This window comes from Hyalella azteca, unplaced genomic scaffold (assembly GCF_000764305.2).
Source record: "Hyalella azteca isolate HAZT.00-mixed unplaced genomic scaffold, Hazt_2.0.2 contig12323, whole genome shotgun sequence".
Lineage (NCBI taxonomy): Eukaryota > Metazoa > Arthropoda > Malacostraca > Amphipoda > Hyalellidae > Hyalella > Hyalella azteca.
In genome coordinates, this window is record NW_025942283.1 from 79,054 (window position 1) to 151,142 (window position 72,089).

The following is a 72,089-nucleotide window of genomic DNA, read 5'->3' on the forward strand; positions in this document are numbered from 1 at the left end:
ATCACTCTATACAATGTGAGCCGTGCGTATTTACGCACTATCACGCAAAAGCAAAGTATAAATTGTTGCTTTCATCCATGTTTGACTATTTATTCAGTTATTATTCAAGTTTAGATTCATATAATAAGAGATTTTCCTTAACATAACATAGTGATGTCGGCGCTGAAGTGTAGGCCTGATGTGGCCTGTCGCCGATTCTTTTCCTTTTCGTGCCTTGTTCTGTTGTTCATAGATCTAAACTCGTGTCATTTGACCGGATCTTTTCATGACTGACGATAGTTTGAAGTAGCTACTAGACTACTAGGAGCTAGGCATTTCAAATCCTGTCTCTTATACACATCTAGATGTGTATAAGAGACAGGTTCTAGTTGGTTCAACGAAAGTGGGCTGTCCTCTGTCCCACTCGATAATTTGAGATATACATCCTGATTTTACTCTTTCTCTGAAATGCTGCTTGTAACAGAAGCTCAAGACAATATATACGATGAATGATCTCCTGTCTCTTATACACATCTAGATGTGTATAAGAGACAGATCAAAACCTGGCAGCTGAAATTCAACAGGTACAATTTTCCCCCCGTGATTTTTAGGAAGTGTTTCTGTAATACAAATAATGTCTATACTCTCGTTTGCGATCACAGTTAACAGTTCACTTTTTTTGTTCAAAACGGAATCCGAGTTCGTGTAAAAACATTTTAAAACTTTTTGTCCACTTTCACTTTGATGTATGCGGTTACTTCCTACATTATTTACAGGCCTTGATCTACGGACATCGTTCCTACTAATTACTTGTCCTCCATCTCCTCCGACTGTCCGTGAGCAGCCGGTGTTGTCTTGGCAGCTTGGAAGTGATTGACCTGATTTTTCGTACCTTTCCGCCTGATTCTCTCCTGCCACTTTTTGCGAAAAACCGCCCTTTGCAAGGGGGTGGAATCTTTCTTTACAAAAACTGACTTGTAATCAGCGGATTCTCCCAATTATATATCAACGATTTCAGGTTTTCTGTGAATTGACATTGCATGATGAAAATACTGGAAAGCAATTTCATGCAATCAAATGTATGTGTTTTTGTGGCATTGTATCTCAGTTCATTTTGAAGTGTTGTAGACTACTCTTTCAGGTTCTGTTTTGTATTTAAAGACACAGAGTTTACACACTTGTATTTAACTGCTTTCTCGCTGTTTTCAGCACGCTCCAGACCTGAGAAGAATCCTTTACAGTCACCAGCAAAGGTCTGAAGGTGTTGCCAGCAGCATCCTTCGAGCGTAGCCTCTTGCAAGATATAACATCAATCGATGTGTTGAGTACCTTGCTGCAACAGTCTACAACAAAGGCCGAGTCATCCATCACTCGGTCCTTCGCATCAGATGCGTTCTTTCAGGAATCCCAAACCAGACCAGGTTGGCCTTCCTACGTTCTCTATCAAGCAATTCACGTGGGCTTTCATTAGCGACTTCAGATAAATCAGCTGTCTTGTTCTTTACTTCCATTTCTTCCGTATTTTTTAACTGAGCCTTCACTTCAGTCAGCTCATTGCATAGCGAGCTTAGTTTATCACTCAGCGAGCGCACCATCTCACTCAAGGAGTTTACTACATCATTCAACAATTTCGACTCATTGCAGTGCTCTTCCACCGACTCCTCTCTTTTTCGAGCACCAAGAGTTGGTTTTTCGCAATCACGGCAAAACCAATGAAGCAATTTAGATTTCTGAAGAAATGTGTGCTCCTTAGAGCTCAACTTCGAACAGCTGATGCAAATGAGATCTTCGCATAGTTCACAGGTGACCATCTGGACTTCGCTCAAAGAGATCTCTTTGCAGTACTTGCAAACTTTCATCTCTGGCTGGGCTGATTTGCTTCTATTTTGTGTTCTAGAGTCCGTAGACGGCTTTTCTCTGAAGGCCGTAGAGGGCTTTTCGACTATCTTTTTTATTTTCTGTCCAGCCATTATTAAATTATTAAATGCACGAACTAGTTCTCTTGAACGGAGAAAAATACAGAAAATGACGGAGAAACATACAAAACTGAGTTGAGTTGAGTATAGTAAAGTTCCCTCGAAAATTCCGGCTTGAGGAACAGCTGAGCTGCAGCAGTAAAACGTGGTAAAGGGAACAGTGAAATTATATATATATCCTTATTATATATAAGCTACATAACATAATATAACATAGTGATGTCGGCGCTGAAGTGTAGGCCTGATGTGGCCTGTCACCGATTCTTTTCCCTTTCGTGCCTTGTTCACAGAAGATCTAAAAATCGTGTCGTTTGATCGGATCTTTTCATGACTGACTGTGAGGGAAAGCTCGCGAAATTTCAGATTTCCCGCTAAACATGCACGCCGCATCATGCGTGCCGGCAAACTTGCCTCACTGCTATCTCAGTCGTGGAGAAACGCGCGCCTGCCGCTCCTCGTTTTGCTGTTTGCCCGGTAAGTTGTGTAGGACTATAGCTTATTATCTCCTATCCTGTCCATTTACCGCGTTCAGTCAGTCGCCTATATCTTGCTAATTTTTAATGTAAATATTAAGGGAGTGTTGATTAAATTATGGATGTAACTTCAATTGCCTGGCCTGTTTTCTCTAGCGGCTGGGCATGGCCTTTGTAGGCTTCTGAAATGCATTTGCGCGAGCAATATATTAGTTTCCATGTTTCATGTTTTTCATTTGTTGATATTGTCCGTGCCCCAACGGTCTGCTCGCTTAAACGCCCTGGCACTGCAGCACCTACAGCCTGACATTGAACGTATCCCCCTTTGTTAAAAGTACGCCGGCGGGCCTGCTTGGTGGCGCTGACCACGTTACCTTCGGAGCCCTTGTTGTTTCCCTTCTAAAGCTGCTAGAGCCAGCTAGTTTTATGCGGGCCAGTTTCGTCGCATCAGCGTCCGTCCGCACTCCGCTCTGTTGAGCTGGCAAACCTCAAGTTGAGTTGGGCGCTGCGTGTGTGCGATCTGTCCGTGGTTGACCTAAGGAGGAGCCGACACGAAGCTTAGACTTGTTCCGTTAATTCCGTATCCGTTTCAGTGTGCATTTAGTTTAAAGTAACGTGATAGGTAAGCGCGCACTGTGCCATTCTCTGTACCCGCAACTTTCAGCTCTTTAGGAATTTATTCATTTTCTTAGTAAAGTATTAAAACTTGTTCGCCTTGTCCTTCCTTCCTGCAACGGTCTTGAACTGCCCTGACTCTGACGATAGTTTGAAATAGCTACTAGACTTCCACCGGGTTCGATATGGTGCTAGGCATTTCAAGTCTGAACATATATTTTTCCATAGCCTTATCTAGTCTGTTCTTGAACGCATTTACACTAACGCGTTCATACTTGGAGCGCCAACGAAGTCATCGGGGAGGCTGTTCCACATGTCGTTGATTCGAAGGGAGAAGAAATGTTTGTCGCGTGGAGAAGTTGCAGCGCAGTTTTTTAGTTTATAGCCGTGGCCCCTGGCGTTGGTTCTTGTTTCATATTCTAGTAATCCTTCGGGGACCTTGTATAAACCATGAGTGTATTTGTATACTTCAATGAGGTCCCCACGCAGACTTCGATATCTGAGGCTTGGAAGCTTCATAATCTTCAATCTTTCTTCATAGGACTTGCCCTTCAAGCCTGGAATTATCCTTGTTGCACGTCTTTGAACATTTTCTATTAAATTTTTGTCCTTTTCAAATCTCGGTGACCACACAACGTTTCCAAACTCTAGGTTCGGGCGCACGACAGCAACAAACAACTGCTTCAGCGCTTCTGCATCTAGGAACTCGTATGAGCGGCTGATAAGTCCAATAAGTTTGTTAGATAGGTTAGCTTGCGTCTCAACATGCTTAGAAAATTTCAGCTCCTTGTCGACATAAACTCCTAGATCTTTTCCATACAAGACTTTTCAATCATTACTCTCTGGTTGCAACCATGTCTTCTCATACTGTAATCTTCCAGTTCATTGTTCTTCCCGATGTGAAGTACTTTACACTTAAAATTATAATAATAGCGGTTTCGGCGTTTAGTAGGCTGAGGGCCTGTCGCCGATTCTTAACATCGCCGAACATCCACAGCATTTTGCGGTCTCGGAACTCGCAACGCACTGCTTCAATTCTGTTTTGCTTAATTAACCGCCCGGCCTCCTCGCCGATTCTGACCAGAAACTGGCGCACAGAGCTGCATGGGATCGAACCCGCGCCTCTCTGCTCCAATCTTGGTACCCTGAACTTTAACCACTGGGCGCATTAAACCGCAGCTGCCACGTATCAGCCCAGTTAACTAAACTGTCAAGATCGTCTTGCAATTGCGCTTTATTTGACGCATCCTTCACTGTATTATAAACTTTTGTGTCGTCGGCATACATGGAGCACACGCTGGACACTGCTTCTGGCAGATCGTTTATAAATGCAACGAACAAAATAGGTCCAAGAACGATTCCATGTGGCACGCCACTGCGCACTGATGCCCAGTCTGACACGGTTCCGTTAATACTGACACGTTGTCGTCTACCTACTAGAAAATATCTGATCCATTGGAGTACGTTTCCCTCAATTTTCAAAGACTTCACTTTACGCAACAGCCGCTAATGCGGAACACTGTCAAATGCTTTGGCAAAATCGATGTACAATGCATCCACTGGCTCTCTTTCGTCCAACAGGCGAGTCCAATCATTCAACGTAGCTAAAAAGTTAGTAGTGCAGGACCTACCGGCAATAAAACCATGTTGACAATCTGATGGGAGATGGTGGATGATGGTGGAGGAGGAGCACTAGATGGATTCAAAATTAGATGGAGGTCAAAATAGTGAATTTGGGTTATGTTCACCTCATCACACGTTTCTCCATAGTCAACAAGCTATATGTATCAGCTAGTACAAAAAATTACAAAAAATCTGGAATTAACAAAAAGTACCTACTGATTGTCTCAAACATTGTTCATCTAAACTCGTAAGAGAATATCAACACAGCCATGCATGGCTGGATTCAAAGATATGATGTTTCAAGAAATTGCAGAGCTCATGTGCTCAATGAAGCTGATCCAGAAAGATTGCGAACGCGAAGAAAAGCAGGTTTAGCCATGATAAAATTTATATGGATGAACAAAGACTAGCTCAATCTAAAGAGTAAATGATTGAAGCGACTCTTGTGAAGCCATAAATCATCAGCGATTGTAATTATCGAGCTTCAATTTGAGGCGTTCCGAGTAATCTTACATAATAAAATAGAACTAAAATCTGAGAAAATTTAAGGTTCTCATATTTGAATGCAAATAATTGTGAAAATAGGACTATTTTTGTCCTTTACATTGAATTTTACATTGTTTTCCAGTTCATATATTCCACTTGATGAACCATGCAGGTCTTACTGATCAGCGTAGCGGAATATATAGCGGTTTCAGCGTTTATTAGGCCATAGGCCTGTCGCCGATTCTTAACATTGCAGAACATCCATCGCATGTTGCGGGCTTGAACTCGCTACTCACTGCTTCAAATTTTCCTTGCTTAACCGCCCGGCCTCTTTGCCGATCCTTACCAGAAACTGGCACACAGAGATGGGATCGAACCCGCACCTCTCTGCTCCAATCTTGGTATACTGAACTTTAACCACTGGGCCATAACATCAAGCTATACGAGGGTTCTTTAAAAATTTTTTATAATGAACATACTTAAAAATTTTATGAAAAGAATATGATGCCAATGCATCAGAACAATCCTGTATCAATGTTTTATAACGTGTTCTGAAATGAACCCTTAAATTAATGTCCCAAACGCGGTGCGCTGCATTAAAGGCAACAACCGTTCATGCAACACAGCAGCGGCCGAAATCGAGGCCTCAAACATCAAATGTATGGTAAAGCTTGATAGGAAGAACAGGCAAGTCATCGATTCTCTGGAACAAGCATATGGATTAATCGTTCCAGAAGTGAAAGAAATGAAACCAACGATCGACCCATGCAGAGTCAGGCCACGCAGATCATTTTTTTGGGGGAAACATTGACGCTGTTCGTGATTTCATTGAAAAATATAGGTGAATGACCACAAAATCAGTATCGGACACCCTCAACATCTCCATGGGTTTCGGACATACAATTCTGGTGGGCAGTTTGGGACTGAGCAAGCTCTCCGTTCGATGAGTTCCAATTAAGGCGTTGCGCCCAGATCAGCAGGAGTCAAGGGCAGATCTTTCTATGGAAATTTTGAACAAGTGGGTTGAGAACCCTGAACTTTTTCTTACGCGGATTGTGACCGGCGATGAAACATGGCCCTACCGGTACAATTCCGAGGACAAAACTCAATCGAAGCTTTGGGCTGTTCAGGAGAGAAATTGGGCTCTTCAAATAAAAATCCGAGCGTCTTCTGGAAAGACTGAAATACAGAGGGAATCTTGTTGTAGTTCTCGATTTCCTCGAGAACCACAAAAAATATTGCAACGGTTCATCATAAAGAGATTTTGATAAAATTTACGAAGAAAATCGCTAGAAAACACTCACACATGGCGCTCGGCAGACAGGAGCTTGCTACTCGAATTTCGATGGAAAGTCATTCGGCATCTACCTTATAAGACCGACTTAGCGTCCCCCTACTTCTTTTTATTTTTAAGTCTGAAAAAATAATTGAAAAATTCTCAGCTAACATCAATTGAGGCAGCGAAAAGAGCTGCCAAAACATGGTTTAAATCGTATGCCTCTCAATTTTACACAGATAGACCTGATGGCAGGTTTCGCCATTCACAAAAGTGTATCGACCTAGATAAAGGATATGTACGAAAATAAACCTTATTGCTTTGATCGTTTTTCAAACTGTTGATTTTCCTCGAACTTTTTGAAGTCCCCCTCGTATAATGAATCATAATTTTTCAATCATTTTCCTTCAATACTAGAAGTTTGTTTGATAGAAAAGTGATTCAGTAAGTGGAAATAATATTTTCAGGGGGGTGCTGTAAGTTTCAACGCGTGTACCACATGTGGCGCATGATGCAGGTTGAGACAAGTAGCCGTGTACCATATATGGCGCACGAAGCGGTCAAAGTATTAAGCTGAAGTCTACGGATATATTCGCCATTTGCGCAGTTATACAAAACTTAAGTCATGGTAGTGAAAGTTACCGTAGCGTACAAAGGTATAATATGATATAAACATGTCGGGTGCGTGATAACATTTCTGATTTCGTATTCCGTACCGTCATTGTAATCCGGCTAATAAAACAAGCGGCTACAATTTAAAGACTGGAGAATTTCAACAGAATTTCTTCACGCGAAAGTTTTGTTTATCTTAGTTACTATGATAAGAGATGCTATCAAGAAACTTGATTAAGAGATATGTGCGCGCAGCAAGTTATTATTCCTATTTCGAAAAATCTGCTGAAAATTGTCACACGAAAAACAGGCATTTGCACAATTTAAAAAGTGAATAATTCAACAATCATGTAAGATAAGATCCTCAATTAAAATATTATGGTATTAAAGAATATATATCTTAATTACAATAAAAATATGTTAGAATACGAAGAGAAAGAAAGCTGAAACAAAGCTGTGTAGTATAGAAAGTATGCAAAATTAGTGCGAAAAAAGCCACGCAAACTGAAACGAAAATCTTTATTTACTTCAAAAATTCGCTTCAGAGTTCAAACTTGCATCATATTTGGCTTTATAATCTGGTGTGTAGTTACGAACCGAGAGTACATTTTTTTCGAGTCTCTCATGGTCAAAGTAGCAGTTTGTCACTCATCTCCACAGTCCATACTATACACTAAAGACATTTAATTAAAAACAAATCACAACTCTGTACTCGAACAACTCTCAAAGTGAATTTATGCTTCAAACTGCAGGTTATCTTTACTTCTTTAGTAGGAGACAAATCTCCCTTTATTCAATTGATTTGCATCAGCTAATTCTAGAAAAAAAATGTTATTTGAACCATGAAAGAAATTTGAAGTGTATTATTTTCAATCTCCATCTCCTTCTCCACCCTCTTTCTTCAGGACATCTGACAAGTGCTTCTTGAAGTCGAAGATTTCCAGCCGGGAATAACGGAGATGAATATATAATTCCAAACATCATTATTTACGTTTCTCTTCCACGTTTTGGTCTGCAATCACATAACAAAAAATTTATTCCTCATTAATACCCATGACATAAGTTCCTAGAAATTCGTTGAAAGTGACATTAAGAGATTTGGAATGATGATGACTTCAAATCGATTTCAGATGAAGATTCAACTCATGAACTAGGAAATTTTCTTCTGAAATTACACGATAAACTTAACGCGTTAAGCGCTTAATATGAAACCTCAAATTTTAAACCTAATTCATTTAGTAAGTCATGCAATGCTAAAGGATCTTCGCCACCTTCATGGGATTTACATAAATACCCAAGGTTCTTAGGAATTATGTCTGAATACATGAGGTTATTAGGACTTTATTTTTTACCATATTTTTAAGGAAGAAAGAACTCGCAGAAACTGAACATATGTGACTCGTCCGTCGCTCACATTCATCAAGACTACGTTTATTTAATTATTGCATTGTTAATAATTTTTTTGGTAGATGATTAATCATTCAACAGCGGCTCAAAGTTATTTTTCCACAATAAGTATTTCTGTCTTGGTTATGATATGCTTTTTAGGTCTTGTGAGGATTTAATTGGTACAAAAGCCAGTTGGGAGTTTGAACGAGGGCCGTGATCTTGTCACGCAATAGAGTTAGACGAGAGGCTCTGATTTGATCTAAATAATGCATCAAGTCGGAATTCAAAGAGCTCATATTAAAGAGTCCATCAATTAAAGAGTTCGCCAACTAAAGAGTTCATAAAAAAAAGAGTTCATCAATCATAGATTTCATCAATCACAGAGTTGATCAATTGAAGAGTTCATCAATCACAGAGTTGATCAATTAAAGAGTTCGTCAACTAAAGAGTTCATAAAAAAAAGAGTTCATCAATCATAGATTTCATCAATCACAGAGTTGATCAATCACAGAGTTCATCAATCACAGAGTTCATCAATCACTGAGTTCATCAATCACAGAGTTCATCAATCACAGAGTTCATCAATCACAGAGTTCATCAATCACAGAGTTGATCAGTCAAAGAATTCATCAATCAAAGAATTCATCAATCAAAGAATTCATCAATCAAAGAGTTCCTCAGAATGACGCCTCGACCGCTTCACGGAGATATTGTTTGTTCTGATTCCTGTCTCGCGCAGTTCCCTTCAACCACTGCAGTCTACGGGGGTAGAAGGAAGGTTGAAAAATAAAACACGAATTACAGAAGCGGTCAATTCAAATTAGGATCATCACAAATAAAAACAAATTACCATAGACAGGCTTTCACCTTAGGTGATGGGTGAAGAATAATAAAAGCTTAAACGATAAACCACGTAGACCCAATGAGAATGGTATTCCACAAACAAATACTGGAATAAAGAAGCTGAGAACAACCGCACACGTACCGTAATAGAACTTTAAGGAACCCTACTTGCTAGAATTTAATTCTCATCTAAGATATTTTCATCCGCCATTCGATTTCATCACGAATGCCTGAAATACTGAAACAATTCCTCCTTGAAGCAAAAATATTTTTAACTTTCGCCAGTCCTGGCCTTCGTTTCTTCATGTTCATGACTCAATGGTAAGGTTTTTATTCATGAATTACAAAAGAAACATTACCAATTACGGAAATTAAAATTGGTGGGAAGGCTTTCCTAGTGCAATAATGAACCAGTAGACCTAACTATTCATCGGAGCAGCGGATGCTTCCCAAAGATGACTGGACAATATCCTGAGGCGAGCACTTGCATGAGGCTGCCAGGCTGGACTTCCAGGGCTCGAGTTTGGAAGTTATTGTAATGGACACCCAGGCTCTCCGGGTACAGCTGCAAGAAAAAACATTGAACAATTCATAATTCGAGTTGCAAATAAAAGATTTTCACATTAATGATCAATGCGGATATAAACTATCCAACCCTGACAATCGGTTCCTGAGCATGACATTATCTGTTCATGAGTTCATTATCTTTTAATAGCAAAAGATTTATTCGGGTGGTGGCGACCAGTCATAGATACGTTCACTTGTCACGCCTCCAACACGTGTGGTGACCACTTGTCCGGTCACCGGTCACCTGTGACGCATCCAACACGTGGGGCGACCACGTGTGTAACTACGATAAGCTCGGCGGAGTAATTAAAACCAGTAGATGAACAGTACAGTTATAGCAAAGTTAAGTACTAGTAAGGAATCCTAAAAGCGCTATTTACGGTTTCGTTGCAGTGATGATTATAAGGTGTGCGCATGAGCTCGAATTCAAGCTAAAAAAAATGAAATGACAGGAAAACTTTGTAAAATAAATTAAAAGAACTTAACTTAACCTAATTAAATAAGAGAAAAACTTTGAAAATGAAATTGCCAATAATGCAAAAAATAACCCGAAAGCCTTCTTCTTGTGCGCTAGCTCGAAGGGTAAGACAAACGACGGTATTCCTCATTCGACAGTAGATCAACGAAAGATATCCTCTGATGAGATCAAGGCTAACGTTCTCAATGAGTTATTCAGCAGTGTGTTCACAGATGAGGAATTGAACAACATTCCAGCTATTGAGGAGCGCCCAGAGACAAGAGCTCGAAGTTAACAGGTTTTGAAATACATGAAGCAGAGGATTTTAAGCGCCTTGCCGCTCCGAATTCCAATAAGTCATATGGACGTGGCGGCTTCCATGCAAGACTACTCAAAGAAGTAGCAACCGTCCTGGCCGGCCCTCTAACAGTATTCTTCAAAAAAAAAAAAACCTTGAACGAAAGACCTCTGCGGCAGATTAGAAAGAAGCCCAAGCGATAACTTTGTTCAAAAAAGGTGACATGAGTAGCCCCCTGTAACTATCGTCCTGTCTGTCTCACAAGTATTGTTTGTAATGGAATCTGTTGTGAGGGATAGGATTTTCGATCACTTGACTGTTAACCATCTCTTATCAGTTTTTTAGCATGGTTCCTACAGATCATGCACCACTAACCTCTTGCCTACTTTGAATGAGTGGACTCTCCAGCTTGATGAAAGTGAGCCAGTGTATGCAGTGTACCAATTGATTTTGCCGCCATGGCATTTGATTGTGTTCTGCATAAGATGCTGTTGCGTAAAGTGAAGTCTTCGGGAATAGTAGTAAATATGCTTCTATGGATCAGGGGATTTTCTAGCAGATAGACTACAAATTATCAGTATTAACGGAACAGTGTCAGACAAGATTTAAGTGCGCTGTGGCGTGCCTTAAAGAAGCGTTCTTGGGCCTGTTTTATCCATTGCTTCTATAAACGATCTGCCAGAAGTAGTGTCTAACGGGTGCTCTTATATGTATGCTGACGACATGAATGTTTATAATAAAGTTAAGGTTGCATCCAACAAAGTGCAGTTGTAAGGTGATCTTGATAGTTTAGTTAACTGGGCTGATACGTGGTAGCTGCGTTTTATTTTTAACAAGAGTATAGTACTTCACCTCGGGAAGAACAATAAACGGAGAGATTACAGTAAGAAGAGACATTATTGCAACGAGAGAGTAATGATTAAATAGTCTACCGTGAAAAATATCTGGAAGTTTATGTCAACAAGGAGCTGAATTTTTCTAGGCATATTGAAACGCAATTTCATAAATCCAAAAAGTGCTTATAGAAAGATAAGACGCTCATACGAGTTCCAAGATGCAAATGCGATGAAACTTTTATTGGTCGCTGTCGTGCGCCCAAACCGAGAGTTTGGAAACGCCGTGTGGTCACCTATACTTGATAAAAATTTAGTCGAGAGTGATCAATGTCGTGCTACACCGGTGGTTCCAAAACTTTTTCAGCCTGGCACCCCGTTTGGCTCCCCAGTGAATCTCTAGCGCCCCCCCCCCGACAGACACGTATAAAAACAAACGTCTCTTTCTTGATATCTAGTAGGCTACAATTTTGAAAGAGAAAGGTTAAATACATATGTGTATTTCACAAATAGAGCCCTATTTAGTAAACAATATATTTTTTAAAACTGTTTCAGCACTAAAATTCAAGACGGCTCGGACAAATTTACGGCCGAAGTCGTGGCTAGTCACACAGCCGGTCTCACGACCAATCTTCAAATTCAGTGACCAAGGAACATCTCCCAAACTAATTAACTCCGCTCGTTAAAACTTGGAACACGTATTCATTAGGACCTAAAGGTGATGTTTAGCTCGTGAAAAAATTATAAATTTCACTTTCATTCGGAAGTAATATATGGCGATACGGGCCGAACTTCGCAGTGATCAAAGAATTTCTTTCAAACTACTGAACAGATTCGAACGAAATTTTGAATATAAATTCCTAACTACCAAACGGTGATTTTTAGCTCGTGAAAATTGATTCGAGTCGGAGTCATGTTCTACACGTGTTGTGTACAAATCGTCAAACAAACGTACAAGCTTCTGACTTCGACTTCGCGGACTGCCGCCCCCCTACTGCCCCTTTCTTCATCACCGCCCCCTCCCCCCCAGATCTTTCCACCGCCCACAGGGGGCGATATCGCCAACTTTGGGAACCACTGTGCTACACAGATACTTCCAGCCTCGTAGGGAAATTCTTATGTAGAAAGATTAAAGATTATGAAGCTTCCAATCCTGTTATCGACGTCTGCGTGGCGACGTTACTGAAGTGCACAAGTATACTACTGGTTTATACAGGTCAAAGAAGGATTATTAGAATTTGAAACAAGAACCAACACCAGGGGCTACAGTTATAAAATAAAAAATCTGCGGTGCAATTCATTCACGCGACAATATATAAATATTTTTTAATATTTATATATTTTTTGACTTGAAGCAGGAGGGGCGTTAGTGATGCAGGATCCTGCGCCCCCTCCTGCCGCAGGATCCTGCATCACTAATATACGGAACACTTAAAATACCTAGCACCCTACCGAACTAGTAGAAGCACAGTAATGATGTAAAACCAACGTCAGTTGAAAAGATCAGGTCAAAAATAAGCCTATTTCTTCAACGCCGAATGAGTATAGCTCACAAGTATATGTATCGGTGTCGCTTCGAGACACCGACATGTGGAACAGCTTCTCTGATGACATCGTTGACTCTCCCAGCATGAACGCGCTCAATAATAAATTAGACAATGCTATGCAAAAGCATATGTTCAGTCTTAAAATACCTAGCACCCTACGGAACTAGTAGAAACTCAGTGATGATGTAAAACCAACGTCAGTTGAGAAGATCAGGCCAAAAGGCAACTTTTCTCAGATCTGTGGACAATTCGCGGAAAAGTACATGAATCGGCAACAGGCCTAAACAAGCCTATTTCTTCAACGCCGAATGAATATAGCTCAAAAGAACATAGTTCATAGGAATAAATGCCACACGAATAAAGCTTATAAGAATTGAGCTTACAAGATTATATAGCTCACAAACAATCACCTCCCAATACTCACCGTTTCCACGGGCGGGAAAGTTTCATTCTTTTTCGGGCTCTGAAAGAGATACTTTGTCCGACTCCAAAGCACAGGCAAGAAGACTGGAAGTTTAAGAGCAATCCAGTCACATTCTTCTGCGTGGTCTGCTCAAGACAGGACAAATACTGAAACATTTACAGTAAGCCAGTGGCATTCTTCATTTTAGTCTGCTCTAGTCAGAGGACAAATAATGTAGACCTCGGAGTCACACAGTCGCGTTCCTCAGTGTAGTCTGCTCATGTTTATTGGGACTATTCCATGAATATATCAACAAAACTTTCAGTTACCCCAGTCTTTAGCAAATGATCTAAAGAAAAGGACAAATTAAATGATGAATAAAAACGTATAATAATCAAACTTCAAATGCTAATAATTCAACCGCGTGGTCCTTTTAGCTTATTCTTATTTCTTAATTTTTCTTACTTATTCATACTTTCAACTCAAGATTCGGATTATTTCTAAGAAAATGCATAACTTGTATTAATCTGACTAACAAACCAAGATACGACTTGACCGGTAACGCATACAACAAATAAATAAAACACCAATTAAATTAATATTCACAATCATCTATAAAAACTGCCATAATTTCAACACAAAAGATTAACGCACAATAATAAATTTTAGTACTAACGTTTGTGGCAGATCAAGCGGCATTGACAAGGTACTTTGCGTGTCTATCCGAAGTGACGTATAATAGTTAACACTGGACCGTAATGAAAATACACGCAACCTAACTATTGATAAAACAGTTTTTGCATAGCGATCCATAACATCGGCCCCCACCAAGTGCACACTATCGCACTTAACAATCTTTTATATATATTTTAAAGGGTGATCATGACTGAAACTTGAAACGTGAATCTACGATTTAACGTGAAGAAACATCTTCTCTATAATAGATGTTATTTACAATTTTATTTTACTCTAATACATGCTAATTTTCTTAATATCCTAGATGATCCACATGTTAGTTACAACAAGAAAAGACCTAACATTATAATTATCGACTTCAATAGAGAAATATTCAAAATCTGGACTCTTGAAATAGAACGACCAATACGGGACATTTGAAATATAGATATTACAACACTTCTATTTTACACAAATGCATAACACTACTCTCAAACTAGGTTTACTCTGTTCTATTAATAATAAGCTCCTCTAACACTTTTGCCAACATATTACTGATGTCGAAGGTTCTGTCACTCCTTCATTATAACCTCTGATATCTTCCCGCACATACTTCAGCCTTTAACGAATTCATCCTCGTCATTTCATGCGCCATATATAAATCACCCGTGTAGCCTGTTTCAATTGAATCTGAAATGTTCGTTGACCAGCTATTGTCAAAACTCGCGGGCACAGCGTAATTAAAAGCCGTGTAACTTAACTATTGACAAAACAATTATTGCATGACGATAACCAATAAGGTTAGAGGCGGATTATCAGCGGCCAAGAAGCTGACCATTGCCGGCCACCCCTGACCCACCAAAGAATTTCCACCTCATTTATGGTATATCAGGTTATCAGTATATTTAGTCCATGTGTCGCCTAAAAACATTATATTTTGTATTAAATGATAATTTTATACAATTATACAACAACAGAAAAGAATGAAACAGCTAATTTTCAAGATTGTAGTTGATGGCCTTATCAGAATAAAATACTTTGATCACTGGTTGATACAGGAAAAAACGATTGCCCGTTATAGGAATGTCCGACTCATACAGTAATATCCCCCATACGATAGATTTGTCTATTAACTATATATTATTACTGATATTTTTTTTAATCATCAGCTTTCCAGTGCTATGATCGGTAATAAAAAATGAATGATCTATGAAATTTTGCTAGAATTAAATAAATATGAGTGAAACATGAAATGCATTAGGGTCTGCTTGAAGTCATAGGAAAAGTGCGAATTTGGCATTTTTTAAACAGATGTATATATAATACTAAATTTTACAAAAAATTACCGGAAAATCACTAGAAAATTCTTTAAAATTTCCAAAATTTGATAAAAATTCTTGGAGAATTACCTGAAACATATGAACGTCTATTAAAAATAAATGTGAACCGGACTAAATGTGGACCGGAAACAATGGAAGATTGTTGACAAATTTGAAAATTTCCGATCAACGCAAATAAGAAAAATATGCATTTAAGTGTAAGAAAATGTTCACAATATTATGTCATATGTACGAAAGTATACAAAATAAATATGGTTGATGTATGTGTAAGCCCTAGGCGTAGGCAAATTTTCGATACTCAAGTTTCAAAGAATTTTATTGAAAAATCTTGAAAGCATAGTTTCTGCATGTATGACGTAAGAAATATTAGTTATCTATAAGAAAAACAAATATAAGCGAAATTAAATACAAGTAATTCAAAAAAATATCATATCAAAATCAATAATGAAAGACTAATAAATTGCAGCACTAAACTCACCGAAGTACTTTGCCACTAAAGGAAGTTTGAACTATGAATGACAAATTAATCTCCTGGTAAACTTCGGTCGGACGACTGAAGGTCAGGAAAGACTACGTACGTGAATCTTCCACGTGAAAAATTGCGATTACAGTAAGGATATTTTTAAAGAAATGTAAGTTGAATTAATGAAAATGGATCACAAGATGAATGTATGAAATTTTAGTAAAATATATGATGAGTAAAATATATATGATGTATATGATATGAGTAAAATATCTGGAAGTTTATAAATGTCTCAAAAAACTCATGAATAATCACGATAACTGTTTTAAGAACTTTTAAAACAATTCATTCCACACAAATAAGTTAGGAACAGCAATAGTCACGAGTAGTGAAATAACCGGACACTGAAAATCCTCCGTTGGAGAGACAGATTGCTCAAAAAGACGAAGAAAACCGGAAGACAGGATATCCACGAAGCATTCATGTCACTAAAGAGATAAGTGCAGCAGAGGTTGAGTCCAGCAGTTCCATAGAAGCATTCACACCAGCCGTGCAAGGCACAAGCTTTGCTCACGGTGTGAAGGCTTTTATTGAAATGCATTAACCCTCTACCGCCGTATGTCACTCTCCGGGAACATAACTTTTAAATAAAATTCTATGTAAACTATTTACTGTAGCAAGCTGAGAAGATTTGTACGCAACAGAGAATATTTTAAAGTTTTCGTACGTGGCGGTAACCATTAGTGCCAGTCATTTTGGGCTCTCTAGCACCGTATCCTTCCTGGGAAGTATGCTTGTGACATATTGCTCCGGTTACTCATGTCAGGCGGCAGAGGGTTAAAGAACATAGGACTGGACAGTGACTGGCATTTTCCCGGCAACTTGCACGGCAGTATGGTGTGAACCCGGCCTAAATCTAAACATAATGAAAATCCTCGTGTCTCGCCTCTCAAAGAAGCATGAAAACTTGTCATGAACAAAAAATACTGAGCTGACAACCGTCAGTTTCAGTTCGCATTCACTAGTATTTCTCAGAAGAATAGTTCTAGACGAGATGCCTGATGTCACCGCAGGTTACAAATGCAATATTTGGAAGCAAAAACCAACGCGGATGCAAAAAAGGGAGAGACTGTCAATATTACCATCCGTGTTGTGCTGGAATACTATCAAAAATGTAGTTTGCAAACGAGATTCCTGTCGGTTTCACCACCTTAAACTCAACCTGCACTTGAGTGGTAATGCCGAAGAGAGACGTGACCCTGATAGTTCCTCCTCGGAACACAGGATAGATTATACTGCCAAACCCAAAACATGAGAAAGAAATTACATGGTTAAAAAAATCAGTTCTGGGATGGACGAATCTATCGAAATCAAAGGTACAGAGCAGTTCTAAAAATTTCCGCACCGGCCAACACAACCTACCGGAGTGAAAAAGAACAAACAGGACTCGATATCAAGCGCAGCCATTTTTTAGGCCTACAGAGGCAAGTAGATCAGATTCAACAACAAATGCAGCAGCTGTTGACATTGCACGAACAACAGCAGAAATCACAGCAACAGCTGCAGAGCCAGACCCCTGGCAGTGCAGTGTTACAGCAACTAAGGACGCAAGGAAGGGAAGAGTCTATTATCATGATAGCTAATATAGAGGGGCTCTTCCCAAGAAGAAAACGCCACAAGATCGGCGTACTTAAAGAAATTGCTGAGACAGAAGGAATAATCATGCTTGCCTTAACCGAGTCACACCTAAGAGAAGATATCCAAGATTGAGAAATCGAGATGAAAGGCTTTCAACATTACCGAGCAGATCGAAAAGAAGGGAGAAGAAAAGGAGGCGTTATAGTCTACCTCAAAAACTTCTTCGCGGCAAAAACAGTTCCCCTGCATTTAGGCTCCAATGGATATGTGGAACACGTTATACTATACATTCCCCATCTCCATCTGTGCATAGCTATCGTATACCGACCACCTGACTGCCCGCCTGAAAAATTCAGTGAAACTCTCGATAGAATAGAAACAGAGGTTGCCAACTTAGGTGAACCTTCCCCAAATATTGTGGTTGCGGGAGATTTTAACCTACCACACATACGATGGCCACACTTGGACTGTGCAGAACGGCGCAGAAATCAAAAAATCGAAGAGAAGCGACTCGTTCGCGATCTAGGAGTGTTGATGAACAATCAGGTCAATTTGGGTGATCACATACCGGCAATAACCGCAAAAGGTAGACGACAGATGGGGTGGATCTGGCGGACGTTCAGAACGAGAGAAGCGGAACCGATGATCACACTCCAGAGCCCTTGTAATACCTATCCTTGAATACTGCTGCCAGCTCTGGACTCCGTTCACACTAGGCGCAATACGGCAACTGGAAGGAGTCCAACGAACCTTTACTTCCAGGATCAGAGGGATGAAGAGTCTGTACTCACTGCAGAGGAGACGGGAGAGGTATGTCATTCTGTACACATGGAAAATGATAACCGGAATGGTGCCAAACTTCGAGAGCGAGACATTCAGGATTCAGACATATCACAACGAGAGAAGGGGGAGACTGTGCAAGATCCCTCCCCTGCGTAACAGATCCGCAGTCAGATTTCAATCCCTGCGGGAAGGATCGCTTTCCGTGGCAGGGCCAAGGCTGTTCAACGCCCTACCAAGGGATCTAAGAGAGGGGGAGTTCACCCTGGAGACCTTCAAGAGACAACTAGACGTGTTCCAGAGCGCAATCCCAGATCGACCTCCCCTGCAACACTACCAGTGGCGAGAAGCAAGCAACAGCATCGTGCAGCAGGTGGCCCAAATGAGGGCGGATGAACGATAATCAGAGGCGGCGATCCAATGTGGCCTAGGACTGCTGTCTCAAACAAATACTAAGGATACTAAGCAGGACGCCCACAGACGGCTCTTGGATTAGTTACACATGTCGAGGGCTGGTGGTGAGGAGCTGCTGCGTAATATTGACCTCTCATAGGCCTGTGGCCTGGACGGGATCAGCCCACGACCAAGTGTATTGAAGAGGTTGAGGACAGAAGAAGCCCCATCGCTCACCCTGCTGTACCAGACGTCCCTTGACGCTGGAGTTATGACTGCGATCTGTAAGATTGCGCACGTGTGCCCTGTTTTCAAGAAACAATAACGTCACTATGCTGAGAACTATAGACCTGTTTCGCTGACGAGTATCCCCTGTAAGCTCTTGGAGCATCTACTCATCAGTGAAAGAATGGCACAATATGAGGAGCACAAAATTCTCTGTAAAGAACAGCATGGCTTCCGAAGAGGTCCCTCATGTGAGAATCCGTTGCTTGCCCTAGTGGACGAGGTATCGAAGAATCTCGAGCAGGGATTCTCGAGAAGGGAAAGTGAGGAAACGCCGCTTGACCCACGAACTCTACCACTCTGGTAGAGTTTGCCTGGATCGGAAATTGCCGCCTGGATCAGCAATTTACTATGTGACAGAATGCAGTCTGTTTGGAAAACAAATTGAAGCCAAAGTTCTTTACATTGGAACCGGGGGTTCCTCAGGGTTCTATATTGGGTCTTCGCTTTTTCTATTGTATATGAGCGACCTTCCGGACGGACTCTCCTCCAGGGCCAAGCTTTTTGCCGAAGACACTGCATGCCTCAAGGCAATCGGAATAGCCGATGTTCAAGATTCCATACTGGTGGACGTGAACGTCTTCTAGCGTGTTAACAGCGACGGAAGATATCTTTCCACCATGAAAAATACTCCACTGTCCATTTGACTCGCCAAAGGACCAGAAGTGTGGGCACCTGCTGATGGAAGCAACCCAGCTTAAGTACCTCGGGGAAACACTTTCCAAGGAGCTGGAGTGAAAGCCCCCACTTATCCAACATGGATGACAAGGCTAACCGTACCTTGGGCTTCATTAGACGAAATCCAGCAATGCAGCCGCCTATAAAGCATTAGTCCACCCCATGCTGGTGCACGCCAGTTGTGTATAGAATCCTCATACAGCAGAAGATATTACCACCCTCGAAAGAGTAAATCGTGGAGCAGCGCGATGTGTCTCTCATCCTTTCCGCTGGACTTCCCGTGTGGATAACATGCTCAACGACATGAGATGGCCAACGTTGCCAGACAGACGAAGGCTTGCTAGGCTTGCCATATTTTACAAGATCTGCAACAATTTAGCCACCGCTTAACCAGCCTTCAGCCGGACTAATACCGTCAGATGACATTTTTCACTAAAACCATATCAGAATGGAACCAACTTCCTACGGATGCAGTCTCGGCGCCATCCTGGGACGCATTGGGTTGGCCACCTGAATGAGGGCCAGGGTTGCCCTCATTCTCATTAAGGTTTAATATAATGGATAAATTTAGGATGCAATAGTAACTTAAGTGTAGCAGATTAATCAGCTTGTTGATGTTGGTCACCTACAGCAAATAAGAGGAATAAAGTGCATCGAATTCTGAGCAGGTAAAACATGACGACTCGATGCACGGCGCGGCAGAGGATGGTTTATTATTGGTTATACGCGGCAGACAGGCGAGCAAAATGACATTCATTAGAACTACAGTTGTTGTTGTAGTTGGGTTGCATTACCAGGTTGAATCGGTTGAGATGTTCGGTTGTTCGTGGCGTTCAGCAGATCATCTAAGCCGACGGGAGTTCGGTCACATCCAAGTTGTTGCGCTACGGCTGTCATGGCACCCGGCCCGTTGGCGGCATAAAGTTGGTTCTGCAATCACAAGTGAAAAATGAGCCTTTTCACATGTATCAAGTCACAAGCTCGATTTTTTTACATCTTATATTATTTCCTATAACATTGTTAATAATATATTATTATAGTTCCCGTATACCTATTAATACAGTCTGCACTTTCACTGGGCTAAGATTTCAGGCGATTCTTAAGCCAGCCACAGACTCCTCCTACGCACATACTGGTTAAAACATGCCAAGTACGACCCCACCTGCCCTCACATTATAGTTGGCTGCTATGTGCCGCATGACGCGCACGCTAGGCAACATGGCCCAACATGCCCTCACAATATAGTTGGCTGCTATGTGCCGCATGGCACTAAGCAACATGGCCCAACATGCCCTCACATTATAGTTGGCTGCTATGTGCCACATGACGCTAGGCAACACGGCCCAACATGCCCTCACATTATAGTTGGCTGCAATGTGCCGCATGACGCTGAGGAGCATGGGGTGCTGGAGCCGCATGCGGTATATGCCGTTGGCCAATGAGACGTCACTCTGAAAATATGGTGGCACGCTTTTTTATTTTATTTGTTCATACATAATTCTATGAAGTAAATATTATTTTTACGAAGATCACTAAACTCGCCACAATTGGCAGTATCATGTTTGTTTGTGGGCACCCGCACAGCCAAGCAGTCACATGCTGAATGCAGCTCTGTTATATATGCTAAGAAGTTACATGAAATTCTGCGGTTTATATACATTCACAATTGGTTGATTGTTGACACCTGCAGGGTAATGAAGTTACATGCTATATGCATCTGTATTTCATGTATAATGTCTTGCGTTCCGGGCACCTCGAGGGAGATGAAGTTGGTGACTCCCACCGGGGGGCGCAGTGCGATGATGTCCATGTCCGAGTACAAGCCCCCGAACTTGTACACCATCGCCAGGCCCCAGGCGGCTCAAGTCGCTCAGGTTGTGGATTTTGTGAGCTGCAAATCATTAAATGTTTTTCCTGCATTGCGTATCCACGGTATCGACGAATTTGAATGCTAATTTGACTTTATTCTGCTTCATAATTTGGAATTTTTGCCCTTGAAAACCTCGTTGTTGTTTAATTTCACTTTAATTACAGTCAAGTTTTAGCAAATGCTACAGACCAAACAAACCAACAAAATGTTGACGTTTAAATTAAGGGTAGACCCAGACTTATCTTTTTGTGACACCATTTCGATAATTCAGGAGCTACTCGCCTGTTTCATTGAACTTTTTGGAGAGGTAAAGTTCTAGTAACGGAGTGTCCTCGAAATGCCTGCTGAAGTTTAAGTGAGCCACGCACAAGTTCTGGTAGGCGGCCTGAAGTGCCTTCAAGGCTGCCAACGTCGAGGGTTCAAAGGACTGAGACGCCACCAAGAACCAAACAGGTGCGTGGGGATTCAGTTTGCAGAAACTGTGACGATGAAAATATGAAGCGTATTATTACTGCAGATAATCTTAAAATAATCATCAAAATATATCTATATATAAGCTACTGACCAATATTACATCTATTCGACTGTCGGTCAAAGTTGGGTTGTAAACGCGACGGCGCGTATTGTGCGGCAGTATTTGACATCGCGCAATATTTCGCTCAATAAGTTTGTCCCCAATTCCGCGACATGTATATAAGTAAACAACTAACATGCTTGCTCGTTTACGCCAATCTCGTAGGGCAAGGTTATTGTTAGGAGTTAAAAAACTGTTTCATAAACACAGTGATATATATATTGAGATGCTATGGATAGGTCCAAGAAGCATTGGTTTTTGTATATATAATAGTAAATTTAAAATCATAATTGGCCAACTAACCATAGTAAGGTTGGTAATCTTACTCATATTAAACCGAACTATGATTAACTTATAATATATATTTTTTAATTTTTCTTAAATTCAAATTTGCAATTAAATTTAAATAAAATGTTTTACCTTGGCTACGAATCATTAGTATAGTGTTGATAAAGAACATTTTTTTGTAGCCCTTACCTAACGAAATTTTCGTTGAAGATCATGTCCAGTTTTGTTGTTTTTAATTTTCACGTCAGTTAATTAAACAATATTATTAGACGAGGAATCAATGGACGCAGGAATGTCCGGTATTCTAACCACAGGCGAGTAACCTACCTAAATATGTCCGGCTTTTAAACAAATGTCGAATAATTATATATAATATATAATAAGATAAAACTTGGCTTATATTGGCCGTTAGCAAATTGTGGAGATTAGCACAAAGGAAAATAAATTACCGTCTCATATTACTAAATAATGCGCTTAAATTATTATTTTTTGACGCAAGTCCTCGCACATCAAGTCCAACAAATCATCATCTAACCGGAATAAAGATAAACCATATGCACCATTATTGGCATATAAAGTGGCATCGTCCCTCACATATTTATAAAAGTTGAAATTTTGAAACAGAAACTATAATATTTTTTTGCTTAAGTAACATACGTGCTGAATCATGCAACAAAATTTGCGCTCCTGCTTCTGGTCGGAGACGTTACATGCAGCCGAGTTATTTGGCCTTCTGGAATGCCTATGCATAACACTATATAGTATGTATTGAAGTATTAGTAAAAGAAAATAATTCTGCATGCATTGTAGAGAAATTGAATCCCCAATTTTTAAGCGTTAACGCTAACAAGTATTGCCAATGATAGAGATGTTGCAGGTGTGCAACACCTGCAATTTTCAACTGATTAACAGATGGCAATTTTCAACTGATAAAGCAGTTGGCGTCTAGCTCAGCTGTACTGGAGTTGTACGTAATCGTATGTATGTCAGCATCTGTGTGGAAGCTACACAGAGTGACAGATCTTAACCAATTTGTTCCACCAAGATGCTGATATAATTTCATGTTAATTTTTTGGTATTGACTTTGAAATAGAATTTTTCAAGTACAAAAAAATTGTAGGGTTCAATTTCTTTATTACATCTGTTGCAACAGCAGGCATTAAAAATAGGAATCGTGCTTTGCAAATGCCCCTGTTTACCAAACTAGGGGAAGATATTGGAGAGGTATTTATTTGGCTTTTTGTCCTACGTGACTTCCTGTTAGTGGCACGCATCATCAACATCTATTCAATATTCAACATCATTATCATTGACAATGCAAGGCAGCATGTTGTTTAGGTAAAAATGTTTAAGCTTCACTTCCATTCGCTTGAGCCAAAACATCGGTTCAAAATCAACATTAATAATATGTATATCTTTCGGTATCCAGGTTACGAAGTAACATTTACTTCGTCCGGTAACTCTCATCTGACCTTGAACTTGGAAGAAGTAAGAAAGCCTTCTGTTCAGTATTATTTGATCGTCAACGACTTTCAAGTGATTGCATTTTTTAAGCAATCACAGCATCTTTTATTGTCTTGAAATAATGTGCAGATCTTGGACACTTGATTTCAATAACATGGTCATGATCCACGAAAGCGTCTGGGGGATGCTCCTACACTTGTCTATGAAAAAGCCGCATCTGTTCACTGAGATGCCCATTTTATTTTTCAAGCCTTCTATCGCTGAAGTTTCCCTCTCTCGAACCCACGCTAAGGCAGGTAGCGAGCCACCCAAGCCATTCATTATTCTGTAAACAACCAACTGCTTAGTTGTGGATTTTCTCAATTTGCACACAGTACCGGAGTTAGAAGCGGTCAGTCCTTTTCTACGTTCATTATGCCACGATGAACAATTACTTTGTTCAATTGTTGAATACTCGAGGGTCTGAATTTGATTTTCATCCAGAGACAAAGTGTGAATAAAATTCCTTTTAGCTTCATCTGACACGGTAGCTACTGAATGAAAATTCCTTCTGAAATGGCGACTTTGTCGCCATTTCAGCTTTAGAGCACTTCCGTTGAAGAGTTGCCTTTTGGCATTGGCCTTCTTACGAGCCAAATGAGCTTCAATTTTCATCATCACCATGTTAGGCAATTTTCGAGGAAGTTTTTCGTGGATTGGTGAATGCACGCCTCCAGTATGGTGTGCTATTACCGCACCGTTGCATCTGCTTTTGAAGCCGTTTTTTAAAGTGAAGTTCATTCTTTTTCCACCAGTTAATTAACCTTGCAACTTGACTGAAGAAATTTTCTACTTTGTTGCTACTAACGTCATGGATAGGAATATCTGCTTGGTCCTTCACTCTGTTTAGAATCTTCATTATAGCTTGAAAACTCCTGTTTTTTCTAGATCAGGTACGTAATTTTGGTCACCTTGCTTTTTGCAGAAATAATTTCCGGTTGTTTAAAACACCGTATGATCACCACAGGCTTGCCTGGCGCTGTTCAAAATGTCATTTTACAACCCCTCAATTTTTCCCTTTTCTGAAATATCATTCGAATTTTTATGGTGTCTTATAGCGCCATTTATGTCATTTATCAAGCGTTGAGCCTGAAACTGCACCAGTTTCCTTTGTTCCACAGAACCAAGTCTCGCTGCTCCTTAGCGTTGTAGACATTTTCTCTTAAATGTTTCTGGTAATTCCTCAAGATGCGATTACGGCATTCAATTTTTTTAACCTCTTATGGAGCGTAAGGCATGATTTTGAGCAGTTTAGGATACATACTATTATCCCCGTCACCAACAAAGTAGCTGTACTTCAAGCCATGTGTTTCTAGACTCGTAGAAAATCTTTCCGCGAGGATGTCTGTTTCCATCGATGACGGGCTGCCATGCCAATTTAGACTGCAGCCATGGTCTCTGAGAGCTTTTTTTTTAACGCTGAGCATACGCGCAGACTGCGCAAAATAGATTGCGTACGCTCATGAATAGAATTTTACCTGAGCGATAGCCAACTATTGCTGCAAGTCCCGAGGGAGCTGAGTAATTATGCCCATATGATCGCTTTGACCAGGCACCATCAGCAGTAACTAATATCTTAGGAATACCATTGGAATCAACTCTATTTTCACGAATGGGCAAATTTTTTTCTTCTTGAACCGCGACTTTCATACTTTTGAAAGCTGTTTCGATCCATTTGTCACTGACGCGTTGGTCGACTTTATGATTTGTGTTTTGAGTGACGAAAGGAACGCTGAATGATCCCAGAAATTCTGAATCTTGCGATCTTCCGATGCCTATTGTTAAGGCTCCTGAAACTGCCGAATAATTTGATGAATGCACTCCACCCTCAAGACTTTCTTCTTCAGTTAAGACGCACATTTTTAATTTGCACATACTATATTCAAATTCAAAAGTTGCGTAAAGCCCTCGTCGGACCTCTTACAAAATTAAATTGTAAAATGAACACATGTTTGTATTATGCAGCCCCATTTTACACTCATCGTTAAAAAGATTTTTGGCATCGAAGAGTCTCCTACCACTTGATGGTTTTAATGCATTTTGAAACACTTGTGGAATGTCACTGTTTGCATTAGGCACAACACTGCTTCGATCTGGTCAAGCAGATGCGGCTTAACATCCTGCACGCTCGCTCCCTCCGAAATTTTGATCACCAAATCCCTCAGATCGTCTTCATCGCTAGTAAGATCCACAGTTGGAGTGATATTGATGGAAGCATTTTCACCCGAAGCCGATGCGTTTAGAACCTTCAGGAGATTTTGCTTTTTTCTGAGGAGCAAACCGGGAATACCGGGAATGCGGGAATGACGACATTCAATAATACACCGCCCAGCTTCAAGATATTTGCTGGCATTTTTTTAGCTGAAATTTTTAACTTGGGGTACATTGACACGAGTATGATATTTCACCTGCTCATGTTCGTATACTCGAGGTTATAATAAGCACATTTGTAAGTAACTAAGTTGCACGGTTTCGTTATTGTGAACTCTATTCAAACTGAAATCGAACTATTGTTATGAATTGCATTAAAATTGAATTTTGCATTTGCAATTGAGTCTTGTAGATACACTTGACTGTTGCTTGTGAATGTTGTAGGAAAACATTGGGGTTGAAGACTGATTATTGCGCGAAAATGCTTGGTACTGGTTAAAAGGTGATGAAATGTTTGGAGCTTATTGTAAGTGGGAGAATGGTACTGACTGGTAAATTGGAAGAATTTTTTTGGACTTGACTGGCCGGAGAATGTTTGGTAGTGATGAATGTCCGATAACTGGTACTCAGAGCTGGGAAGCGCTACTTTGAAATGTTGCGGTTGCTACCGCTACTGCTACATGCTCCAAATGTAGCGGTCGCTACCGCTACAATTGCTTAAATGTAGCGCCGTTACCGCTACCGCTACTGAAAATGTATCGGCCGCTTCATGTAGCGTGCTACTGCCCACCTCTGGTAACAACTAACATGTTGACACTAGTAACAGACTGAGGTTGACAACATTACACCGAAATCTTTCGTACAGTTTTTTTCTGTAATTTATAATATTTATGTATCATGCTGGTTTTTAAATAATATTTAATACTATTAAGTAAAATCTAAAGGCTTTATCTATAAATGTAGCGGTAGCGCTGTAGCGGCAAAACCTCGTATCGCTACTTAAATTTGTAGAAGGCGCAGAGGCTACAATTGCTTAAATGTAGCGCCGTTACCGCTACCGCTACTGAAAATGTATCGGCCGCTTCATGTAGCGTGCTACTGCCCACCTCTGGTAACAACTAACATGTTGACACTAGTAACAGACTGAGGTTGACAACATTACACCGAAATCTTTCGTACAGTTTTTTTCTGTAATTTATAATATTTATGTATCATGCTGGTTTTTAAATAATATTTAATACTATTAAGTAAAATCTAAAGGCTTTATCTATAAATGTAGCGGTAGCGCTGTAGCGGCAAAACCTCGTATCGCTACTTAAATTTGTAGAAGGCGCAGAGGTGGGCAGTAGCGCGCTACATGTAGCGGCCGCTACTAGCGGCCGCTACATTTTCAGTAGCGGTAGCGGTAGCGGCTCTACATTTAAGGCAATGTAGCGGTAGCGGTAGCGCCCGCTACATATTTAAGTAGCGATACGAGGTTTTGCCGCTACAGCGCTACCGCTACATTTATAGATAAAGCCTTTAGATTTTACTTAAGGGGACCGGCTACCCTCCTACAAAACTTTTTGGTTTACAGACGGATCGTTTTGAAACTTGGTACACATATGTAAAACAGAAATCTAAGACCTTTTTGTTGATGTAAATTAAAAAAAATGAAAGAAAACGTGGAATTAGTAGAAAACGGCAAATAAGGGGTACTCTAAAAAAATATAACTTTTGCAAATCACATGCTACAATGTCGAGATACATATCATTCGATTTGTAACAACAATATCTAGCGACTGTAGAGCCCCGAATTTGGATTTTCCTCATCGTTTTTTTCGCGTTCTTCTCATTTTTTTCACATTTTTACCTCCCCCCCCCCACCTTCCTCCTCCTCCCATATATAAGTCAAACCATGCACATATTAAAAAAAAGGCTTCTAGAGTCGCTAGGTATTGATACGAAAGATTTCGGTGTAATGTTGTCAACCTCAGCCTGTTACTAGTGTCAACATGTTAGTTGTTACTTGTTAAGTTGTTACCAGTTACCACTTACAGGTTTTTTTCATCTTTCAGTTTGCTTACAGTTATTTTTACACAGTTGTTTTTATGTTTCACCTTCCCTACATGGATGTCTACTTTAATCTACTAATCTCAAAAATAATCCACATATATATACAAAAAAAGACTGATTTTTATATGTATATGTGGATAATTTCTTAGATTGGTAGATTAAAGTTCACATCCATGTAGGGAAGGTAAAACATAAAAATAACTAAATTTTTTTTACTTTATCTAACCCTGGGGTAACCCATAATAGTTCGGTTAGGTTAATTGCAATAAAGTTGCATTGATATGTTTTAAAAATGTTTTATTATCATTAAATGTTAATGAGTAAATCCCAATAGCAGAACAATATATATTTAGAGATTTTCAATAATTTTGGCCATTGTAGCGGCTATTGTAGCGCGCTACATTTTACTGTAGCGGTAGCGGTAGCGCCCGTTACAATCTAGTGGGTGTAGCGGTAGCGGTAGCGCCCGCTACATTTAGAGCATGTAGCGGTAGCGGTAGCGCCGCTACATTTCCAAGTAGCGCTGCCCAGCTCTGATGAAGGCGCTACCGCTACAATTGCTTAAATGTAGCGCCGCTACCGCTACTGAAAATGAAGCGGCCGCTATATGTAGCGCGCTACTGCCACCTCTGCTAGTACTGGTGAAAATGATACTAATGAGAGAATGTTTGATACTGGTTAATGTGAGAGGAAGTTTTGCGCTTGTATATGCCGAGAGTTTTAGGTAGGTACACAGAATTTGAAAAAATTGTTTTACCGCGAATAACTTCATTATGTTTCAGGTACTTCATATCTGGAAACATGAATTAGTTACTATATTGAATCTGCGCTATGTTGGAATGGTTTGAATTAAGCTCTGTAGATACAATAGGCTGTTGTTTGCTAATATTTTGTGAGAATTTTGAGGACTGCTTCAACTGATTATTGCGGGAGAATGCTTAACAGTATATGTGAGTATTTGGTGTTGGCGAATATGAGAGAAGGTTCAATACTGGTAAAGGAGAGATACTGTTTTGCTCAGTCGTACGTAGAAAATGTTTGGTACCGCTACCAGCGCAATAGGTAGGAGTGTTTGGTACGGGTAAATGGGTAGAATGTTTTGTACATGGATGATGTGGGATAATATTGAGCGGTGTTGATTATTGGAGTATGTTGATAGTTGAGTGATATTGTATATTGAAGAATGTTTGGTTTTGGCAATGTGTGAGAATGCTGATTGCAGGTGAATATATAAGAGAATGTTGTGGGTAATGTGGAAAGTTGGAGTTGGAAGTTGCATTAACTGATAATATTCCCGTTTCAAAACCGTGTTTACTTGCCACTTGCTTCATTGTGTCGCGCGCGATGATATATGTCTAGTCTGCTCATATATATGTATATAGCGTACAGTAATTCAAATATTCCTTCCTTTCCCCCATAAAGGGGGGATGAGAGGGGCATTTTATAACGCATTTTTCAGATTCGGCCGGGTCTGTCACGAACGTATCCGGTACCAAGAACACGCGATCCGCAGTCGCCTCACGGTTGTCAAGGAATATACCGGATCGTAATCAGGTGCTTATTTCCTTCGTACAACCAGAACCAAAAGCAGACATAGCGCCGCTAATTTACACCGCTAGGCGAGCTTGGGGCATCCATGAGCCAGCGGCTGACATTAATAACAATTTTTATAGGCGGGGACAGACAGTTGTTCAAAACTTCCTGTCCAGTGAAATGCAGATCTCAGACACGATAAGCTTTTTTTCACCTGACTTGACCAAGACTACCGTTTTCACACTCTCAGGACAATATTAGGTCGCTAATAGTCAGAAAGAAGATTCTATCAAGACGCTGATTCATTCGGACCGCAAAATTCGGAATAACTAAACCGAATGCGGCATTTCCTATCACGAGCCAGGAGGTTATGCGTTTTTTGTTGAGGAAGAGCAGCCGGCCCACATCCAAATTTTCAGAAAAATGCTTCATCACCAACATACCTGCTTAGTCACTATCACACCCCGCTCACCATCACACTCGCTCATCACAAACATGAGTGCTTCATCACCAGCACGAGCGCATCTTCCACAAATCTACTTCATCAGATAATCTCAAGCATTGAGAATGCGCTTCGTACCATCACATGTGTTTCATCGCCTTCAACCGTGCTTCATCACCATACATGCCTTATCATAAGCATAATTCACTAGCCACCACTCATCACTGTCATCACCTCTCTACCCCACATAGCCCCCTGGGGGGCAGGGCTGCTGCAGACGACGTCTCCATCAAGTAGACGTTGGACGCCGCGACGTCTGGCACCACGTCTCTGGTGGCACGTGTGGTCACAAGTTAGTACGTTATTGACTTATTAATTTAGACGTTACTTCGTCTCCGTAACTCGTCAGTATCGTAAAATTTCGGAAGACGGTCTCCTTATTTATTTGCATTTTAAAGGCTCTGGTAGCATTCACTCGTGATTCTTCTCGTATTACCGTACATTTAGTTACGGTAAATGCATCTAATTCAAACTTAGTTAATGAGGAATTTCTCCAATTACTGGTATTCAGTTCTTTAAAAAGCACTTACAGTTTTCAATGTCTCTTCGCCTTTTTACAACCTTTATTTTATAATTCCTAGCCTAGCCTGTAATATATATTTTCCTAGTGTCACAAGCCTCCGAGCTAGAATATAGGCTTAATAATTCTTTAATTTTGACTCACATGTACAACTCAGGCAGTTTCACCGTGCCGTCTTCACTGAATTTCGCAACGCACGTCGTATGAATTTTTTCAGTGATGGCATTTCTTCCACTACCTCCGGCGACTGCAGACGAAGGCTTGCTGTGCAGGGCGCTATAACCAACTGCGGGGTACACTCGGTTATAATTTGGTTAATACAACAGGCTGAGTAAATAAAACTGCTTTAATATTTGTCTCAACTTGGCAGCCATTACACCTGATCACGCTCCCCTACACCTGCATACGCGTAAGCAGGTTACCGTCTGTATTGACCAGTTAGGACGAACACAAATTGCTCTGAACTGTTCTCCAACTTGTATCATCATTCCTAGTTATCATTTTGTATCTCAGTTTTTATGTAGACTATTAGCTTCCCTGTAATGCTGAAACAGCAATTTTTATTCCTTAAATTGCAAAACTTTTTCTCATCATTTTGCAGTTTAAACTCCTTCCTTCCGTTTCTGGTATAATTAACTATTTTCATTAATTAAGCGTACCAGTTTACCATCACTCACTTTCCAGTTTACCAGCACATGCGTCCCAGTTTACGAGACTCGCGTCCAAGTTTACCAGCACTCGCGTTCAAGTTTACCAGCACCCGCATTCCAGTTTACCAGCACCCGCGTCCCAGTTTACCAGCACTCGCGTTCAAGTTTACCAGCACCCGCGTTCCAGTTTACCAGCACCCGCGTCCCAGTTTACCAGCATTCGCGTATCCCAGTTTACCAGCACTCGCGTCCCAGTTCTCCAGCACTCGCGTTCCAGTTTACCAGCACTCACGTTCCACTTTACCAGCACTCGAGTCCCAGTTTACCAGCACTCACTTCCCTGTTTACCAGCACTCGCGTCCCAGCTCTCTAGCGCTCGCGTTCCAGTTTACCTGCTTGTCGATGAACGCCAGCCAGCCCCAGCAGGGATAATACGGCTGCGGCCGCCGCGATCATCGCTCGGAACTTCCATTTACGGGACAGACGTCGACCTAGCCAGGAGAGGTTATATTATTTATTGAGAGCATTAAAACTATAGTTAAGCCAGGACAGCTTATAAAATTCAATGAGAGCGCTAAAACTGTAGTCGAGCCAGGACAGGTTGTATAGTTTATTGAGAACATTAAAACTACAGTCCAGCCCAGACAGATTTTTACAAGTGATACGAGCATTAAAACTCTAAACATAGTCCTCATATCTTCATCTGTTCAAGTGATAGTAATTTCAAACTATTATTTGTGTTTGAAAATAACGATGAATAAACTTTGCTTTACTTTTAATTGATGCAAAATTCATTTTGCCGTTTATATCAACGGCAAGTAAATATACGTCTGATAGATTTTCTAAATATTTCGGTGGAATTTACACATGAGAAAAGTATTCGATAAATCAATCACATAAAATTTGATCCGCAGTTTAGTATGTACCTTTAGTGTGTGTGTGTGTTAAAATGTTGCCATTTTGAGAACTTCCCTGTTCAAGTTTTTGTTCCAATCAAGGTCGCCTCAGTGGCATATAGGAGGAGCGCAGCCGTGCATCACCAATTTTGTGCACCAATAAGCCCTGAATCGAACGCCTTGGATCTCCGGACCTACACCAATCAGCCGTGCACCACTCGGCTTTGTCCTCTTCCGGCCTTGACCACCACCTGAGCTAGCGATTGACAGGGGCCATGCCTCATGCAACACAAGCGCGGCGCTTAGTAGATAGCTATTAAAGAATTGATATCACTTGTATGCTTAAATCGCAAATTAACTAAGAATTTAAATTAAATTAAATATTTAAATCAAATTAAAAATCTAAATTAATTAATTAAAGAAATTCAATTCGTTCTATGGTTTCAATGTATTAATTTGTGACTTCTAATTTGCGATTCTACGAACTGACGATGGAGCTGGTCTCCGAAACGTTTTCCATAAAGATATGAATTTTTGTGGACTATTCTTTGCTTTTAAATTCTTAGTTAGTAAATAGCTGTCTGTGGTATAGTAAGGTTGATTGTGTACGCTGGTCCGGCACACCAAATGCTGACTAACACCACTCTCGTTTGGAGTCACTCTCTAGTAGAGCGCCTAATTGATCTTTATAGAGAACACGAATGCCAATGGAGTGTTCGGTCAAAGGAGTACAAAAATCGAAATGCAAATGATGTAACTTACTTTTACATGACGTGTTTAGTTCATGTGATTGTAGCAACTCCTGACAATTTATGCATTACCGTTTAGCGATTGAGTGTGCTAGTTCTTTAATTATGATGCCTATGCTAAATTCTCGTTTACAACTGACATAGTGCGAAGAATGACGGACCGCAGCACACCCGAGAACAATGGCCCACAGCTGAAATTCGGTTCCATCCATCCTCATTGACGTCTAGTTGGCAACTGGTGTTCAAAAACTTCAAAGCGCGCGGTCTCAAACAACCGAGTACAAAAGTAGTGTGAACGGTTGTGCGCGGTGAGGCACCGCAGCAAACGACTCAAAGCGCATGTCGTTGCCACTAGTGTAAACGGGCCTTTAGAGGTGATTCAGGCGCAGATCGGCCCCGTACGGCGTACGGTGTTTGGCTTCTATTTTGCCGCATTTTTGGAATTCAATTGCCCAGTGGGCCGAATCTGCGTAACATGACAAAAAATAGTAGCTGGTCAAGCTTCCTCATGATGCCCCTGGTAAAACGCTGATGAGGCTACCGCATGATGTGCTGGTCAGAGACTGAACAGGGTAAATGCGCGAACCATATGACCATCTCCCGTTTCTATTAAATGGCGTCGACGAATGTACACGCGTGCGTTCGCTATGTGATACGACGTAACGAAGGGAGAGTCGACTCTAACTTGACATATAGCAAGGTTGAAGAAACCTAAGCCTATGATGAAGAAACCTAAGCACCTACTGTTTTAGACGCCTATTTTTAACCTGACATTTCTGCATAACATACCCACTTCTGGGCCCATAAGTCACAGCATCGAATGTATAATGAATAAATTGTTTCAGGTAATCGAGTAAATTAAGAAATCCGTAACTATTTCTACTCCATGAATATGATGAATAAACCAGAAGAATAACGCAAATCAACTCTCTTTCACTCAATCTATTGACCACAGGAAATTTTTGCACAGATTCCTAAAGGTTGCTTAATGCGCCGGAAGAAATAACACCAGAACTAATGTTGCAGGAGATGATAACTGAAGAATCGAATCAATCCGTTGAGTCTAAGAATCAAAGATGAACTTGCATTACGTGCGCTCACACATGTGTGCGGCTGTGCGCCGCATGTGCTCCAAAAGTCCAAAACTTAAACCATTATCTATTCAATAATAATTGCACATGCAATAACGCTCAAGCCCTAACTGGAAAGGTTTAAATGCTTCCTTGATTCAAGTGCACATCAGAAAGAGCTTTCAGTCGTTCAGCTTACAAGTTGCAATGCATGCAGGGGCATGTGGGGTCAACCTCCCGCACCCCCATCCAGGCAGAGCGATAGCCCTAGCCGCCCGTAAGCCGTCAGTGCTGCCGTCAATAACAAACAGTTGAAACTACTCGTGAAGCAGGGCGTAGACAAGAGTGATCAATTCGTATCAAAAAAGTTGAATAGTTTTGTCTCCTTCAGAGAGCTTTAAACAATTAGATTGTAAAGACTATTGCACGCGTAGACTTTGAACAGGATGAAAATTAATAGTTTGAGTGTTTGTGGAAGAGTTTCCTTGATTTCGAATCGTCTGGAGATTACTGTTCGTCAAGCCTACGAATTAATGATGGTTCCAACAATAGAATTGTTCAGCTTTGAGCACATGTCTGCTTGAGCGGCTATAGAAGTAGCTCTTGCAGATAAGTATGCTTTTAGTTGGAATTTTCAAGCATCCCTACGGCCGACAGCTTAACTATTGAAGATTGCATAAGACGTTCGTAATTTTTGGGAGCCTCTGCAGACTAGTCCAGTGCGGTACAAGATCGTTCTCGCTGCCCTAGCTGTCTTATCGGTGTGAAATATCGCGTACAAGGAGGCAGGGTGAACGTGTTTAAACGGGATCCCATTTGTGAGCAACTTATTTGATTTCCCATTACTATCGTATATTCCGCCATTATTTCAATTATCAATCCAATAATTTAGAGTGCAGTTGATAATATGAAAGCTTGAAACGAATTTGATCTTAGAGCATAACTCTACCAATGCAAAAAAAAATTTGACTCTTGTGAAGCGTGATCGAGTGGCTGCTTACTGCAATCCACACGCAACGTTTTAGCTGCAACAATTAGAACTGCGCAGACAAATCGTTGGTAAACTGATCGTGTGGACCGGCCTTCAAGATTGAGCAGCCGATGCAATAATTCTCTTTTTTAATTTCGAAAACAGATGAAAAATGTTCTAACAATGAAATTTTGTGCGCCAAAGTCGTTTCTGGAATACTTGGTACTTTATTTTTACTATTGCTTATAATTATTCCTGATAATATTTTATTGAAAAGTTTTTATCAGTGTAATTAACAGATCGCTTCACAGTGAACGCTGAATAAGGTATTTTTTGTCTATTTCGTAACCCTGAAATTAGTACCTATTACCCTTATCGTATTAATATTACCCTGAACTCTATTCCATTCATGAACGTTTTAGTAGACAGCGCTTCCTCCTTGTTCAAGCGCTTCAAACCTATCCTGTTAATGATATTAACATAGAATTTCTTATTCTGCTATATATTCTGATAATAGAGATTCTACCAATAGATGAACATATTCAGCTAATAGAGAATGTTCAAAGACGTGCAACAAGGATAATTCCAGGCTTGAAGGGCAAGTCCTATGAAGAAAGTTTAAAGATTATGAAGCTTCCAAGACACAGTTATCGACGTCTGCGTGGGGACCTCATTGAAGTATACAAATATACTCATGGTTTACACAAGGTCCCCGAAGGATTACTAGAATTTGAAACAAGGACCAACACCAGGGGCCACGGCTATAAAAAAAAATGCGCTGCAACTTGTCCACGCGACAACATTTCTTCTCGCTTCGAATCACCGACATGTGAAACAGCCTCCCCAATGACATCGTTGGCGCTCCAAGTATGAACGCGTTCAAGAACAGACTAGATAAAGCTCTGGCAAAATATATGTTCAGATTTTAAATGCCTATATAGCACCATATCGAACCCGGTGGAAATCTAGTAGCTATTTCAAACTATCGTCAGTCTTGAAAATATCCGGTCAAATGACAAGATTTTAGATCTTATGTGAACAAGTCACGAAAAGTTCAAGATTCGGCGACAGGCCACATCAGGCCTACTCTTTAGCGCCGACATCACTATGTTATGTTAATGTTATGTTATGTTTATATGAATAACTTTTTCTTAATTACCAATGAACGGACCATCATGAGTCGTATCATAAATTGTTTATATGGATAACAATACTCAAAAAATATAAAATATATACGTAACTCAAATCATTACTTCCAATTCACTCCGCCACTAATTGATTTTCCTCTAAACAAAAGCATAAACCACACTCACAGAAGTGCTGTACGGATGCCATGTCGCTCTGGTGCTTGCCTGATAATTGATAATGAAACGTTAAATGTTAACGTAATTTAGTAATTCATCGTAGGTAATTAACGTAATTTAGTAGATTTTAACAGCCTCTTGTATTGATTATATTATTTGACACTCCACACCATCACTCCTCACTATCACTCCACACCATCACTCCACACCATCACTCCACACTATCACTCTACACCATCATTCCACACCATCACTCCACACCATCACTCCACACCATACACACCATCACTTCACACCATCACTCCACACCATCACTCCACACCATCACTTCACACCATCACTCCTCACCATCACTCCACACCATCACTTCACACAATCACTCTTCACCATCACTCCGCACCATCACTCCGCACCATCACTCCACACCATCACTCCACACCACAAATTTGGTACAGTTTATTTGTGCTGCTACGCGCCTCGTCGACCACTTCACTCCGTTCAACCTGATACTCTGAGTTGGTCTATGAAAATCTTACTGCCGTCTCATCTCATTTAAATTAATTATAGCACAAGTGTTTTTCACACTAATTAGGCAATTTAAAATTACCAATTAGCGAGTCACACTTGTTCGCAACACCTGAAAGCGCCTGTAGTGATTGCACCTGCATGGTGCTGGTTACCCCCGTGGTGCTAGTTACCCCCGTGGTGCTAGTTACCCCGTGGTGCTGGTTACCCCCTACGGTGCTAGTTAGTAGTTACCCCCATGATGAAAGACACGCAACAAGGATAATTCCGGGCCTGAAAGGCAAGTCCTATGAGGTAAGATTAAATATTATGAAGCTTCCAAGCCTCAATTATCGACGTCTGCGTGGGGACCTTATTGAAGTATACAAGTATACTCATGGCATATTCTAGGTCCCAGAAGCGGCACATCGTGGACCAGAGGCGGCGATCCATCGTGGCCTGGGACTGCTACGTCCCAAACAAATACTAAGGATACTACGGATAGAAGGATCACTAGAATTTGAAACAAGTATTAAAATCACTTGACTGCTTAAATCGCAAGTTTATGAAAAATTTAAAAGCAAAGAAAATTGCCAGAAAATTCAACATTTCTTCAATAGGAAAACGTTTCGGAAGACCAGCTCCATCATCAGTTCAAAACCTAAAACACAGGTTCATACAATTAGCAATAAATTCACATTGAAGCATAAATCGTCAAATGAAAAACAAACAAGAATGAAGCAAACACGGGCACAAACCTATCTATTTACAATTTCTTTTTTTCCTCTAGGCGGGGAATGAAAGATGTTCGCATTGGATGTAAACATGTAAAGATGTTCACTGGATGTAAACCAGATTTCGCATTGAAATTTCCATTCCGCCCAATCTTTGCTGCTTATGCTGCCCAATCTTTGTTCCGAGCTCCAAACTTGCTAAATTTATAGTTCCGGTTTTGAACTGTCTCACCACCAATCAGTATACGGTAGACAATACTTACATGTTCGTGGATTGCTTTAAAAATTTCTCTAATGTTGAGGACTTGACTATGGCTTCTTTTGATGTAGAAAATTTGTTAACCAATTTACCCCTCCATGAAACTATCGATATCTGCCTAAGTTTTTTGTTTAAAATTGTCAATGACTGCGTCATGGGTTTGAACCGCAACTGTTTTAAATCTCTTATTGAATTATCTGTTTTAAACTCAGTTTTTGTATTTGTTGGCAAATTTTATAGACAAATTGATGATTTGGGCATAGGTCTTCCTCTCGGCCCTACTTTTGCAAACGTTTTTATGTGTTTTCACGAGGCTATATGGCTGGCCAATTGTCCTCTTGATTTTAAGCCTCTATTCTATAACCGGTATATCGATGATACTTTTTTAATTTTCAAGCATGCTTCACATGAAGGCCTCTTTTTTGATTATCTTAATCTCCAGCACAAGTCCATCAAGTTTACCATGGAGCTAGAATCAAACAATAGTCTATCTTTTCTTGATTGCAATGTCACAAGATCAAATGGCCGTTTTCAGACCTCTGTTTACTGAAAATCAACGTTTACCGGTTTATGCACCAGCTTCTTTAGCTTTTGTTCATTTCGTCTCAAATTAAATGGTATTCGAACGTTAATAAACCGAGGCTTTCGTATCTGCTCAACTTTCCATACTATGCACTCTGAATTTGAATTTTTGCGCAGTACGTTTTCACTTAATGGGTTTCCATCGCAATTGGTATATACTAAAATTAAACATTTTTTGTCTAAGCAATATTCTGAGGTTGTTCCCGAACGTGACTATAGGAATGCTGTTTATTGTTCATTTCCTTACTTCGGTCCCGCTTCTGAGTCTATGGCTAAAGAGTTAAAAGGTTTGTTCTCTAAATACCTCCCAAATGTAAATATTCATGTATTGTTGGTGAATAATTTTAAAATCAGTTCTTTTTTCAAGTATAAAGACACACTTCCTGTTCCTATGCGATCGTCCCTAGTTTATCAATATAGTTGTGCGCTATGCGCATCTGCGTATATCAGTTTGACATCTCGCAACTTTTATACTAGGCTGGCGGAGCATAAAGGAAGGAATTTTAGAACAGGAAACCTGCTTGCGCATCCCACTCATTCAGCAGTACGCGTCCATGCCGAGCAGTGCGACGTGCCAGTGTCCGATAGTGATTTTCGAATTTTAGCCTCCACGACCGGTGTTTCCGACTTGCGAATTTTAGAGTCCCTTTATATTTTTAAACAAAAGCCTGTTTTAAATGCCGCTGATAGTTCATATCCCTCGAAATTGTAAATAGATAGGTTTGTGCCCGTGTTTGCTTCATACTTGTTTGTTTCTCATTTGACGATTTATGCTTCAATGTGAATTTATTGCTAATTGTTTGTACCTGTGTTTTAGGTTTTGAACTGATGATGGAGCTGGTCTCCGAAACGTTTTCCTTTCCTATATTCTTTGTTTAAAAATTTCTAATTTGAAGCAAGAACCAACAACAGGGGCCACGGCTAAAAACTAGAAAAACTGCGTTGTAACACATCCATGCGACAACATTTCTTCTCGCTTCGAGTCACCGACATGTGGAACAGCCTCCCTGATAGCATCGTTGACGCTCCGAGTATGAACGCCTTCGAAAACAGACTAGACCAAGCTATGCAGGAGCATATGTTCAGAAATAAAATGCCTAGCAACTTACGGAACAGGCAATAAGTCCAGCAGCTGTCTCAATCAATCGTCAGTTATGGAAAGATCGGGTTCCAAAGGCCGGATCCCTTGTGAATCATGTCCCGAAAAGTACAAGAATCGGCAATAGGTCATGGACCTATTTCTTCAGTGCCGACACTTATATTCTATTATATGATGCTGGTTACCCTCGTGGTGCTAGTGGGAGCGCAGCCCTACACCACAAATTTAGCTCGTAAACAAGCCCTGGCGCCAACGCCTACCCTTTAATGCAATAACTAAACTCAGCTCACACCCAAAAAGCTGTAGCGCTTTTTTTCAAAAGCCGCGAATACGCCAGGCTGTGTTTAATACAAGCACGCAACAGTTTGGCTATTTGCCCACGACTGTTGCTTCGGTGGCTTGATGTTATCTGGCTGATTGATTCATATCCAGGAAAGGAAATGACACCTATGGCTTTAGGCACTTAATCACACAGGCTAATATGCCCTCTAGCGTGATTACGAGCGGAAAGGAATAGATATTGAATTGTGGGCAAGGGCTATGTAGGGGTCTATACTGCGTCCCCCCGTGGCGTTGGTTATCTCCGTTTAATGTTGGACCGAGTGCGTAGCTATGCTGCACATTTTTTTTTGTTCATCAATATTCATATGAGCCTGTTATTTTCAAATTTCGGAATCTCTAGATTCTCCGCACCATTCGATGGATCTTTTGCTCGCCATGTGCTAACGTTGTTGATGTTGGGGCGCAGCCGTTATAGGCCACAAATTTTACTCATAAATAAGGCCTGGAGCCAACGCCTAGCTGCACCATGCATTAACTTTTCTCAGCCTCAGAACTAGAAGCCGCAGACTACGCGTAATCCAGACAAGCAACACCCTGCCGAAAGAAAATAGCGCCGTAAGTCTTCAGCCAATGCTTAAGCATGCTCGCTCATAAGCAGGCAGTTCGGGTATAATACTTTACTTGAAAGCTGAAGATGAAAGCTGAAATCGCTGAAGTCGCGAATAATTGATTAATGGAATGCCGCGGCTGAACGAATTCCGCGAATTTGCCAAGAAGTAAAGTAACGGTTTTGATTATCCTACGTTGAAAAATTAAGCACGGAAACTACGCATATCTACTTCCTGTATTCTACAAATAAAAAAACGAAAAATCTGACAAGTAATAAATGCTAAAAACGACTATACCCAACTCACAACATTAAACTCATAGCCTTATCTTGGTGTGAACAGTCGAATATAATGACTACAAAAGCATCAAATAAAGATAAGGCGGAAATCAATCAATCATATTTTAATGTAAACCAGTACCACCACTCAGCACTCATAAGTAAAACGTAGCCCTCGCTAAGAGTACAGTACTTGAAGTTGCAATGAACAGGTACGGCTTAAGAGGTTCAACGCTTATATCTCGGAAAATATTAATCCCAGCAAGTGCGGAGTAATGGTATAAGTCGAATTAATCACTTATTCAATGTAAATCACCACTCCGCACTCTACCATAACATTTAGCACACGCCAATAGTGCTTAAAGCAAAACGACCTCATACGGTTTAACTAGTTCAACGCTTATATCTCAGAAAATATTAAACCCAAAGAGTGCGGAGTGATGAAATAAGGTTAAAAAATTAAACACAGAGTGTGCGGAGTGATGAAATAAGGTTAATCAATCATTTATTCAATGTAAATCACCACTCCGCACTCGACCATAACATTTAGCACTAGCCAATAGTGCTTAAAGCAAAACGACCTCCTACGGTTTAACTAGTTCAACGCTTATATCTCAGAAAATATTCATCCAGAGAGTGCGGAGTGATGAAATATGGTTAATCAATCACTTATTCAATGTAAATCTCCACTCCGCGCTCGACAATAACATTTGGTAGTCGCTAATGGCGCTATAAGCAGCAATGACCGCATTTTGTTTAACTAGAATAGTTCAACGCACGCTTATATCTCGGAAATTATTAAGCCCAGAGACTGCGGAGTGATGAAAGATAGTAAACTAATCAATTATTCAATGTAAAGGATATGTCAGGATTTTATGATACAACAGTTACGCTACGCCTCAAAAAGCATCTAGCTCAGTGATTCCCAAAGTGGGCGATATCGCCCCCCTAGGGGCGATGGAAAGATTTTGGGGGGCGGTAAGGAAGAAGAGGGCCGTAGGGGGGCGATAAGGGGGGCGATAGTCCAAAGTCGATGTCAGAAGTTCGAACGTTTGTTGGACAATTTGTACACAACACGTGCAGCACACGGCTCCCAGCGATGGTTTTGTCACCCAGATCTGTTTTTTAACCTACCCTGGGTTTACGTCTCGGACAAATTAAAGGCCGGATTCGAGGCCGGTCTCACGGCCAATTTCCAAATTCAATGATCAAAGAATATCTCTTAAAAAAATGAACTTAACTCGATGAAACTTAGTACACGTATTCCTTAGGATCTAACAATGATGTTTAGCTCGTGGAAATTGTATGAATTTTGCCATCGTTTGTTTTTACCATAGTTATATGGCATTACGGGCCGAAATTCACAGTGATCAATTAAGTAATTTATTCCACACTGCTGAATAGCTTCGAACGAAATTTTGTATTTGCAGTCCTAACTACCGAACGGGAATGTTTAGCTCGTGAAAATTTTTTTTTATTGTGCCTTCGTTTGCAAGTTTTTTTTTTCATTTCACCTTCATTCGTTATTTAAGCTGCAATACGTGTTTAAATTCGCAGTATTCAAGAAATTTTTTCCAAACTGCTGAACAGATTTGAACGAAACTTAGTATTTAAATACTTAACCTCAGCAACGGTCGTGTTTAGCTCGTTACAATTTTTTCGTTTTGCCTTCGCTTGCGAGTTGCACGGTTCTTGGAGTTATACCGATACGGTTCTTGGTTAAACCGGCCGGTAGAAAAGCCGGTCGTTCCTCCTATATCTGTATAACCCACGAACGAAAGCAAAATAGAAAAATTGTCACAAGCTAAACATCACCGTTGAGAGGTTTGGTAATTATATACAAAGTTTCGTGTTCTGTAGTTTAGAAGAAATTCTTGATCGCCGCGAATTTAAGTGATAATTACCCGGCGATGCGGGCCGAATATAAGGAAGTATGAAATCAAGAATGACGGTGAAATGAAAAAAACTAGCAAACAAAGGTAAAATAAAAAAATTATAAACTAAAAAATCACCGTTTGGTAATTAGGAATGTATAGTCAAAATTTCGATCAAATCTGTTCAATAGTTGGAATAATTCTTTGATCACTGCGAATTTCGGCCTGTTTCACAATATACGCGTAACTCCCGAATGAAGGTGAAATTAAAAAAAAAAAATACGAGCTAAACATCGCCGTTAGGTTCTGATGAATACATGTACCGTAGAGCTGCGTTCAGTAGTTTGGGAGATGTTACTTGATAATTGAATTTGGAGATTGGTCGTGAGACCGACCACGAGTCCGGCCGTAAATTCGCCCGAGACGTCCTTAGGTTTCTAGTGCTGAAACAGTTAAAACAGCTGAAAAACATGTTGGTTCACTAAATGGGGTCTATTTGTGAAATAAATATTTGTGTTTAACCTTTTTCTTTTGAAATTGCAGCGTACTAGATTTCTGGAAAGAGGCGTATGTCTGTGGGGGGCGCTAGAAATTCACTGGGGAGCCAAAGGGGGCGCCAGCCTGAAAAAGTTTGGGAACCACTGATCTAGCTCTAGAAGAAATGAGAGTGAGCAAGATTGAAATGATTTTACCACGTTTTTCTTAGCTCGCTTTCGTGTCCTTCTGTCTGTGATGATCAAATCATGCAATCGATATTTCACCAACTTTTCCGCTAGCTAGCGCTCTGAAACTTTTAGGGAAGCTCAGCTCCCGATGACAATACAATAATCGATAATTTGTTGCACGTTTCCAGGCGTATTTATGCAATGAAATGTCTTTATTACAGCCACGCACCCAGATAAATACGGGAACAACAATGTATCCCCTCGAATACAATTTTCTACAGAACTTCGAAAAGAATTTTCTTTCGTGCATTTGCGTGGCCAACTGAAATAAAATGTGTTTTTCATGTGTAGCAACGGACTAAAAAGGAGAAAATAAAATACTTAAAAAAAAACTGGGTCGGGCAGATTTATGATTAAAGTGAAAAGCACACAACACACGAATTTTGGAAATTTGATGGTGAACGTACAGCCCGACCCACGTTTTTTGGGGCGAGCCATAATTTATTTTCTACTTTTTAGTCCACAAGAAAAACGTGGTTTTTTAAAAAGTTTATTTTAAGTATTTTATTTCATTCCGTGTTGGTAAACATGGCTGGGTCGCTTTGGTTTCGAGGTCACTCTGGTGCCCGGCTGTCAGTCACTGTTAGAGTTGCCTCTGCTGAGGGGATATCAAGCAGACTTGCTGAAAATGAGTTCATCCGCTGAAGATTCATTAGAATCGTCTTCACAGCCATCTTCAGGTACGTTTATTCAGTTATAAAAATGTTAAATGTGGACAGTACAACAGCGAACCAAGCTCCAATTTTCCTCTTAATGTGAGAGTTGTCTACTCATTTTAGCATTATTTTAGCTCAATAACTTTAGTCGCCTAATAGCGATGCATTTGAAGTATGTTATGCATGAAAAGCATCAAAATCCGTAGTACTCTAAGCTTACCACTTCGTTATTTACCTTTCTGATTCGTGAGGTAATGTTGATCAATTTTATAATAATATGGACGAGAGTTGCCGGTCACAGTTATCAGTGGAACGATTAATTGTGTATCGTCGCGCGTGAACGGGTATAGAATAGAATAGAAGTGTCGGCATTGAAGAAATAGGCCCATGGCCTGTTGCCGATTCTTGAACTTTTCGTGACTTGATTCACAAGGGATCCGGCCTTTGGAACCCGATCTTTCCATAACTGAAGGGAGCGCAGCCCTACACCACAAATTAAGCTCGTAAACAAGCCCTGGCGCCAACGCCTACCCTATAATGCAATAACTAAACTCAGCTCACACCCAAGAAGCTGTAGGTAACTGAGTCATCTCCCCACACCAACTTTAAGCACCATCTACCTCACTCCACAGCCCTGATGAATCAAATAGTCAATTGTCAACAGGTCCTACTCCACAGAATTTTATGCCATACTATCACTTCTTACACACGCTGTAAGCCTTACTGGTCGCAGGCCACGCCGGATCATCGTAAACCTGCTCTGCTATTTGCAGGACTGGCGTAATCCCGCCGCACTCCATGGGCAGAAGCGCAAACCGCCGTCCCTATAACGCCATACCCCGGCTCTCCCCCTTCGCAGCCATAAGGCTTTCTTCAATTGCTGATCAGTTGTGCGCCAGGATAGGTTAGGTTAGGTTTGGTTAGGTTAGGTTAGGTTAGGTTAGGTCCCTCCATCGCACCAGGCGCATTACTGATCGGGCAACGAGAAAAGCCTTCTGCTGGCTGCGAAGGGGCAGAGCCGGGGCATGGCGTTATAACTAAAGGACGGCGGTTTTGCGCTTTAGCCTGTGGAGTAGAGCGCCATGAAGCAGTGGCTGTGACGTAACGGCGCTGTTATGTCAGGCGCTTATTTTCAAAAGCCGCGAATACGCCAGGCTGTGTTTAATACAAGCACGCAACAGTTAGGCTATTTGCCCACGGCTATTGCTTCGGTGGCTTGATGTTATCTGGCTGATTGATTCGTATCCAGGAAAGGAAATGACGCCTATGGCTTTAGGCACTTAATCACACAGGCTAATATGCCCTCTAGCGTGATTACGAGCGGAAAGGAATAGATATTGAATTGTGTGCAAGGGCTATGTAGCGGTCTATACTGCGTCCCTAACTGAAGATTGATTGAGAATTGAGATAGCTGCTGGACTTATTGCCTGGTCCGTAATTTGTCTGTGTGTAGGTGGGTGGTTGCGTAGGTAGTGGCACGGGTGTTGTGTGTTGTTTATGGCTGCGGCTATGAATTGTGTTCCTCTCATGTCGAGGTGTGCTTTTATGGGAAGTATTTTTGTTTCTGCATGAAGGTGTTGTTTGGGGGTGCTTTGTGTGCAGCCTGTGACTATCCTGAGTGCTTTGTTTTGTAGTGTTTGGAGTTTCTGTATGTTTGTATTGGATAGTGCGGGCGCCCAGGCGGGGCTGGCATAAGCCAGCACTGTTCTGATGAACTGTTTGTATGTTGGAGCTAGTGTTTCTTTGTTTTTGCCGAATTTGGTACCGCCTATGGCCCGAAGTGAGTTGTCTGATGTTTGCGTTGTTCACTATGTTGTTGATGTGAGGGCCGAATGTCATGGAGGTGTTTTCTAGGAGTTTCGTGTAAGAAACCAACTGACACAACAGCGGGGTTTTGTGAGGGTGAACGGTGTCGTGACTGGTACCACGTAGCCTGCATTTCAAACCGTAGGAGGCAAAGTAAGGGTAAGTACTTGTGTCCCTTGTGCGCAAAATCAGAATAATATGCACAATGTTTAACGTGAAAATGATAAAGTAATATTAAATTCCATTCTAGTTGAAAACATTTCATCCAACAAAGAAATCAAGTGGAACTTATTTTAATGGAAAGGGATCATGAGATTATAACGAGATCTGTGCTTCTATTTTATCAATCGTGCAATGCAACTATGAACAAAAATCATGTAGCTTGAAAGTTTAAGAGCAATGGAATTAATATAAATTTTGCTGATTTCACTTTTTTTTAACCATAGAAGCTTTAGCACCTCTATGAGCGAGTGAATAAAGACGCTAAGTTTTGCTGTCTAGTGCAGAGCGGTCATCACTCGCACTCTTTGGGTTTAATATTTTAAGCGTTGAACTAGTTAGACCGTAAGTGATCATAGCTGTTTCTAGCACGTGTGGACGGGAAAACTGCGCAGTTTTGGAGCCGGCGGGAAAACTGCGCAGTTCCATCGAAATCTGAGCTACCGAGCATAGATTTCGATGAACTGCGCAGACAAGTCGGAACGTGTGGACGATAGCACAGTTTTCCGATTCGATTTGTGCTCAGTTTCAATGATTCTGGCGACAATGGCGGACCTTCGGTAATGTTCTCGGGAATTTATTGCTTTTCTATACGAAAGGTTTTTCTTGTATTTGGCGAGTAAAATTCAATGACTATAGTAACAGGGACAAAAAAGGTGGAGACATACAAGGGCTTAGTGGAAAAATTTGAAAAAATCGATGAAAGCGCAAACAGAGACACAGTTGTAAAACAAGTTGATGAGCATTTACCGTAAATAATTGGGAATAAAACAAAAAATCGATTCCATCTGGACCTAAAGAAAAAGACATCTACAAGCCATCTCTCTTGTATTTTGATTCCTCGCATTCCCTAAATGATCCAATCTTTTTTAACAAGGCACAATGCCAAAATTTATCAAATTTTTTCCGATTTTGCCTTCGTTTGCGAGTTATACGGCTTTATCTAATCTAAAAAATTGTCACGAGCTAAACATCGCCGTTGGGAGGTTAGGTTTATATATTCAAAGTTTCGTTCAAATCTGTACAGCAGTTATGAAGAAATGCCATGCTCACTGCAAATTTCGGTACGTTTTCGTCATATAACTCACGAATGAAGGTGAAATTCTAAAAATGTCTACGAGCTAAACATCACCGTTAAGTCCTAATGAATACGTGTACCAAGTTTTATCGAGCTACGATCATTACTTTGAGAGATATTCCATGCTCACCGAATTTGGGGAGACCGGCCGTAAATTTGTCGGAGACGTCTCCATGGCGAGATCGCGCAAAACTGAGCAAACTACTCAGATAAGTCGGCACCGTGTGGACGCTCTAAAAATTGCAACGATTTCATTCCGACTTAAAACTGCGCAGACAAATCGTTGTGAAAACTGAGCGTGTGGACCGGCCTTTTTTATTATCCCCGTTTCAAACTCGTGTTTACTTGCCACACGGGGTAAGTAAACACGAGTTTGAAACGGGTATAATATCAGTTAATACAACTTCCAATCCCAACTTTCCGCATTACCCACAACATTCTCTCACATTTACCAAAATGCACGATCCTCCAACATTGCCCGAGCAAGACAATTTTCAATATTCACCAGCAATCAGCATTCTCACACATTGCCAAAAACCAAAGATTCATCAATATACAATATCACTTAACCATCAACATACTCCAATATTTAACACCGCTCAATATTATCCTACATCATCCATTTACGAAATATTCTACCCATTTACCAGTACCAAACACTCCTACCTATTGCGGTAGTAGCTGTACCAAATATTTTCCACGTACGGCTGAGGTAAGTTCAATACAGCAGGATTCATGATATTTTACCTATGGTGATTTTACTTAATTGACAGAACGGTGATCAATTATGTATGTGCTGGCAGGCATCCGACTTCTGAAATGGCCTTACGTACGCAGCGCAGCAATTGGCGTAACGTTTACTTTCCTCGTCTTCGTAACGCTGGATACCCTCACCGTAACTCGATGCCATAAGATGGCTACGTCACTGCTGAGGTACGTGAGCATTTAATTCGTAGATTTCGCCTTAAACAGTAGCTTTTATGCCTGAAAGACTTTTCGGGTTTGATTTTTTCGTCACTTCCATGCACCTGCATTACATATGAGCTAGTATTTCAATGTACAGCACTCCCTCAAAGTAAATAGAATTCATCACCACCGCATGATATGGTTAATCATTCATGGTTCGACTTTATTGGGTAATTTGTTTTCTGGGTTTGATTCACTTTCCGCGAAAAGGGTGATGGACATGCCCTACCGAACTCAATGCTTGCTTGGATGTTTTCAAATTAAGTGGCGTGGTTTTAAAAAAGTACTGTTTTGAAACAAGTAACTTTTTTCAAAAAATAATCTAGTTACTCGCAAGGCAATAGTTTAGTCTACTTTTCTACGTAATCCCCACTAATATTGAGAAATTCGCCGTATCATGAGACCAGCTTTTAAATATATCATCGTTAAAGGACCTTGTCGCCTGATTAGACGACTAATGAACACTTGGTTCAGTGATTGGTTGTTTAACGCAACCAAAAACACTTCTTAAGACAGCACGAAATCTCTCAGCTAAGGACGAAATCGTGTCAAGTTTTGCTGCCCTCTTTAAAAGTCCTAATCCAGTTACGCATCATTCTATCACTCAAAATGTTTTCGCCGAAAACATTAACACTTGTTTAACACTGATAACCCTGATTTGAATTTCAACTGATTTGAAGATATGAGTAGAGAGATACCGTATTGCAAGACTCACTACCAGCAATCGTGAGATTCTCAATAGTTGTGTTTTAAATTCACATAAAGAGATGTAGACTTCATCGGATGTTTCCATCGTGGCGTCCGTGGCTTCCCGATAGATGTATAGCTACACGACAGCACTCAGCAGCAGCGCTGCTGCGTCGTAATTCGAAAACGGGACAGACAATAAAGACATGTCTAGTATTTTTGGAACTGTGACTAAGTCAAAGAGGTGACGATCCTATCTTCTAGGAATTCAAATTTATTAAGCCTTTAGCATCCAATTTTCAAATCGTACATTAAGCTTCGTCACTCATGTCATGCGCAAAAACCCTCTTACAGATTTGCTGAAGATAACAGAAAGTTGATCGAGCGCGGGGCTCGAAATTAGTCGACAGAAAAGACTTGGAAATCAAGTTGTAAAAATCGGGAACATTCAGTGATAATCAAAAATAATTTCCTACAATCACGTTCATCCTGTTCATTGCCATTCTCGAAGTTCACATGGATGCCATTTTACATTAATTTGCCCGTTTCAAATATGTGTCTTGGGTTTTACAAAAGACAGCGTAACTATGTCATGCACATGTGTAGAAAACTACAATTTTTGCTGTGGTTTTACGATTTTTTTAAGCTGAATCGAGATCGGAACAAACGTGGAAGGTATACTCACTTTTTTGTGCAAGATTATTATGTTGTTTTTATTAGTGAAGTAATCGTTTTAATGATTTTTGTAATTGATTTTCAGTATCAGGATTATTATACGCCCCAATAATTTCAAATTTCTCCGCACTTCCTCCCCCTAGTTTAATAGGTAATGATTAAAGTTTTAAAGTTAGATGTAGTTTCTCTCGCGACGGCAGCCGTTTGCGGCTGGAATGCCATGTCATAGAAAAACTCCGCTGGTGTGGAAACAACCTGTGATGAGCCGAGGTGCTGAGCCGACGCATATGCTTCTGCAGAATCATGTGTGTTGTTTTTTTTTCACTCAAGCTCTCAATAGCCTTTCACGCTGATTTGCCAGCTAGATCCGTTTGCGTAAACTCTTTTACATTTGTACATGGATTTGTGTTGTTTGTTTCATCCGTATTTAGCGGCTCCATTTTCGTTTTCCGTCCGATTTCGGCTAATGAATTTATAGCCTTATAGGTATCCGACCAATTTTCTTTCTGTCGTTGGGCGACCAAGGGCCGCGTATGAGGTACCCAATAAGTTCCTGGACGTGCTCGGCCGAAACTGAAAGAAGGCTAAAAACGCCCCCTCCCTGCCCGTCTTACATAACATAGTGATCTCGGCGCTAAAGTGTAGGCCTGATGTGGCCTGTCGCCGATTCTTATTCTTTTCCTTTTCGTGCCTTGTTCACAGAAGATCTAAAATCGTGTCATTTTACCGGATCTTTTCATGTCTGACGATAGTTTGAAGTAGGTACTACCGTACTAGACTTCCGGCGGGTTCGATATGGTGCTAGGCATTTCAAATCTGAACATGTATTTTTTCCATAGCTTTATCTAGTCTGTTCTTAAACGCGTTCATACTTGGAGCGCCAACGCTGTCATCGAGGAGGCTGTTCCACATGTCGGTGATTCGAAGCGAGAAGAAATTTTAGACGGGACTCGCACACATAAGGGAGCAGAGAGAGGACATTTCATTGCCTATGTTGCCTTTGCGAGGCTCTGTTCTAAGGATTGATTTAGGATCAAGAATAAGTAAAATGTATGTGCGTGGTCCAATGATGCAAAGGGTGGAAACGAAACTTCTATCTCGACAAGAATTTAAATCCTAAATTATATTGTAAGATAAATTGTGAAGTTGTTAATACATATCTCGTAACTGTTCGTTGTATCACTAGCTTCATAATGCGTGAAAAAAGCCGCCTAAACAATACGCATTATTTACTACCTTTAATCGCCGCCCAAATTCTCCAACATTCACCAGCATCAAACATTCTCCAAATTTCACCAGTGTTCAACATTCTATCTCATTCAACGTTCTTCAACATTCACCAACTTTAAACATTGTCCCACATTATCCGGAACAAGAGATTGTTCTATTTTTACTCATACTATGAAGCGTCCATCCCCGTTAACCCCTACCAAAGGTTCTCCACATCCCTGGACACCAAAGACTATTCCTCATTCACTTATACCAAATATTTTCTCATGCTAAAGAAATACCAAACATTTTCCTGCTCTAACAACTACCAATATTCTGCCGCATGTACCAGGCAAATGTATTTATGTGGCTAAAGTTTACTGCATGATAATGATTAGCGAGAGTAACAACTTTTACATTGTCAGAGGTTCCGCTCAAAATTTTATTCATGAAGTGAAGTGTAATATCAAAGACTCAACTGTTATAGTAGTGCTTTTAAAAATAAAAGTACATATAGCATATGCGATCATATAGCAATTATATATTGTGTAAGAAGGTCGTCTACGCTAAAAAATCGTATAAATTGGCTTTTCCATTTTTAAATCTCATTTTGTAGCTGTGAGTAAGGCGGCAGCAGACGAAGCAAACCGTATGTATGTGCGTGCTTCAGTTTTTGCGTGAAGCAGTTTCGATTTTAGGTGGAATGAACATTTTCTACATTTTATTCAAGATTTCTTCAAGAAAAATTGTATTATAATTTATTATTAGCGTTAGACTGGGTAACAATAAGTCATACGGCTCATGATCGTACCCTCAATACGAAAAATAGGCGATGGGAAAGCTGGGGATTCATTATCTAGCAATTTTTTTTATCATTTTATTGTTTTTCTTTTATTAATTTATTTTATTCTTTTTAATTCGTTTCACTTATTTGGCTCAACTGAACAATTTAAATTGTCATGTTTCGCCTCATTCAAAATATGTCTTTTCATTTAATTTTCAAACTAAAACATTTATAACCATACGATTCGATTTGTAAAGCGAATGTCTAGCGGGTCTATAGAAGCCCTTTTACCTGATTTATCTATTGTTTGAATTTTATATTAAAAATGAGGTTGGATTTGGGGAAATGGAAAAAGTCTTGAAAAATATCGGGAAAGGGCTTCAAGAGTCGCTAGATATTTGCATTACGAACAGAATGATACGTCTCTCGATGTTGTAGCACGTAAATTGAATAAGAAGATTTTTAAATGTCTTTTTTCTGTTTGCTATGCATATCATGTTTTCTTCATTTTCTCAAAAATTCCTACGAACAAAAAGTTCTTGTATTCGCATTTTACATATGTATATGAAGTTTCAGCAAGATCTGTCAGTAATTATGGTAATTTTTTTGACGTAAGCGACCTCCTTATATATGGTATAAAAATAAATTTAGATATACGGTAAATTTTGATACGATCGTGTACACTTGATGTTTATAAAATATACAAAATTTCAATATCAACACAGGATTACGGAGAATTTTATTAACTTTCAATGTACACTTTCTCTCTTGGATTCGTTTGGATCACTTCCAAACTCACAACCCGGAGAGGCTGACGGAAACTCCTGTAAACAACTCTTGGAATCCTTCAACCTCTCATTTTTAGTGCTCTTCTGAATTTCTGTTCATTTCGTACACATCCTCACTTGGACAAAACTCACTTCTGGAGCATTAACCACCCACGACTGCATGCTTTCTGGCGTTGCTTGTACCTTCATGGACAAAATGCAGGCGCTCCGAGTTCAACTCTGGAGGTGATTATTTTGAAATTTTGAAGTTTTGAAATTTCGTTTCATTTTACATTAATGTCTCATTTGGGTTGTGATATTAAATTTTTAGTTTTGCAAAGTATTCATTCATTTCTTTTATCATCCATGAAGTTTCCCACAAAAATTTTACGTATTTCATCTTCTTGGCGGACGATTTTTTTCATCCGAATTTAATATTAAAAATATTAATTAAAATTTTGAAACTATGAAGTGTTCACATGATATTCTCTAATCAAGTGTCGCGATGCTCTGAAGACGACGCAATAGAAGCTCACCTGCGCAAGATGGAGGGGCAGCTGCGTCTGCTGCAGCAGGTAAAGGTGCTGGTCTGGGTGATGACGCAGCCTGACAACCACCAGACGAAAGCGGTACACGTCCGCGACACTTGGGGCAAGAGGGTCGACAAGCTGCTCTTCATGAGCACTCAGGAGGGTGAGGAGCCAAATTACTATTTTTCGCTGGAGTTACTAGACATACTTTATTTATTTACAACCACCGAGAATATTTAAAATAAGTCGACTCAAGTAATACTAAAACTAAATGTCACACAGTTGCGTACATATCATAGGTGCGTTATAGCAGTGCATGTAACATCAGTTACGATGTAAGGAGATTTTGAGAAATAATATTGCCTTCACCTCGTGTGTAATGCTATTAAAGAACAGCCTGCCACTCAAAATTCGATCCCGGGTTCAGAAATATCTTAATAAAGGCCTCATGCCGGCGTGCCACGACGACACGTATACCGTTTCAGAATTTGTTATATTAACTTATGACGATATTAAACAAGAAATAAAACTTTCATTTCTTAACTATGCAAACGATAATTTTTGTTCTAAAGCCCAGTTGATAAGAAATACTTGACTTATCCTGTAGAGTCATTTAATGCATCAGCTCTGGTTCTATTTTACAATGAAAGATCCTGCTTTAATTTCCATTTTTCGGGAAAACGCATGAAAACCGCAGTTTATTCCTTCACTCTAATAACGTTTCTTTAAAACAGTGGTTCTGGAATCTTTGCAGACTTTGAACAAGCAAGGTCCTATCATACTCTCAGAAGACAATTTAGTCATTAAAAATTGACAAGGAGATTTTAAACAGTCGTGATTTCAATCGAGCTGCCAAGCAGATCCAGAATAACTTTAGTTCTATTGCAACGATTGCTGCGCAGAAGCCTAGGCGTTACCAAAATTTTTCTAGAGCAATGTTTAATGGAAACGTTCTATTTATTTAATTCACGAAAAAAGTTAACCAAGTATGTTTGTCAACAGATCCGTCTCTTCCGACCGTCAAGCTGAACATGACTGAAGGCAGGAATTATCTTTGGGGTAAAACCAAAGAAGCCTACAAATACGTCCATCAGCATTACATCAACGACTACGACTGGTTCATGAAGGCAGATGATGACACGTAAGTTTATCATTATCCGTCGAAGTTGTTTCATCCAACACGCGTTGTTGGTTAATCTCTGAATTAAACCTAGTGCTGACGTTTGAGTAACACAATATCGTGTTTTAATAATCATTTAATAACAAGCTTAAAAAAAGTGTTTTTAAATCTTGCAGTTGCATCAATTTAATGTTTTCAACGCTAATGCTCAACTTCAGAAATGTTCTCGATTTCAAAAGTATGCAAAAAAACTTCAGCAGAATAAGTATAAGAATATCCAAAGATTTAAATCTTTAACGTCCAGCTGCACATATTTGTCACTTTGACGAACTAATCTTAAATCCCAGAATAGGCAATTAATCGCGTCACCTCATAAGTTCGAATGGTCTAACTGTCACGTCCACCAATGACCGGAAATTAAATGCAACTTCCCTATTGGTTCTGTCAGCAAAGGCTTGGACCTGGCGGATAGTTACTCAAACAAACTTTCTCAAATTAATTTATTAAAGATGTACGGCAAATTGAAACTAAACAAATCAAACAGGTGCGGCATATGAATTAAACTAACTAACAAATTAAAGGCGGAGGAAGCTAAGATGCGAGGAGAGCAAAATACGAGGAGGGAGCTGGAGCATTGAGATCTGAGAAAACGCACGATCCTACAAGAGAAAACAGAAAGTAAATATCTACGCATGACAAGTCGTATATACACAAAAATCACGATGTTCCATCAAGTATTCCAAGCTAGATTTCACCACCATAGCACGCAACTCACCCTGGCGTCTGAGTCAAAATCCTATAAGAGAGGAACCAGGACGTAAGTCGGGATCGGCATTGTATCTGACGGCTATAATCAATTTGACACCGACGTCAGAGTCGGTCCTACTTAAACTTCGTAGTCTGACATACAGTAGTGGGAAATCTGCAGCAACACTTCATTACAGTCACCATTCAAGATGATTCTAGTTTATGTTTGAAGCTCATTCGCCCAATTGGACAATTACATAGCCTTAAATTCCTGGAGGAGCTATGACAGTGGGAAATTTATGTCGTTTGTCAATTTCTTTCCGATAGATAAATTTCAACAATGTGGTTTGGAGACAATGTGGCATTTTGCGCTCGCAAGAAAATTGGTCGCCAAAGGGTTATTATATTTCGCATGAGGAGTTTGTTTGGCTGCAAGAGAAAAATCTTCAGAAGAGAAGAAGACGGAACTTGAAGAGTTATTATGTATTATTTTCTAGCAATTTTGCGTTAAAAATGCTTGACGACTTCCATCGCTACACTGAAAAAATTAATACACGATAATTTTTATCATTTTGTCGGCCATCTAAGGCTTTCCCATCATTTCGTTTTATCAGCATCAATTTAAAATTTGACGGCCATCTAAGTATTTTAAATTGTTTGAAGACTCGTTACTCATAACTGATTGCAAATCAAGACAATATTTACAAGTAACTTGAGTTATGGTTGCCAAGTCCGTGGAATCTTACACTGGCATAGATCACCATGTACTTCAAGTGAAATAAGTAAGGCTTCAAGGAGATAAAAATTAAAGAAATATATTCAAACAGATGTCAAAGTTTATACTTTAAAATTATTTGCGGATACAATTATAATTATTTTTAAATGAATATTTCTTTTTTAAGTCAAATTTAACCGTTGATGGTAAAAATGTATATGGTGAAATAGTAAAAAGTAATATGGTAAAAAGTTCAATACTCATGAATGGGGGTTGGATAATTGAGAAACTCGCATTTGTTGTGCCCACATAATCACGCTAGTGGAAAGTGCAATATCCGATATTGAATGTATTCACTTAAGCACTCTTGAATGTCAGTGAGATATGGTGATCACGCACTCCCTTAATTGAGCTTCATAAAGACGGTTGGATGATGGGAACTTAACCGCACATAACCGTAAGTCGTGTAAAGATCTTTTTGAAATTTAAGATGCATGTTTGTTGGAAGAGGGGAGTATTTAAATTCTGGGGATTGGTAAATATACTCGTATTAGTATTTAAGAGTAACATGGCAGTAATTTCTTTATATGCTAATTTTGCACTGCAACTTTCAGGTTTGTGGTGATGGAAAATCTACGCTACATGCTGAGCCTCTACGACCCGGAGATCCCTATTTATTTTGGCAGCAGGTTTAAGAAGTTCAACCCCCAGGGTTTCATGAGCGGAGGTGAAGAACTTGAATTAACACTCAGCTACCTGATAAAAGTTGTTTAGTAATTCGTGTACAAACGAGAGTATTGGAATAAAATTTTTGTTCGCAGGACCTGAAAATGGTTCAAATATTTTCTTGATTGCCAAGATGGAGGAAACTAATATAAGTGAATAACTAATGAAAATTTTCCACTCTCAATGTTCACTTTAACAATGTATATGCAAGATTCAGGGAGTTATTACATTTCATTTCTGAGTTTCTAATGAATTTCATTTTGCTCCAATGACGTCGCGGGCAGGGGGCGGCTACGTTCTCAGTCGCGCAGCCGTCAAAAAGTTCATCGAAGAGGCTCTCCCGGATCCCAAAAAATGCAAAGCAGATCACACGGAAGCCGAAGACGCTGAAATGGGTTTGCTATTTCAATTTTATACGTACTTATCTGTTATATTTACCTGCATTATATCCTGTCATTTATATCTACGTCAGCACTTCCGCTGAAGTCACTGTAATGCCGTTAAACCATATCGAGGTAAATAGTTTTCAATAAACACTGTGAATTCATGGAAAGTTCGCAATCTTATTTTCGATTTGAATTTTAACTAGCCTGTTTGTGCTCGCCGCTACTCACAAATAAATAATAGTTAGCGATGTTACTCGCAGCTTATTTCTTACATGGTCTTCAAGGCATCTGCATGACCAACGTGGGTGTGCTGGCTGGGGATTCCAGAGACGAGCTTGGCAGAGGTCGCTTCTTCCCTTTCGTGCCGGCCCATCACCTCGTGTCTGGCTTCATAGGCGAGAAGAGCTGGTACTGGGACTATATATACTACCCGATCAAAGTGGTTAGTGAGGGGAGGGACATCCGAGTGTTGGTACTGGGACTATATACTACCCGATCAAAGTGGTTAGTGATGGGAGGGACATCCGAGTGTTGGTACTGGGACTATATATACTACCCGATCAAAGTGGTTAGTGATGGGAGGGACATTTGAGTGTTGGTACTGGGACTATATATACTACCTGTCTCTTATACACATCTAGATGTGTATAAGAGACAGATACCCAACAGGCAAATGACCATGAAATGACATTGATCACATGAGTGTATTTCATTCATAAACGTTTCCGCAACGTTTGATCGACCTTATTAAAAGAACGTTTTTAAAAAGATGACATCAGGTGCCTGGTGAGTAGTCCCACGTTTCTTCAGAATTAGTGTGCAAAAGTCAAATTGTCCAGCGTCTCGCATTAAATTCCACGGATCTTCTTTGCATGCATGCAAATATCTATGTGCCACCGTGAACGCCATAGTCNATGATACATACATAATATAAATTACAGAATAAAACTGTACGAAAGATTTCGGTGTTATGTTGTCAACATCAGCCTGTTACTAGTGTCAACATGTTAGTTGTTGCTTGTTAAGTTGTTACCAGTTACCACTTACAGGTTTTTTCATCTTTCAGTTTGCTTACAGTTATTTTTACACAGTTATTTTTATGTTACACCTTCCCTACATGGATGTCTACTTCAATCTACCAATCTCAAAAATAATCCACATATATATACAAAAATAATCCACAATATATACAAAAAAAGACTAATTTTTATATGTATATATGGATAATTTCTTAGATTGGTAGATTAAAGTTCACATCCATGTAGGGAAGGTAAAACATAAAAATAACTGTAACTTCTATTTACTGTATCTAATCCTGGGGTAACCCATACTAGTTCGGTTAGGTTAATTGCAATGAAGTTGCATTGATATGTCTTGAAAATGTTTTATTATCATTAAATGTTAATGAATAAATCCCAATAGCAGAACAATAAATATTTAGAGATTTCCAATGATTTTGGCCATTGTAGCGGCTAATGTAGCGCGCTACATTTTACTGTAGCCGCAGCGGTAGCGCCCGTTACAATCTAGTGGGTGTAGCGGTAGCGGTAGCGCCCGCTACATTTAGAGCATGTAGCGGTAGCGGTAGCGCCGCTACATTTCCAAGTAGCGCTGCCCAGCTCTGTATATACTACCCAATCAAAGTGGTTATTGATGAGGGACATCCGAGTGTTGGTTCTGGGACTATATATACTACTCAATCAAAGTGGTTAGTGATGGGAGGGACATATGAGTGTTGATACTGGGACTATATATACTACCCGATTAAAGTGGTTAGTGATGGGAAGGATATTTGAGTGTTGTACTGGGACTATATATACTACCCAATCAAAGTGGTTAGTGATGGGAGGGACATTTGAGTGTTGTACTGGGACTATATATAATATCCAATTAAAGTGGTTAGTGATGGGAGGGATATTTGACTGTTGGTACTAGGAATATATATACTGTTCAATCAAAGTAGTTTGGTATAGGAATTATTCGAAATCTTGAATTTTATCAACAAAGTGAGGTAATTTTCTTTGTTAGTTTGTTTATCTTTGTTAATAATGCAAACGAAAAATTTGTGAACAATCTTTTTCGAGCTGTAATTCACAGTATTCAGTCTGAAGTCTACAACGTTTTCCCTGTAAAGTGTTACTGGACATATTTGCGCTTGAATTTCAGTACAAAAAGGTATCATATAAACGCGTACATAAAATTAGAAAGTTTCGCCCGAATACAAAAATATTCAACATTTTTTCCTATCCCAGGGTCCGGAATGTTGTTCAGACACTGCCATCACATTCCATTACATCAGCCCTGATAAGATGAGGGAGTTAGATTACTTCCTCTATCACCTCAGACCGTACGGGGTTGTGCCACAGGTATCCTTTCCACCCGCCCTCCCTCCGGACCTCAAAAGTGTCCCCAAACAGGTGATGTACGGGATCAAGTTAATGGTGAAGGCAATTGAAAACATCTTTAACCACGTGAAAATACCCGGGGCAAAATAAATTATTGTAATCGATAGCTAAATATGCAAGAGACAGTCATAGTGACAAGGCAGTTCAATAGTTAAGTTCTATTTTCGTTCTAAAGATCGCATGAAAAATTCCTGCAAAGCTTTGAATACAAGTAGTTTTGTAGTTTCGTTTCAGCAGAACATATTTATTATTATCACATATTAGTTTGGATACGTACATATTTTGATATGATATTGTCTTGATAATCCTCCATATTTGCTTCCGGCTAGATCCCAAATTAATAAATAGTTTAATTCCGTCGTTAATTCATACTTTTTTTACAATATGTGTATCACATATGAAAAAAACTATCGTCAAAATGGATGTAATGCGAATAAATTGCATTTCTCGTTTATTTCAAATCACTCGTTTATTTGAATAAATAATTTCATTTGTATTAACCTAACGTTTAATTTTTCCAGGTCATTGAAAAATTCGGTAACAGAACCTCATGAGCCGTCCTAGTTATTAAGGTTATAATCAGATTTTGATGAGCGTTTTTGTTTAATAAATAATCAACTTCACATGAATATTGTGTCCTTAACCATATTAATTGTGCACAATGTTATTTTAAAAATAAGCCCAAATTAAAAGAACAGATTTGTTACTTCAGTGCCAAAAAGTTAGGTTAATTCGACGGAGAAAAATGATTTTCGAAAAACCGTATTTATCAAGGAAAAAATCACAATTGATCGACGTATCATGTACGTGTAAAAGGAAACACCTCAGCAAAGTAGAATGAGTTAAAGGTAGCATGCTGACTGTGCAGAGTTTTGAGTATTTACATGCAGAGGCTAAAAATTGACATTTCAGTCGGGGTTTTAACTGCCTTGCGTATGAGGACGACGAAATGAACACGCTACTTTAATTTTATACTGATAATCTTTGAGTGTAGGATAGGAGTCCTTATACTAAGGTACATGAATTCTGCGATCGGACTAGATACTTATTATTCTTAGTCGGTAATCGACAGTTATAGAAGACTGAATTAAATTCTCGGGGTAAGAGCCACAACAAGACGTAATTGGTAGCGAGTGACGTTGGTACGAGTCACGCAGAAAGTTAGTCATGACTGTCGAGGGCAAGAACCTCAATACGCCACTGAGAAAAGCAGTAAGTATGGGCGAGAGCAACAACTAAACGCAGAAGAACCAGAAGTGGCTGTTAAGGGTACGAGCCTCGACATAGTCTGGAGTAGCAAGTGTCGGTACGAGCCACACCAAAACGCGCAGAAAATAACTCGAGTGAGATTGGTCCTGGAATAATGAATTTCATGAATAATGCTATGAGTGTATTTTTTATTATATTAATTTGTTTTGTACTCCCTATCAATCAACTGTTTATGCAAGATATACAAGACGTGGTGGTATAGATATTAATCCTATACGGTCTAGTTGTAGTTTAGATATTACAAAGCTTAGCAATTTAAGGCATATTCGTCAATAATAATACTTGTCTTACTCACGAGAGGGCGAGTGGTTCGCATACGCGCCGCACCAAAAAGCTGCCAGGAGGTACTAGTGCTAGAATAAAACCAACACCTGCGTCATGTGTTCCGTTATATTACGCATAGTTTAACAAAGCGCCCTGTGAGTCGGTTTTGCTTTTGAGACATATGCATAGCTGCGGCAGTGTCTCACCGGCTTACATCTGGTTCTTTGAATTCGATTTAAAACTTCTGTACTCCTAAAACTGCTAATTATGTTATCAGAATAACACCAGAGAGCAACCCATGCAGATAACATGTCGCCATGAACAGTACCTAAATTCTAATGTAATTAGTACGACTATCAGCGTTATTTATTTAAAATTAGAAATATCTATAATAATGTTTCCACGATGTAAAGTTTGAGTCCTTTGGTAACATAAATTACAAGTTAGAGTTAATAAATAATAAAATAATTATTGACGAAAGTACGTTGACCTTGCAATGCTTCTGGTCTCTAGCTGTGTCTGTTTCCACCCGTTTCATTCTCATGACTAGTGCTTAGTTGAAATTGCTCTTTGTTAGTGAACAAACCCCACAAAAACCTAAACTAGTTTTATGACAGTGAGTCATTTGGGTCATTCCAAGCTAGTGAGGCAACAATAAGATTAAATTGAGGCATCACTACGCTTCGCCTCTTTTTTTTTTAAAGATGACCATTCGTGTCGCTGAATAGAGCAGGTACGATCACGAATGTGTATTAATAAGAATTAGCGTCTATTTTTTTGAAAACTGATCAAATAATTGAAAAAACTATTATGTTTCAGTAAAGTATGTCATTGTCCCCACCTCGGCATGAGATTATTTGTTTGTCCGAAGGAGTCTTTTATTTTTATTTCCTGTGTATGTAGTATCGAAAAATTCATATTTTCCTCCCAAGACAAATCCAAATTATAAAATTAATAACTTATTATTGGAAAGGCTGAATTCGGCCTAAAAGCCATTATTTTAAATTCTTTGCTAAAATTCTTAATATTTTATTCCTCTAAATTATAACGATACTTTGAATTTTGCTTATATTTTAGAGGATCAAGAGTTTGGAGCAATGACCTAACAGAATTTTAAGCGCGAGATAGAGAAGACGCAGATAGCGTTGTCATGAAAGAGAAGTAATTTTGGCATTTTAGCCTTGTGATGAGGATGATTTGAATACTAGTTGTGTAGGTCTTACTGTGACATTCATTCCCGAGAGTATTTATTTGTTGTGCCATTTATTGCTCTGGTTGGGATCGAACGCTGCAACAACGCTTCACTTATATCGGTGCATGTCTTAAATACCCCTTTAAAAACGAATGTGAAGAATTGTGAAAAAAAAGAATGTGAACGGCCGGCATGAAATGACTGTGACAATCTTATAGCTCGGTGCTGCATTCTCAATGCGGCTTGTTCACTCCCGAATGGCATCAATCGATATTTTTTCTCTCATTCAGTTTTCTGTCCTATCTTTCTTCTTGAAGATCATAGTTCAATGGAAGAAACTGATAATTTTGAAATAAGTTGCATACTATTGCATGTAATAGATTCATTTGTGCGTAACCGGTAATTTTACACATTCTCACAAAGTCAAACACAACATTAGGGCATTTCACCAGGCACACCTTAAACCAGTGTTTCTCAAAATGGGCGGCATCGTCCCCCTATTAGGGGCGTTGGAAAGACCTGGGACCATACTTTCAAAACTTCCTAAGTGAACGTAAGTACTTACGTTCTATTTTCTTGTCTATGATTGGTGGATTTCGCTTGAATGCCCGTCAATGATTGGCTTATGAACTTACGATCTCTTAACTTTTTTTTGGAAGTATAGGCCCTGAATAGCTGCAATAGTTGCGAATTACAGAATAAAAATGAAGTGCACATTTCGATCAAGAGAGCGAATTGTGGTGAGGCAATCGGAGGCAGTCAAGCGGATCTTCTCGTCTAGGATTGGCGAGATGAGGGAGCTGGGCTGCTGGGAGAAGCTGCAGCACCTGGATAAAGAGCAGGAGCGCGAGAATATTATCCTGTACGGTACTATACGGTAGTAGGCTTACAATATCTTACTGGAACAAACATGGTGGAAAACATCTTACTTAATTATCTTGGTCTCGATTGCTTATTTCGGATTTCATAAATTTCATTATTAAATAATTATAAAAATATCCAGTTAGTTGATCATCAATTTTTGAGCACGAATAGCACTCGTGTTATTCCTGAATGATAAAAAAGTTTAGTAAATGTCAAAAATACTTTTGTTTAAACCGCAACAGCAAATATTGTGTTTTATTTAGAATGCCAGTGGGGAACCATTTGTCAGTCGCGTGTTAGTCATTTTTTCTGAACGAAGTCGCTAAGTAAGAATTTGTAAGACGCTAAGTTCTTCACTACAATTAAATTCTTTTAATGCAATAAATATTTCAGTGTAACTGTCATAATTGAATTATTTGTATTTTCTGTATTCCTTGATATTGTTATTTCATTGAGTTCATGTCTTGTCGATTCTAACGGCCATCAGTGATGCAGGTGTTGATCAGCGGATTCTTCAGCCCGACTTTCTTCAATAAATAATTGAAACTTAGATTCTTCACTCCACCCTACGTGATATACAATTGCCTCAATTAATTAAGGGAGAGGGACGGAAAAATCTTATTCATTTCCATCCACTGTTAAGAAAACTAACCCTCCTCAAAAAACGCCATTGTTCTAGTGGCGTTGAATGATGCCCCGATCCATACAGTTACAATACAACCCGAATAATCATGTAAGATAAGATCCTCAATTCAAATATCATTGTATAAAAGAATATATCTCTAAATTAAATAAAAATAGTTAGAATACAAAGAGAAACAAAGCTAAAACAAAGCTGTATAATGTATAAAGTGTGCAAAAAGAGTGCGAATAAAGCCACGCAAACGGAAATCTTTACTTCAAAAATTCGCTTCAGAGTACAAACATGTATTGTATTTGGCTTTATAATCTGTTGTGTAGTCACGAACCGAGAGCACAATTTTTCGATTCTCTCATGGCCAAAGTAGCAGTTTGTCACACTCATCTCCACAGTCCTAAGTACAATCTTCATCACGCTCGATACGATGCTGCTTTGACAACAAAAAAACTTGATGTGCGATGAACGAAACTGAATTCCACCAACGAATCTTTTCAGTAACTTTCAAGCCACAAATTATTATTTCAATACGCTTCTGGAATTCAACATTGAGACACATTTCCGTGCGGAACTACGGCCATTTTTTTTACGAACTTCTCGACGTTTAAAAATGTTTACGTTTCCAACAGTTCCAGCGAATGCAATCGGGTAAAAAAACGTGAATACAATGATTTTATAAGTCTCATTGATGCAATACATATGATGATTGAGAAAAACTCGTTGCCACCAGGCAATAGAGAGGCGACTACAAAATATGGCTGATGCGTTGAGGGGGTGAACAAAAGTGAGCAAATTCCGAACGGTATTCAATAAAAGAACGATTCAGAATGATTTATGAACACGTCCTGTTGTACAACAAAATTTAGAACTGAACCTTTGTAAATATGCCACAACATTTTAGCCACTCCGCACAGATAAAGAGCAACAAATGGGTCGAGATTTCTCAACAATAGATCCACATAGTTAGAATGGTAGAACAATGAATGCTGTTAACAGCTATTTAAAGCGAGCCCATATGTTCTACTATAAACTATAATAATGTACGTAGAGTTTAAAAATTAGAATTGCACAATTCAACAATAATAATATGTTTTTTGCAACCTCAGAACAATACTCGGAACAAACCCCTACTCTATAAATCACAGCCTCAATCAGAGCTTTCGTTACGCTAATGTTTCAATTTAAATAAAAATAACACAATTTCCCACAAGCATCACAGCCTTATAACAATTTATTATATCAAAACTTATAGCGAATGACTGTCCTCGAGTAAGAAGAACTATTTTATACTAGTAGAACTACAGTAGCAAGCGCAAGTAGCAGTACACCAAGCTATACGAAGCGCAATTTTGTAAGGACTTGGCCGGGCACTAAAATTAAGAAAGGGCAATATTTTACACGAATTTGATACCTGGCGTACAAACATTTTTACACAGAACTATAGGAAGGAAACTTTTTTTTAGTGCTTCACTTCTGTTCTCTGATGGTCTATGGTAGGTTACTCTTAAGAGAGTAAAAAAAATATAGCATAGGGGTACTGACTTTTTTCGTATGCGCCAATGTGTGCAACTAACAAGGTAAAATTTTCTCACTTCATTGAAACTAAGTCATGATCAAAAGCGAGCAGCCCAATGCAATCATCATAATCATTAGCTTGCTTCAAGAAGTCTCAAGAAACCGCTTCTCCCTAAACTACAAGAGATTACAATTTAAAGTAAAGAATTAATTTCCTCGTATTCAGTTATGCCTCCTGCTTGGAGCTATCGGGAGACGAGTTTCAGCGAGCCTCGAACACAAACCCCATGGTAACCAAAAAAATTAGGCGAATGTGTTGCAAAAGTTTCAACCTTTTTACCCACAAGTTCAACGACTAGTATAATTAAATTGCTGATGATGATTTCAGCAATTAATCAGCAATTAAATTGCTGATGATTAAATTGCTGATGATCGTAACCACCTGAACTGGAGACTTGTTAGTAGTGACATTCGTGCATTTCAGGACATGGAGAGCTCTCTTCATACCCTGGCCTAAAATATGGTTAACAGGGAAAGTCTATACGTCTTAGCCCACCTCTGAACACATCCTTACTCTATAAATCACAGCCTCAGTCAGAGCCGTCGTTTTGCTTACGTTTCAATTAAATTAACTACAGCATAATTTCTTTTCTGAGAGCATCAAAGCCTATAATGCATCAGTGAGGGAGAATACAAATATGGCAAGTAGAAAAAGTGAATAGACAAAATATCACAATAATTTCGATTACCTGATGCACAGAAAAATTTGGTGTTTGAATTTGAACTTGATTAAATAATAACACAATTACAACTAGCATTACAAAGCAAATGTTGTCGTTTAATATCTGTAATTAATTGAATTAAAAAAATTGGTAACTAAATAAGTGGGGGTAAGTTGAAAAACTGACATTTTTCTTTAAATCATCATCCGAACGCAATGATGTCACCACATGCAATGCCATTTATTAATGAAAAAAAAACACTTCAGCCCAAAATTCATCGTCAGCTTTTTTGACGCCTGAATTAATGAATTTTATCTCATTCTTAGACCGAGTAAAATTACGTAGGTTTACTCGGCCACGAACACAATCTTAATTATTTGTCCCCGCAGCAGCTCTTTCGTCCAGAGGTAAGAAATGAGAACGAAATCACAACGAAACATAAAAAAATGGAGAGCAATAAAACATAAAAAATAGGAAGATATGTGAGCAGGAATTACAGATTTATTTTAAATTACATTTAGGAAAACAAGAAGATGGTTAAGGCTTATAGAATATGGGGTAGGATTAAAAAAAAATACAAAAACCATAGGAACTTAACGCGAATGCTGAGCCGTTTCTAAGTTCGTAAGTTATCAGTCGGAAACTTAATCCTAATTTACTGACAACAAAAATAAACAAAGAATTTACTTTACATTGCAGAGCTGTTGATTAAGTACGGTATAGAATGAACAAGAAATTTGAACGAAAATCAGAGCAAATTAGTCTGGGACTGCCAGCAAACAACAACACGAGCGGCAGACGACCGTGATTATTAATGCAGCAGCGTCAGCTGTGTAAGGTTACGAACGAAAAGTACACGTCACACACGTACTGGACGTGACAGAGGGCATATTGACATCCCCTACTGTACCTGTCTGGCCACCCTGTGACGCCTCTTGCTTTTCATTACTTTCCCAGTGGGAAAAAACACACAAAAAGAGAAGAGATACAAACACACACACAAATAAACACACACGAACGTACACACAAACGCAAGCACACAAAAACACATACACATACCCACACGCGCGCGCGCGTGAGTTGGACTGTCACTCGTGTTCGTAGAACGAGAGTAAGAATGTCAAAAGCTGGAACGGTTCATCGAGAACGGTTCAAGCGACTCGTTCGCGATCTAGGAGTGTTGATGAACAATCAGGTCAATTTTGGTGATCACATACCGGCAATAACCGCAAAAGGTAGACAACAGATGGGGTGGATCTGGCGGACGTTCAGAACGAGAGAGGCGGAACCGATGATCACACTATTCAGAGCCCTTGTAATACCTATCCTTAGCCCAAATGAGGGCGGATGAACGATAATCAGAGGCGGCGATCCATCGTGGCCTGGGACTGCTATGTCCCAAACAAATACTAAGGATACTAAGGAGAGGAAGGAAGTGTCACGGATTGCAGACGTCAGGACCAGTCACGGATTGCAGACGTTGCAACCAGTCAGGAACAACGTCAATGATGTAGTATCATCGATGACAGAATCAACGGTGTCAATAGCAACGGTGTTTAAATCAAAAGAGACAGTCATCGGAGCCGGAATCAACGACAGAGTCGATGGTGGATCAGAAACTGAGTCACAGGTTCCGCCGTGTTACTGGAACCGGAAACGCGCACAGCAGCCAGCTCAAGCCAGAGGCTGTCGTCTTGCTCCTTAATTAAATTCCTGTGACTTAAACATTTCTGCGATTTAGCTTAGGATTATTCTTATTGAGGCAGGGCGTTGAAATAGAGGGTGTCTAACAGTGTGTTAATGCCAGACTTATGATGCCCATTACAATAATTGGACATTGTGCGCCATAGACTCCTGCGTTTGGTATTTTTTTTATCCGAGACGAGACAAGACAACAGGCTCTGTCCCGGTTCGCAATAAAAACCGGGACAATATTCAGCCCTCCGTAGGAGTTCCGGGACGATACCGAGACGAGACGAGACATCCCGGTTAAAATAGGTACCTTAAAATTTCCCGGAATTTAATTAAACAAGCCCAAGTGTTTGATAACAATTCAGGAAACTGCGCAATTGTGAAGATTTCCTGGAGGCGTAGCACAAAATTTTACTAAAGGCAGAGATAATCTAATACTAGCTTCAGTATTATTAGGAATTTCTTACCAGGACTCCACTCCACTGTCTACTAATTGGCCGACTAATCTAGACACTGCGTCCCTAATCCCTATACGCTCCACGGCGCCTGAACTCGTTCCGAACGCGTAATAAACTCGACTCATATTCGTACGGTTCCCATAAGTGCCATCGAAGCCTTAGTTAAGACTTAAGAGTAACATTTTCGACTCAATACTCAGCCATGCATACATCGACAGGTTTGAGGTGTTTGTCGGACCACTAATTAATTGCCATGTCATTTAGTTGTAGAGTAAATAGATTTATTGCTGATTTTTAAGTTGCAATGTATTAGGTTTAGGATTTTGATTTTGTCAGTTTTAGTTTTCAATCACCTTAGCCGTGACCTCCAGCAACATTGCGTTTTACCTGTCATTGTGTCTAGTGTTCTTGCCGTGGAGGTACGTTAATCGATAGCTTTGTGATTATATTTGTGTTTGTTCAATTTTAGAAGTGATTTTAGTTTCGTGTTATTGATTATTTGTGCGTGTTAATTTGTTTATTATATATTCATTCTTTAGTTAGTTATTTCAAGCGTTATTTTGTTCTATTTTCAGGAAGGCCTCGATGTTCGAACTTGATACATGAGCCCAAGTTATGAACTCTATATTTGGACTTGATTAGTGAATTGAAAGTGAATGAACGCACGGTTAAAGTCAAGTTAAAGTGGTTAAAGTCAGGTTAGGATTAGGGTGTTAGGTTTGTTGTGTTTTGTTTCTATTTATTCATTGTTAATTATATTTACTTGAAACCGTTTATTCATTGAAGAAAATCCTTGGTATTGAAAAGTTTATTAAAGTCCTGAAGAACGATCACGTGCTATGTGTCGGGGAGACGTCAATTTAGTAAGAGATAGTCCCCCAACATAGTCAGACAAATTAGTCGATGTCCCTATAGTCGATGTCCCTATTAGCAATAAGGGACAAATTTGTCATTCTTCAACCCATGTTTTAGAAATGATTCGTATCGCAATCGAAAAACTTGTTTTGTCTTAAATAATTAAGACAAATCTCGTCTCGTCTCGTTATGTCTCGTTTCAAATCTGTCTGTCTCGTCCCGGTTCATAATTTACCGGGACACAAGTTTTAAAGTCCGGGACAGAAGTCTTGTCTCGGTTCATACGTTTATTCCGGGACAAATTTTACCCTCTGTCCCGTTATTTTTTTCCCGGAATTTTCTCGTCTCGTTTCGTCTGTCCCGGTTCATTTCGAGAAAATTATTTCGAGACGCAGGAGTCTAGACTGCGCCACTCTACAGCTTAAAATACCTCCGGTTTTAGTCACAGCATCACTCCATTCACTCCGGAGAAACTCTTCGATTATGATTCGTTTCTGATTACCTAATCAGACTCTTTACTTTGCATTGCTCTTAGAACTGTGAAAGAAGAAGTGCAACAATATGTTAAAAAATTGTAAAATTTTGTAAAACTTTTCTGTCATAGTTAGCTACAGTTAAAAATAGGGCTCACTATACATCCTAAACCGCAAACACCACATCACAAAAAAATTATAATCAAAGGAGAGATATAAAACACACATCAGAAATAAAGCCTTTGTGTAGGTACATATTTATCATCATCGCGAGTTCTTGTAGGAGCATCAACACAAAATAAGAAGCTCATTTAAAGCAATGACTGAAATAAATAGAAATTTTAAGCAAAAACCAAGAGAGCATCCATGGCTGTCAAGTCACAGAAATAGAACATGCAGGATGCGCAGCATTTTTTTTTATTGGCTGTTTGGGCCAATGAAATATAATTGCACATTTTCTAACAATTATTTATCATCTAAGCAAATTTCTCATGCTGGACATAGAATGAAATAAAATCACACCTAATCGATCGTCGATCGATTCACATTTGAAGTGCAACTCTCTCCGATAAGTACAAATTCTTACCAGCAGAAAATCCATACACGATTACGTATTTAGAAATTGAAAGCTGGATAAATAGCCAGGTATATCTGAATCACGAGGCAGCGCGATGTCAGCTAAGCTACAAAAAGCGTGATGTCAGTTAATTATTTCACTCCGTGTGGACAGATTATTCAAATAAGCCGCTAAGGTAAATTCCGGTTAGAGCGAGGAAAGAGCATCGGATTATATGACAGGAGCGGGTCTGGATACATCGATGATATCGGAGTCGGGTAACGCAAGAAGCTCAGTGGCCACCTCAGCTCCGGTGGCAACAATCGCACAGGGCAAGGCTGGATGGGATTATGCAGCGTATAATGAATGCCAGGCTGAGAATCGACCAGAGGAACAGGCAAAAGAGGATGTCTTGCTGGCGAATGTACAGGATAAGTTTGTTCAGCGATCCTTGCAAAATGTTTAGGAAATTGCCTTTGGAGTTCCATTTTAGCGAAGTAGTCAAACCCTTCAGGAGCGTTGGAAGGAGCAGTCTGAGTTACAGATATGCTGTCTCGCACAGTTATACGTTCTGCGGAGTGGCCGATTACTCCGCGGGAGAACAGTTTCTCGTACATGAACTCATCACGATCAGCGACGCCACTGTCGTTCTCATAGTTGTGGCAGCCCTCACGCATGTCCCTAATGCTGCGATTTTTGCACGAGTCGAGTGCTTTCGACATGGAACTGTAGTCCGACTGAGGCGACTTTTTAAACAGGAACGAGCACGCACTGCTGAACATCGGAGGCATATTACCTCGAAAAGGCGAGAACATCTGTGGCGCGGCACCGGCTTCGTTTGCTTGTGACACCAACGGATAAAATGGTGGCATGCGGTTCAGGTACGTTGAGTGCGAAGGAGGAAGCAACATTGGGGCTCCTTTATGAGGCGGCAGTGCAGGCGAGAAATGAGGGTGGATGAAACTTGGTTCTGCGGCGGGTGTATTTGGCCAGCCATCTTCGTCTTTGATCTCCTGTTTAATGGGTGCGGTGGCCTGCAAGTAAAGCTACAACTTTAAATACTTTGCATGGGCACTATCGAAAATAAAAGAGCATGTATTAGGAGTGAATGATACGACTGCATGGGGTTTAAAAAAAGACTTATCTCAAATAATCACAATATAAACAGAGAAACTACGGGATTTAACTGCATCATCTTAAAAATCGTATTTCGGTAACATATATACATGATCAAATTTTGCATGTGCATAATCATTTTCAAAATGATGAAAGATTCCAATCTGCGCGAAAGTATTTATTGTAATGAGCGTTTCTCAAACGTGAGAAAACTTTGGCTTCAAATTTTGCCATTTGAGATTGACATAAATAATGGTGATGGTTGCTATGATTATGATGATCTAATTATATAATGATCATAAGTTACTATGATGATAAAAACAGGCATGATAAAAATTTTCAAACGTATAATAATTTCAAAGTGATTTACGACAACAATCACCGAGAAACTTCCAATCTATGGTAAGGACGATACTGCTAACGCACACTAAATCTATGGCTTCAAATTATGAAAGTTAAGATAGACCTAATGATGATGATTGAAAGAACAATGATGATCTGATTGTATGTGTGTGATTGCCTGAACCTATTTTAAAGCGAATTACGTTGTAATGGATATGTTATGCAGTCATTTCTTCGAATCTCCTCACAGTAATAAACGGTTGAAAATCAAAACTCATTCACCTCGTAGATGGCAGCTGTCGCATGGCTGGGCGTGGGCGTTTGTGGGGAATAATTGGCGATGGAATAAGAAGCCACGGAAACAGGTGGAGACATCCTGCAGTCAGGTGGAGACATCCTGCTGTCAAGTGGAGACATCCTGCTGTCAGGCGGAGACAAACTGCTGCCAGGTGGAGACAGCCTGCTGTCAGGTTTCTCCCAAGAATTAGGGACGAGGTCGGGGTATAGTTGAACGTTATAGTTCGTCATGACGGTCGGCGGCAACGTTTGGGTGGCCCGAAACTGCACCAAAGTTGACAGGGCATCGGCTTGAAGGATCCCACTAGGGGGAGTACCCTTTCTTTTCAGAGGGGGTCGATTGACTGCAGAGCTTTTATTCGTGCGTGGAACGACGCCTGTTGAAGAAATCAGTCCAAAATGTTTGGATAAAGCTTCTATGGTAAGAGTGGCCGCTTTTATAGCCCCAACAATAGCTTCTTCACTGTTTCCCTCATCGTTGATGTCCCTTTCTAAGGCCTCAGCACCATCGTTCTGATGAGCTCCTTCGTGGCTCTCGCTTTTACTGTCTTCGTCGTCATCGATTTCACTTGAGATAAGCTGTGGACGTAACGACTCATGTACAGTGCAAAGAAGTGAAGGCGGACAGCCAACTAAAAATGTCAAACACAGCCGAAGGTTATATTAAGCACATTAGGGAACATTGGAAGATCACGTTAGTTCGCTTGTGAACTTGGAAAATAAGAATCGACCTCAAAAATTTAACGTAGCATAGTTCCCTGTACACAAGTCCGAGACATTGGCAGCAACGCCGTGTGCTGTTCAACAATGGAGATAAGAATGGCGCAAAAAGATAGGAAATCGAGTGGCTTTCATCATCATGAACAAGAACTACGCCGTATAAATCCCATCTCAACACTGTAAAGGACCTTGGAGAGCATTAACTTGCTTCTCTCAATGGAACTGCATCTCAATGTTCGTTAATACCCTACTTATCGCGGGAGTTATGTTACAGACCCGGACGCGGAATGTGAAATCCGCGATGGAGAATTTAGCGAACGATAACACCTTAAAAACATCCAATCTTATGTAATTTACTATCTCATGTAGGCGAGTGGCGTCACTGTCAGGCGATGAAGCTTCCAATTTCTGAGTATAAAATTGTACTTAAAG

General features: G+C 39.9%; 4 protein-coding genes across 4 annotated transcripts in view; 1 reads left to right on the plus strand and 3 right to left on the minus strand.

The window, feature by feature from the left end:
- Positions 1-9,111: 9,111 nt before the first annotated feature.
- Positions 9,112-21,467, minus strand: LOC108680922. The gene is made up of 5 exons (XM_018169852.2): positions 21,383-21,467; positions 20,988-21,080; positions 20,424-20,559; positions 13,399-13,523; positions 9,112-9,837 (listed from the first exon to the last, which is right to left on the minus strand). The coding sequence occupies exons 1-5, from the start codon at positions 21,437-21,439 to the stop codon at positions 9,700-9,702; spliced, it is 549 nt and encodes a 182-aa protein (XP_018025341.1). The 5' UTR covers positions 21,440-21,467; the 3' UTR covers positions 9,112-9,699.
- A 306-nt stretch (positions 21,468-21,773) lies between these two features.
- On the minus strand, positions 21,774-31,760 carry LOC108680917. Its single transcript, XM_018169848.1, has 4 exons — positions 31,668-31,760; positions 30,770-30,911; positions 30,280-30,375; positions 21,774-21,978 (listed from the first exon to the last, which is right to left on the minus strand). Exons 1-4 carry the CDS (start codon positions 31,729-31,731, stop codon positions 21,774-21,776), a joined length of 507 nt encoding a protein of 168 aa, XP_018025337.1. The 5' UTR covers positions 31,732-31,760.
- A 16,045-nt stretch (positions 31,761-47,805) lies between these two features.
- LOC108680918 (glycoprotein-N-acetylgalactosamine 3-beta-galactosyltransferase 1-like) lies at positions 47,806-59,261 on the plus strand. Its single transcript, XM_018169849.2, has 9 exons — positions 47,806-47,901; positions 52,280-52,302; positions 52,555-52,749; positions 53,589-53,727; positions 55,783-55,895; positions 56,179-56,289; positions 56,565-56,722; positions 58,533-58,697; positions 59,207-59,261. Exons 1-9 carry the CDS (start codon positions 47,882-47,884, stop codon positions 59,237-59,239), a joined length of 957 nt encoding a protein of 318 aa, XP_018025338.1. The 5' UTR covers positions 47,806-47,881; the 3' UTR covers positions 59,240-59,261.
- Positions 59,262-68,194: 8,933 nt separating this feature from the next.
- Positions 68,195-72,089, minus strand: part of LOC108680919 — a 4,876-nt gene continuing 981 nt past the window's right edge. The window contains exons 3-6 of the mRNA XM_018169850.1: positions 71,934-71,984; positions 70,923-71,516; positions 69,657-70,216; positions 68,195-68,222 (exon numbers count right to left, since the gene is read on the minus strand). Coding sequence (XP_018025339.1) covers positions 68,195-68,222; positions 69,657-70,216; positions 70,923-71,516; positions 71,934-71,984 — 1,233 coding nt within the window. The remainder of the gene's footprint in view (positions 68,223-69,656; positions 70,217-70,922; positions 71,517-71,933; positions 71,985-72,089) is intronic.

Coding starts and splice junctions, on each gene's coding strand:
- LOC108680922 (XM_018169852.2), bottom strand. CDS start 21,439: ATGGACATCATCGCACTGCGCCCCCCGGTGGGAGTCACCAACTTCATC. Junction 13,524..20,423: donor ATCTCAACCGATTCAACCTG/GTAATGCAACCC, acceptor TGTCTTGAGCAG/ACCACGCAGAAGAATGTGAC. Junction 9,838..13,398: donor CTTTCCCGCCCGTGGAAACG/GTGAGTATTGGG, acceptor TTTTTCTTGCAG/CTGTACCCGGAGAGCCTGGG.
- LOC108680917 (XM_018169848.1), bottom strand. CDS start 31,731: ATGATCGCGGCGGCCGCAGCCGTATTATCCCTGCTGGGGCTGGCTGGC. Junction 30,912..31,667: donor TGGCGTTCATCGACAAGCAG/GTAAACTGGAAC, acceptor TGTACCCCGCAG/TTGGTTATAGCGCCCTGCAC. Junction 30,376..30,769: donor AAACTGCCTGAGTTGTACAT/GTGAGTCAAAAT, acceptor ACGTGCCACCAG/AGACGTGGTGCCAGACGTCG.
- LOC108680918 (XM_018169849.2), top strand. CDS start 47,882: ATGGCTACGTCACTGCTGAG. Junction 52,750..53,588: donor CTTCATGAGCACTCAGGAGG/GTGAGGAGCCAA, acceptor GTTTGTCAACAG/ATCCGTCTCTTCCGACCGTC. Junction 55,896..56,178: donor CCAGGGTTTCATGAGCGGAG/GTGAAGAACTTG, acceptor CGTCGCGGGCAG/GGGGCGGCTACGTTCTCAGT.